The sequence below is a fragment of the Salmo trutta genome, chromosome 12, assembly GCF_901001165.1.
Source record: "Salmo trutta chromosome 12, fSalTru1.1, whole genome shotgun sequence".
NCBI classification, from domain to species: domain Eukaryota; kingdom Metazoa; phylum Chordata; class Actinopteri; order Salmoniformes; family Salmonidae; genus Salmo; species Salmo trutta.
In genome coordinates, this window is record NC_042968.1 from 16,662,169 (window position 1) to 16,734,257 (window position 72,089).

General features: G+C 43.4%; 2 protein-coding genes across 7 annotated transcripts; one reads left to right on the forward strand and one right to left on the reverse strand.

The window, feature by feature from the left end:
- Positions 1-15,692: 15,692 nt before the first annotated feature.
- Positions 15,693-36,679, reverse strand: LOC115203030 (pyruvate kinase PKM). Of its 2 annotated transcripts, none has more exons than XM_029767308.1 (11): positions 36,621-36,679; positions 29,636-29,814; positions 28,782-28,873; positions 24,345-24,476; positions 23,700-23,886; positions 21,852-22,122; positions 21,532-21,682; positions 21,250-21,402; positions 19,979-20,145; positions 18,390-18,571; positions 15,693-16,886 (listed from the first exon to the last, which is right to left on the reverse strand). In XM_029767308.1, exons 1-11 carry the CDS (start codon positions 36,662-36,664, stop codon positions 16,780-16,782), a joined length of 1,665 nt encoding a protein of 554 aa, XP_029623168.1. In that variant the 5' UTR covers positions 36,665-36,679; the 3' UTR covers positions 15,693-16,779. The 2 variants fall into 2 exon arrangements, with proteins under 2 accessions (XP_029623168.1, XP_029623169.1); XM_029767309.1 differs by lacking the exon at positions 36,621-36,679 and adding an exon at positions 35,289-35,423.
- A 2,937-nt stretch (positions 36,680-39,616) lies between these two features.
- Positions 39,617-56,731, forward strand: LOC115203032 (protein mono-ADP-ribosyltransferase PARP6). Of its 5 annotated transcripts, XM_029767311.1 has the most exons (24): positions 39,617-39,863; positions 41,329-41,466; positions 41,896-41,973; positions 42,482-42,591; positions 42,923-42,983; positions 43,097-43,187; positions 43,324-43,390; positions 44,721-44,870; positions 45,665-45,815; positions 47,984-48,115; positions 48,522-48,617; positions 48,834-48,926; positions 49,027-49,152; positions 49,330-49,395; positions 49,562-49,629; positions 49,778-49,826; positions 49,949-50,061; positions 51,260-51,332; positions 52,770-52,839; positions 54,041-54,135; positions 54,229-54,292; positions 54,417-54,501; positions 54,717-54,852; positions 55,006-56,731. In XM_029767311.1, exons 2-23 carry the CDS (start codon positions 41,464-41,466, stop codon positions 54,817-54,819), a joined length of 1,944 nt encoding a protein of 647 aa, XP_029623171.1. In that variant the 5' UTR covers positions 39,617-39,863; positions 41,329-41,463; the 3' UTR covers positions 54,820-54,852; positions 55,006-56,731. The 5 variants fall into 5 exon arrangements, with proteins under 5 accessions (XP_029623171.1, XP_029623170.1, XP_029623173.1 ...); XM_029767310.1 differs by having other exon boundaries at positions 54,717-56,731; XM_029767313.1 differs by having other exon boundaries at positions 49,333-49,395; positions 54,717-56,731.
- The last annotated feature ends 15,358 nt before the right edge of the window (positions 56,732-72,089 follow it).

Genomic DNA, 72,089 nt, shown 5'->3' on the forward strand with positions numbered 1-72,089 from the left:
TACCTATTGGGGATATCCTACTAGTGCTTTACCTATTGGGAATATCCTACTAGTCCTTTACCTATTGGGGATATGCTACTAGTCCGTTACCTATTGAGGATATCCTACTAGTGCTTTACCTATTGGGGATATCCTACTAGTCCTTTACCTATTGGGGATATCCTACTAGTGATTTAGTTATTGGGGATATCCAACTAGTCCTTTTGTTATTGGGGATATCATACTAGTGCTTTACCTATTGGGGATATCCTACTAGTCCTTTACCTTTTGGGGATATCCTACTAGTCCTTTAGTTATTGGGGATATATTACTAGTCCTTTACCTATTGGGGATATCCTACTAGTGCTTTACCTATTGGGGATATCCTACTAGTGCTTTACCTATTGGGGATATCCTACTAGTCCTTTACCTATTGGGGATATCCTACTAGTCCTTTACCTATTTGGGATATCCTACTAGTCCTTTACCTATTGGGGATATATTACTAGTCCTTTACCTATTAGGGATATCCTACTAGTCCTTTACCTATTGGGGATATCCTACTAGTCCTTTACCTATTGGGGATATCCTGCTAGTCCTTTACCTATTGGGGATATCCTACTAGTCCTTTAGCTATTGGGGATATATTACTAGTCCTTTACCTATTGGGGATATCCTACTAGTGCTTTACCTATTGGGTATATCCTACTAGTCCTTTACCTATTGGGGATATCCTACTTGTCCTTAATCCTATTGGGGATATCCTACTAATCCTTTACCTATTGGGAATATCCTACTAGTCCTTTACCTATTGGGGATATGCTACTAGTCCGTTACCTATTGGGGATATCCTACTAGTGCTTTACCTATTGGGGATATCCTACTAGTCCTTTACCTATTGGGGATATCCTACTAGTCCTTTAGCTATTGGGGATATCCTACTAGTCCTTTACCTATTGGGGATATCCTACTAGTCATTTAGTTATTGGGGATATCCTACTAGTCCTTTTGTTTTTGGGGATATCCTACTAGTCCTTTACCTATTGGGGATATCCTACTAGTGCTTTACCTATTGGGGATATCCTACTAGTGCTTTACCTATTGGGGATATCCTACTAGTCCTTTACCTATTGGGGATATCCTACTAGTCCTTTACCTATTGGGGATATCCTACTAGTGCTTTACCTATTGGGGATATTCTACTAGTGCTTTACCTATTGGGGATATCCTACTAGTCCTTTACATATTGGGGATATCCTACTAGTCCTTTTCCTATTGGGGATATATTACTAGTCCTTTACCTATTGGGGATATCCTACTAGTCCTTTTCCTATTGGGGATATATTACTAGTCCTTTACCTATTGGGGATATCCTACTAGTCCTTTACCTATTGGGGATATCCTACTAGTCCTTTACCTATTGGGGATATCCTACTAGTCCTTTACATATTGGGTATATCCTACTAGTCCTTTACCTATTGGGGATATCCTACTTGTCCTTTACTTATTGGGGATATCCTACAAATCCTTTACCTATTGGGGATATCCTACTAGTCCTTTAGTTATTGGGGATATGCTACTAGTCCTTTAGTTATTGGGGATATCCTACTAGTCCTTTTGTTATTGGGGATATCCTACTAGTCCTTTACCTATTGGGGATATCCTACTAGTCCTTTACCTATTGGGGATATCCTACTAGTCCTTTACCTATTGGGGATATCCTACTAGTCCTTTACCTATTGGGATATATTACTAGTCCTTTACCTATTGGGGATATCCTACTAGTCATTTAGTTATTGGGGATATCCTACTAGTGCTTTACCTATTGGGGATATCCTACTAGTCCTTTTGTTATTGGGGATATCCTACTAGTCCTTACATATTGGGTATATCCTACTAGTCCTTTACCTATTGGGGATATCCTACTTGTCCTTTACCTATTGGGGATATCCTACTAATCCTTTACCTATTGGGGATATCCTACTAGTCCTTTAGTTATTGGGGATATGCTACTAGTCCTTTACCTATTGGGGATATCCTACTAGTCCTTTAGTTATTGGGGATATCCTACTAGTCCTTTTGTTATTGGGGATATCCTACTTGTCCTTTACCTATTGGGGATATCCTACTAGTCCTTTACCTATTGGGGATATACTACTAGTCATTTAGTTATTGGGGACATCCTACTAGTCCTTTTGTTTTTGGGGATATCCTACTAGTCCTTTACCTATTGGGGATATCCTACTAGTGCTTTACATATTGGGGATATCCTACTAGTGCTTTACCTATTGGGGATATCCTACTAGTCCTTTACCTATTGGGGATATCCTACTAGTCCTTTACCTATTGGGGATATCTTACTAGTGCTTTACCTATTGGGGATATTCTACTAGTGCTTTACCTATTGGGGATATCCTACTAGTGCTTTTCCTATTGGGGATATCCTACTAGTCCTTTACCTATTGGGGATATCCTACTAGTGCTTTACCTATTGTGGATATCCTACTAGTCCTTTACCTATTGGGGATATCCTACTAGTCCTTTTCCTATTGGGGATATCCTACTAGTCGTTTACCTATTGGGGATATCCTACTAGTGCTTTACCTATTGGGGATATCCTACTAGTCCTTTACATATTGGGGAAATCCTACTAGTCATTTAGTTATTGGGGATATCCTACTAGTCCTTTAGCTATTGGGGATATCCTACTAGTCCTTTACCTATTGGGGATATCCTACTAGTCCTTTACCTATTGGGGATATCCTACTAATCCTTTACCTATTGGGGATATCCTACTAGTCCTTTACCTATTGGGGATATCCTACTAGTCCTTTACCTATTGGGGATATCCTACTGGTCCTTTACATATTGGGGATATCCTACTAGTCCTTTACCTATTGGGGATATCCTACTAGTCCTTTTGTTATTGGGGATATCCTACTAGTCCTTTTCATATTGGGGATATCCTACTAGTCCTTTACCTATTGGGGATATCCTACTAGTCCTTTACCTATTGGGGATATATTACTAGTCCTTTAGTTATTGGGGATATCCTACTAGTGCTTTACCTATTGGGGATATCCTACTAGTCCTTTACCTATTGGGGATATCCTACTAGTCCTTTTGTTATTGGGGATATCCTACTAGTCCTTTACATATTGGGTATATCCTACTAGTCCTTTACCTATTGGGGATATCCTACTTGTCCTTTACCTATTGGGGATATCCTACTAATCCTTTACCTATTGGGGATATCCTACTAGTCCTTTAGTTATTGGGGATATGCTACTAATCCTTTACCTATTGGGGATATCCTACTAGTCATTTAGTTATTGGGGATATCCTACTAGTGCTTTACCTATTGGGGATATCCTACTGGTCCTTTACATATTGGGGATATCCTACTAGTCCTTTACCTATTGGGGATATCCTACTAGTCCTTTTGTTATTGGGGATATCCTACTAGTCCTTTACATATTGGGTATATCCTACTAATCCTTTACCTATTGGGGATATGCTACTAGTCCTTTACCTATTGGGGATATGCTACTAGTCCTTTACCTATTGGGGATATCCTACTAGTCCTTTAGTTATTGGGGATATCCTACTAGTCCTTTTGTTATTGGGGATATCCTACTAGTCCTTTACCTATTGGGGATATCCTACTAGTCCTTTACCTATTGGGGATATCCTACTAGTCCTTTACCTATTGGGGATATCCTACTGGTCCTTTACATATTGGGGATATCCTACTAGTCCTTTACCTATTGGGGATATCCTACTAGTCCTTTTGTTATTGGGGATATCCTACTAGTCCTTTTATTATTGGGGATATCCTACTAGTCCTTTACATATTGGGGATATCCTACTAGTCCTTTACCTATTGGGGATATCCTACTAGTCCTTTTCCTATTGGGGATATCCTACTAGTCATTTAGTTATTGGGGACATCCTACTAGTCCTTTTGTTTTTGGGGATATCCTACTAGTCCTTTACCTATTGGGGATATCCTACTAGTGCTTTACATATTGGGGATATCCTACTAGTGCTTTACCTATTGGGGATATCCTACTAGTCATTTAGTTATTGGGGACATCCTACTAGTCCTTTTGTTTTTGGGGATATCCTACTAGTCCTTTACCTATTGGGGATATCCTACTAGTGCTTTACATATTGGGGATATCCTACTAGTGCTTTACCTATTGGGGATATCCTACTAGTCCTTTACCTATTGGGGATATCCTACTAGTCCTTTACCTATTGGGGATATCTTACTAGTGCTTTACCTATTGGGGATATTCTACTAGTGCTTTACCTATTGGGGATATCCTACTAGTCCTTTACCTATTGGGGATATCTTACTAGTGCTTTACCTATTGGGGATATTCTACTAGTGCTTTACCTATTGGGGATATCCTACTAGTGCTTTTCCTATTGGGGATATCCTACTAGTCCTTTACCTATTGGGGATATCCTACTAGTGCTTTACCTATTGTGGATATCCTACTAGTCATTTACCTATTGGGGATATCCTACTAGTCCTTTTCCTATTGGGGATATCCTACTAGTCGTTTACCTATTGGGGATATCCTACTAGTGCTTTACCTATTGGGGATATCCTACTAGTCCATTACATATTGGGGAAATCCTACTAGTCATTTAGTTATTGGGGATATTCTACTAGTCCTTTAGCTATTGGGGATATCCTACTAGTCCTTTACCTATTGGGGATATCCTACTAGTCCTTTACCTATTGGGGTTATCCTACTAATCCTTTACCTATTGGGGATATCCTACTAGTCCTTTACCTATTGGGGATATCCTACTAGTCCTTTACCTATTGGGGATATCCTACTGGTCCTTTACATATTGGGGATATCCTACTAGTCCTTTACCTATTGGGGATATCCTACTAGTCCTTTTGTTATTGGGGATATCCTACTAGTCCTTTTCATATTGGGGATATCCTACTAGTCCTTTACCTATTGGGGATATCCTACTAGTCCTTTACCTATTGGGGATATATTACTAGTCCTTTAGTTATTGGGGATATCCTACTAGTGTTTTAGCTATTGGGGATATCCTACTAGTCCTTTACCTATTGGGGATATCCTACTAGTCCTTTTCCTATTGGGGATATATTACTAGTCCTTTACCTATTGGGGATATCCTACTAGTCCTTTTCCTATTGGGGATATATTACTAGTCCTTTACCTATTGGGGATATCCTACTAGTCCTTTACCTATTGGGGATATCCTACTAGTCCTTTACCTATTGGGGATATCCTACTAGTCCTTTACATATTGGGTATATCCTACTAGTCCTTTACCTATTGGGGATATCCTACTTGTCCTTTACTTATTGGGGATATCCTACAAATCCTTTACCTATTGGGGATATCCTACTAGTCCTTTAGTTATTGGGGATATGCTACTAGTCCTTTAGTTATTGGGGATATCCTACTAGTCCTTTTGTTATTGGGGATATCCTACTAGTCCTTTACCTATTGGGGATATCCTACTAGTCCTTTACCTATTGGGGATATCCTACTAGTCCTTTACCTATTGGGGATATCCTACTAGTCCTTTACCTATTGGGGATATATTACTAGTCCTTTACCTATTGGGGATATCCTACTAGTCATTTAGTTATTGGGGATATCCTACTAGTGCTTTACCTATTGGGGATATCCTACTAGTCCTTTTGTTATTGGGGATATCCTACTAGTCCTTTACATATTGGGTATATCCTACTAGTCCTTTACCTATTGGGGATATCCTACTTGTCCTTTACCTATTGGGGATATCCTACTAATCCTTTACCTATTGGGGATATCCTACTAGTCCTTTAGTTATTGGGGATATGCTACTAGTCCTTTACCTATTGGGGATATCCTACTAGTCCTTTAGTTATTGGGGATATCCTACTAGTCCTTTTGTTATTGGGGATATCCTACTAGTCCTTTACCTATTGGGGATATCCTACTAGTCCTTTACCTATTGGGGATATACTACTAGTCATTTAGTTATTGGGGACATCCTACTAGTCCTTTTGTTTTTGGGGATATCCTACTAGTCCTTTACCTATTGGGGATATCCTACTAGTGCTTTACATATTGGGGATATCCTACTAGTGCTTTACCTATTGGGGATATCCTACTAGTCCTTTACCTATTGGGGATATCCTACTAGTCCTTTACCTATTGGGGATATCTTACTAGTGCTTTACCTATTGGGGATATTCTACTAGTGCTTTACCTATTGGGGATATCCTACTAGTGCTTTTCCTATTGGGGATATCCTACTAGTCCTTTACCTATTGGGGATATCCTACTAGTGCTTTACCTATTGTGGATATCCTACTAGTCCTTTACCTATTGGGGATATCCTACTAGTCCTTTTCCTATTGGGGATATCCTACTAGTCGTTTACCTATTGGGGATATCCTACTAGTGCTTTACCTATTGGGGATATCCTACTAGTCCTTTACATATTGGGGAAATCCTACTAGTCATTTAGTTATTGGGGATATCCTACTAGTCCTTTAGCTATTGGGGATATCCTACTAGTCCTTTACCTATTGGGGATATCCTACTAGTCCTTTACCTATTGGGGATATCCTACTAATCCTTTACCTATTGGGGATATCCTACTAGTCCTTTACCTATTGGGGATATCCTACTGGTCCTTTACATATTGGGGATATCCTACTAGTCCTTTACCTATTGGGGATATCCTACTAGTCCTTTTGTTATTGGGGATATCCTACTAGTCCTTTTCATATTGGGGATATCCTACTAGTCCTTTACCTATTGGGGATATATTACTAGTCCTTTAGTTATTGGGGATATCCTACTAGTGCTTTACCTATTGGGGATATCCTACTAGTCCTTTACCTATTGGGGATATCCTACTAGTCCTTTTGTTATTGGGGATATCCTACTAGTCCTTTACATATTGGGTATATCCTACTAGTCCTTTACCTATTGGGGATATCCTACTTGTCCTTTACCTATTGGGGATATCTTACTAATCCTTTACCTATTGGGGATATCCTACTAGTCCTTTAGTTATTGGGGATATGCTACTAGTCCTTTACCTATTGGGGATATCCTACTAGTCCTTTAGTTATTGGGGATATCCTACTAGTCCTTTTGTTATTGGGGATATCCTACTAGTCCTTTACCTATTGGGGATAGCCTACTAGTCCTTTACCTATTGGGGATATCCTACTAGTCCTTTACCTATTGGGGATATCCTACTAGTCCTTTACCTATTGGGGATATCCTACTAGTCCTTTACCTATTGGGGATATCCTACTAGTCATTTTCCTATTGGGGATATATTACTAGTCCTTTACCTATTGGGGATAGCCTACTAGTCCTTTACCTATTGGGGATATCCTACTAGTCCTTTAACTATTGGGGATATCCTACTAGTCCTTTACCTATTGGAGATATCCTACTAGTCCTTTACCTATTGGGGATATATTACTAGTCCTTTACCTATTGGGGATATCCTACTAGTCATTTAGTTATTGGGGATATCCTACTAGTCATTTAGTTATTGGGGATATCCTACTAGTGCTTTACCTATTGGGGATATCCTACTGGTCCTTTACATATTGGGGATATCCTACTAGTCCTTTACCTATTGGGGATATCCTACTAGTCCTTTTGTTATTGGGGATATCCTACTAGTCCTTTACATATTGGGTATATCCTACTAGTCCTTTACCTATTGGGGATATCCTACTTGTCCTTTACCTATTGGGGATATCCTACTAATCCTTTACCTATTGGGGATATCCTACTAGTCCTTTAGTTATTCGGGATATGCTACTAGTCCTTTACCTATTGGGGATATCCTACTAGTCCTTTAGTTATTGGGGATATGCTACTAGTCCTTTACCTATTGGGGATATCCTACTAGTCCTTTAGTTATTGGGGATATCCTACTAGTCCTTTTGTTATTGGGGATATCCTACTAGTCCTTTACCTATTGGGGATATCCTACTAGTCCTTTACCTATTGGGGATATCCTACTAGTCCTTTACCTATTGGGGATATCCTACTAGTCCTTTAGCTATTGGGGATATCCTACAAGTCCTTTACCTATTGGGGATATCCTACTAGTCATTTAGTTATTGGGGATATCCTACTAGTCCTTTTGTTTTTGGGGATATCCTACTAGTCCTTTACCTATTGGGGATATCCTACTAGTGCTTTACATATTGGGGATATCCTACTAGTCGTTTACCTATTGGGGATATCCTACTAGTGCTTTACCTATTGGGGATATCCTACTAGTCCTTTACCTATTGGGGATATCCTACTAGTCCTTTACCTATTGGGGATATCCTACTAGTCCTTTACCTATTGGGGATATCCTACTAGTGCTTTACCTATTGGGGATATCCTACTAGTCCTTTACCTATTGGGGATATCCTACTAGTCATTTATTTATTGGGGATATCCTACTAGTCCTTTTGTTTTTGGGGATATCCTACTAGTCCTTTACCTATTGGGGATATCCTACTAGTGCTTTACATATTGGGGATATCCTACTAGTCGTTTACCTGTTGGGGATATCCTACTAGTGCTTTACCTATTGGGGATATCCTACTAGTCCTTTACCTATTGGGGATATCCTACTAGTGCTTAACCTATTGTGGATATCCTACTAGTCCTTTACCTATTGGGGATATCCTACTAGTCCTTTACCTATTGGGGATATCCTACTAGTCCTTTACCTATTGGGGATATCCTACTAGTGCTTTACCTATTGGGGATACCCTACTAGTCCTTTACCTATTGGGGATATCCTACTAGTCATTTAGTTACTGGGGATATCCTACTAGTCCTTTACCTATTGGGGATATCCTACTAGTCCTTTACCTATTGGGGATATCCTACTAGTCCTTTACCTATTGGGGATACCCTACTAGTCCTTTACCTATTGGGGATATCCTACTAGTCATTTAGTTATTGGGGATATCCTACTAGTCCTTTACCTATTGGGGATACCCTACTAGTCCTTTACCTATTGGGGATATCCTACTAGTCATTTAGTTATTGGGGATATCCTACTAGTCCTTTACCTATTGGGGATATCCTACTAGTCCTTTACCTATTGGGGATACCCTACTAGTCCTTTACCTATTGGGGATATCCTACTAGTCATTTAGTTATTGGGGATATCCTACTAGTCCTTTACCTATTGGGGGTATCCTACTGGTGCTTTACCTATTGGGGATATCCTACTAGTCCTTTACCTATTGGGGATATCCTACTAGTCCTTTACCTATTGGGGATATCCTACTAGTGCTTTACCTATTGGGGATATCCTACTAGTCCTTTACCTATTGGGGATATCATACTAGTGCTTTACCTATTGGGGATATCCTACTAGTGCTTTACCTATTGGGGATATCCTACTAGTCATTTAGTTATTGGGGATATCCTACTAGTCCTTTACCTATTGGGGATATCCTACTAGTCCTTTACCTATTGGGGATATCCTACTAGTGCTTTACCTATTGGGGATATTCTACTAGTGCTTTACCTATTGGTGATATCCTACTAGTGCTTTCCCTATTGGGGATATCCTACTAGTCCTTTACATATTGGGGATATCCTACTAGTGCTTTACCTATTGGGGATATCCTACTAGTCCTTTACCTATTGGGGATATCCTACTAGTCCTTTACCTATTGGGGATATCCTACTAGTGCTTTACCTATTGGGGATATCCTACTAGTCCTTTACATATTGGGGATATCCTACTAGTCATTTAGTTATTGGGGATATCCTACTAGTCCTTTAGCTATTGGGGATATCCTACTAGTCCTTTACCTATTGGGGATATCCTACTAGTGCTTTACCTATTGGGGATATCCTACTAGTCTTTTACCTATTGGGGATATCCTACTAGTCCTTTACCTATTGGGGATATCCTACTAGTCCTTTTCCTATTGGGGATATATTACTAGTCCTTTACCAATTGGGGATAGCCTACTAGTCCTTTACCTATTGGGGATATCCTACTAGTCCTTTACCTATTGGGGATATCCTACTAGTCCTTTACCTATTGGGGATATCCTACTAGTCCTTTACCTATTGGGGATATCCTACTAGTCCTTTACCTATTGGGGATATCCTACTAGTCCTTTACATATTGGGGATATCCTACTAGTCCTTTACCTATTGGGGATATCCTACTAGTCCTTTACCTATTGGGGATATCCTACTAGTCATTTAGTTATTGGGGATATCCTACTAGTGCTTTACCTATTGGGGATATCCTACTAGTCCTTTACCTATTGGGGATATCCTACTAGTCCTTTACCTATTGGGGATATCCTACTAGTCCTTTTCCTATTGGGGATATATTACTAGTCCTTTACCTATTGGGGATAGCCTACTAGTCCTTTACCTATTGGGGATAGCCTACTAGTCCTTTACCTATTGGGGATATCCTACTAGTCCTTTACCTATTGGGGATATCCTACTAGTCCTTTACCTATTGGGGGTATCCTACTAGTCCTTTAACTATTGGGGATATCTTACTAGTGCTTTACCTATTGGGGATATTCTACTAGTGCTTTACCTATTGGGGATATCCTACTAGTGCTTTTCCTATTGGGGATATCCTACTAGTGCTTTACCTATTGGGGATATCCTACTAGTGCTTTTCCTATTGGGGATATCCTACTAGTCCTTTACCTATTGGGGATATCCTACTAGTGCTTTACCTATTGTGGATATCCTACTAGTCCTTTACCTATTGGGGATATCCTACTAGTCCTTTACCTATTGGGGATATCCTACTAGTGCTTTACCTATTGGGGATATCCTACTAGTCCTTTACATATTGGGGATATCCTACTAGTCATTTAGTTATTGGGGATATCCTACTAGTCCTTTAGCTATTGGGGATATCCTACTAGTCCTTTACCTATTGGGGATATCCTACTAGTGCTTTACCTATTGGGGATATCCTACTAGTCCTTTACCTATTGGGGATATCCTACTAGTCCTTTACCTATTGGGGATATCCTACTAGTCCTTTTCCTATTGGGGATATATTACTAGTCCTTTACCAATTGGGGATAGCCTACTAGTCCTTTACCTATTGGGGATATCCTACTAGTCCTTTACCTATTGGGGATATCCTACTAGTCCTTTACCTATTGGGGATATCCTACTAGTCCTTTACCTATTGGGGATATCCTACTAGTCCTTTACCTATTGGGGATATCCTACTAGTCCTTTACATATTGGGGATATCCTACTAGTCCTTTACCTATTGGGGATATCCTACTAGTCCTTTACCTATTGGGGATATCCTACTAGTCATTTAGTTATTGGGGATATCCTACTAGTGCTTTACCTGTTGGGGATATCCTACTAGTCCTTTACCTATTGGGGATATCCTACTAGTCCTTTACCTATTGGGGATATCCTACTAGTCCTTTACCTATTGGGGATATCCTACTAGTCCTTTACCTATTGGGGATATCCTACTAGTCCTTTACCTATTGGGGATATCCTACTAGTCCTTTACCTATTGGGGGTATCCTACTAGTCCTTTAACTATTGGGGATATCCTACTAGTCATTTAGTTATTGGGGATATCCTACTAGTCCTTTAGTTATTGGGGATATCCTACTAGTGCTTTAGTTATCCTATTGTTTTTTCTTTATCAATTATTCCCCATGTATGTGTGCAACATGGATTGCCTTTCAACTAGCTCTCCGCCTCCCCTAAATGTTGAAGCAGTTACAGACCCATGTCTTGTTTACTCAGTATGAATTCACCAGAAGGTGGCAGCAAACCATCTGAAATGCCCTCGACATGTCTCTCTGACATTCAGCTCAAATCAAATCAAATGCATTTGTCACATACACATGGTTAGCAGATGTTAATGCAAGTGTAGCGAAATGCTTGTGCTTCTAGTTCCGACCATGCAGTAATATCTAACAAGTAATATAACCTAAAAATTTCACAACAACTACCTACAAGTGTAAAGGAATGAATACGAATATGTACATATAAATATATAAATGAGTGATGGCCGAACGGCAGGCAAGATGCAGTAGATGGTATAGAGTACAGTATATACATATGAGATGAGTCATGTAGGGTATGAAAACATAAAGCAGCATTGTTTAAGGTGGCTAGTGATACATTTAATTACATTAGATGGCAAGATGCAGTAGATGGTATAGCGTACAGTATATACATAAGAGATGAGTAATGTAGCGTAAGTAAACATTATATAATATAAAGTGGCTAGTGATAAATTGATTACATCAATTTTCCCATTATGAAAGTGGGTGGAGTTGAGTCAGTGTTAGTCACTCAATGTTAGTGGTGGCTGTTTAACAGTCTGATGGCCTTGAGATAGAAGCTGTTTTTCAGTCTTTCGGTCCCCGCTTTGATGCACCTGTACTGACCTCACCTTCTGGATGATAGCGGGGTGAACAGGCAGTGACTCGGGTGGTTGTTGTCCTTGATGATCTTTTTGGCCTTCCTGTGACATCAGGTGCTGTAGGTGTCCTGGAGGGCAGGTAGTTTGCACCCGGTGATGCGTTGTGCAGACCTCACTACCCTCTGGAGAGCCTTACGGTTGTGGGCGGAGCAGTTGCCGTACCAGGCGGTGATACAGCCCGACAGGATGCTCTCGATTGTGCATCTGTAAAAGTTTGTGTTTTTGGTGACAATCCGAATTTCTTCAGCCTCCTGAGGTTGAAGAGGCACTGCTGCGCCTTCTTCACCACGCTGTCTGTGTGGGTGAACCATTTCAGTTTGTCCGTGATGTGTACGCCGAGGAACTTAAAACTCTCCACCCTCTCCACTACTGTCCCGTCAATGTAGATAGGGGGCTGCTCCCTCTGCTGTTTCCTGAAGTCCACGACCATCTCCTTTGTTTTGTTGACATTGAGTGTGAGGTTATTTTCCTGACACCACACTCCAAGGGCCCTCACCTCCTCCCTGTAGGCCGTCTCGTCGTTGTTGGTAATCAAACCTACCACTCTGGGGTCGTCTGCAAACTTGATGATTGAGTTGGAGGTGTGAGTGGCCACGCAGTTATGGGTGAACAGGGAGTACAGGAGAGGGCTGAGAACGCACCATTGTGGGGACCCAGTGTTGAGGATCAGTGGGGTGGAGATGCTGTTACCTACCCTCACCACCTGGGGGTGGCCCGTCAGGAAGTCCAGGACCCAGTTGCACAGGGCGGAGTCGAGACCCAGGGTCTCGAGCTTAATGACGAGTTTGGAGGGTACTATGGTGTTAAATGCTGAGCTGTAATCGATGAACAGCATTCTTACATAGGTATTCCTCTTGTCCAGATGGGTTTGGGCAGTGTGCAGTGCGATGGCGATTGCGTCGTCTGTGGACCTATTGTGGCGGTAAGCAAATTGGAGTGGGTCTAGGGTATCAGGTAGGGTGGAGGTGATATGGTCCTTGACTAGTCTCTCAAAGCACTTCATGATGACGGAAGTGAGTGCTACTGGGCGGTAGCCATTTAGCTCAGTTAGCTTTCTTGGGAACAGGAACAATGGTGGCCCTCTTGAAGCATGTGGGGACAGCAGACTGGGATAAGGATTGATTGAATATGTCTGTAAACACACCAGCCAGCTGATCTGCGCATGCTCTGAGGACGCGGCCAGGGATGCCGTCTGGGCCTGCAGCCTTGCGAGGGTTAACACGTTTAAATGTTTCACTCCCGTTGGCTACAGTGAAGGAGATCCCGCAGGTTTTGGTAGCAGGCCGTGTCAGTGGCACTGTATTGTCCTCAAAGCGAGCAGAAAAGTTGTTCAGTCTGTCTGGGAGCAAGGCATCGTGATCCGCGACGGGGCTGGTTTTCCTTTTGTAGTCCGTGATTGACTGTAGACCCTGCCACATACCTCTCGTGTCTGAGACGTTGAATTGTGACTCCACTTTGTCTCTGTACTGACGCTTAGCTTGTTTGATTGCCTTGCGGAGGGAATAGCTACACTGTTTGTATTCGGTCATGTTTCCAGTCAGCTTGCTCAAGACTTCTGTAATGTTTCCTGAGACTACTCCACAGACAAAACAAATCACTGGAAATTCAACAACGGGCCTTTTCATGAAATAATACAAGTATATATTTGTGTGGAGAGAGAATATTTGTGAGATGATTTGCATACCACCCCAACAGATCCATAGATGGCGCAATCTCTATTGCACTCCACACTGCCCTTCCCCACCTGGACAAAAGGAACACTTACGTGAGAATGCTGATCATTGACTACAGCGCAGAGTTCAACACCATAGTGCCATCTAAGTTTATCCCCAAGCTAAGGAGCTTGGGACTATACACCTCCCTCTGCAACTGGATGCTGGACTTCCCCCAGGTGGTGAGGGTAGGCAACAACACATCCACCACACTGTCCCATCCTATATTCCCTGTTCACCCACGACTGCGTGGCCGCGCACAACCCCATCATTAAGTTTGCCGGTGGTAGGCCTAATCCCTGACGACAATGAGCAGTGTGGTGCCAGGACAACAACCTTTCCCTCAACGTGGGCAAGACAAAGGAGCTTATCTTGGACTACAGGAAACGGTGGGACGGACACACCCCCATTCACATCGATGGGGCTCTAGTGGAGCGGGATGAGAGCTTCAAGTTCCTCTGTGTCCAAACACACCAACAATCGTGAACAGGGCACAACACCTCTTCACCCTCAGAAGGCTGAAAAGATTTGGCATGGGCCCTCAGATCCACCATTAAGAGCATCTTAACTGGCTGTATCACCGCTTGGTATGGCAACTGCTTGGCCTCCAACTGTAAGGTGCTAGAGGATACTGCGTACAGCACATTTAAGTGGCCCTTTGTCCCCAGCACAAGTTGCATCTGTGTAAAGATCATGCCATTTAATCAGTTTATTGATATGCCACACCTGTCAGGTGGATGGATTATCTAGGCACAGGAGAAATGCAAACAAATGTGCATGAGAGAAATAAGCTTTTTGTGTGTATAGACATTTTTCTTGGTTTCATAAGCTGAAATAAGACCCAACACCTTGAGTTTATTTTCATTTAGCAAATATTTTTTGCATTGCTCAACAACAAAAAGTCTACACCGGTTGTTTTCGGTGCATGTGACCATAACATTTTGATGGGTGTTCCTCAGAGAACAGTTGTAAGCTCTGCATAGATAGCGGAACATCAGAAGACATCTGCACTGATGGTGCATGGCAACGCGTTAGAATGACGTAGTCGGTCAGACGCAATCTCTGGCGATTCTCGTGTGTCCTGTAGGCCTGAAGGAGAGCCCCAGGATATCCCAGGCAGACTCTCTGCTCCTGGCTGAGGTGATGGATGAGGCACAGGCAGGTGGGGGTGGTTTACAGCCAGGACTGCCAGTGACCAACAACCGCTTTCTTACACTTTGTTTACTGAAATTGGCATCAATTGGCTCCAAGTACACTCATTTACTTTCCCCAATTTCTTGATATCGTGGAGTCCTTGAAGTATTAAGACCACATTAAGCAAATAAACTGAGGCACATCTGGAGTGTAAATTCTATGTACTGTAGTGTTAACAGTTCGTCAGTGGTGAGTCGCTCCAACACAGCAGAAGGGGCAAGCCGGTCTGAGATGGCATGTACACAAAAGGTTGTCTGACCTTAAAACCCAGCTATCCTCGTAAGACTACCGTAATAACATGACAGGAACAAGACAGGTGCTCATCTCTTTTAATGATTGAAATCCAGTCATGAAGGACAACTCATTACACCATTTAGCATCATGATAGACCTTACACCCTACCATCATAATCAAAGAAGCAGTTGGACATTTAGACACATACACACTAGATCACCGACATGAGCAAGAGAGCAAGTGCAGGAGGAATGAAGAGGTTTGGGGGAGGGGGGGGCAGGTCCAACTCATCCCTTTATCCACCCCCCAGTGCCCTCAAAGACCCTCAAAGTACTGAATTCATACATTCATTTGAGAGAACCATGTAGCAGCTTACATAATGGTTGTTAAGTGCCAACTTAGTTATGACCAAAATACAAATAAATATGAGGGCTCAAAACAAAAAGTAACTGTAGTCAAACTAACATGGACACCCAATACATTATAGGATTTCTCTATGTTAGACAAAATATACGTAGTATTGGATGCCCAGAATCTAAAAATTCACCTTTCACAAAAGTATCATTGTCTACAGCAGATTGGGAGTGTAAAGAAAGCAAGTATACAAAGCACAGTGTAAATACAGACAGCACTACAAGGAGCTATGTTTGGGAGAAGAGTTTAACTGTGACAGGGTCATAAAGAAAAGCTGTTCGCGTCGCCACCATTTTGTTCGCGTTATAGGAATGGGTGTGTTTTGTTTACAAGTTACAGTACAGCAGGCTCTCTTAAGGTGTGCCCTGTCTCCCTCAAAACAGAAGCGCCCGGAACGCGCAGATCGATAGCTCTGCAACCTAGCCTTTCAGTCTGGTTTGAATGTAAGAGTCATACATGGTTTTGTTTGTGTGAATAAATAAAGCCGTTTCTGGTGGGCATACAGATACCCTGGAGATTGGGGTACAGGGGGAGAACAGAACACACCTACATGAGGGGAACCCTGGAGAGGAGTGGATTGTAGTGGGGAGGAGATTTCCTATTGGTCAAGTCACCACCAGGTGTTTGTTTCAGTGAGTCTAAACTGTTGTGGGATATACAAGTCAGCCCTGGTGTTGGGACAGGGGGTGGTGAGCAGAGGGACAAGGGGAAGACAGTGGAGGGGTGAGAAGGGGAAAGGGGGGGTAGTCATAATTCAAGGAACCACGACCACACGCATGGTGTTAGTGTATCCAGAGCCTGGGCGCCAACCGGTCAGGACGATCACCACATCTCCCTCCTTGAAGAACCCTCGCTCCTTTCCTGGAAAACAAAGAGCAGTTGTCAATACCAGGTCTAGCACCGGCGATACCACAGCAAGAAATAAGAGATTATCCAAAGTCAAAGAATGGCACTTGGAGACAGAAACTAGGCTACTACACTGACCTGACAAATCTTTGGGCAGATTGAGTTCAATATTACATTTGGAATGTTTAAAAATGTCATTTTTTTCTGAGACAGCCATGTATGCATTAATCAATTATACAATCAATTTGACTTTGGTAAAAACAATCCAACTACATCAAGGTAATCATTTATTTGAATAGTAAATCTATTGTAAATCAAGATGGAGCCTAGGCCTACTCGCTGGATGCTTTGAGTTGAGCTTCTTTTGGCCGATTTCAGTTTGTCTCCTGGGGCTACAGGTGACAGCTTCCATTTGGGACTTTATTGTACTGATCAACATTTGCAAAGTAACAGCAACCTCCTTTTAAAAAGTGCAAGCTGTTTCTAAGACCGTCATTCATGAGGCACATGCAGTTAGTTCGGCGAGGGAAAGATGATTAACCCAGTGAATGTTTGGTGACAAGCGGCTTTGGAAAAAGGCATATTTTGCATATGATCAAAGTTCTAGGGTAGTGAATTTAAGTTAAGCTGTAAGCTAGCAAGGAAAGTTTGTATCGGTGTGCATCTTTCCCTTTCAAGACAATTCAATATACATCTAGATACACGGGCTCCGATACGTTTAGTTTCAAACTACTTCTGAGAGATTCGAGGAACGAATTGATGCGGTGTGATACGACACTAACATTTGTTGCACACACATTCATTCATTTTCCATTGTAAATTACTTGATGCTGCTAATGGAGCTCATGAGCTGGGCTTCTGAGCTGGGTCTGTCAGAGTCGACTCAAATGCATGCAGTGAAAAAACAATCTAAAAACCAAGGAATTTAATATAAAACAGAATTTGGGAGAAGAAACTAAAAATATTTTATAGGAGTGGTATATTAGAGTGGTTTATTAACCAACTAGGTGGTTCAAGCCCTGAATGCTGATTGGCTGACAGCCGTATACCACAGGTATGACAAAACTTTTATTTACATTGGAAACCAGTTTATAATAGCAAGGCATCAAGGGTTTGTGATAAATGGCCAATATATCACAGCTAAAGGCTGTGTCCAGGAACTCCGTCGTGCATAAGAACAGCCCTTAGCCGTGGTATATTGACCATATACCACACCTCCTCGGGCCTTATTGCTTAATTATTTTACCAGGTATATTGACAGAAAACAGTGCAATATTTTCTCTTGTACACTAATGACACAGAAGAGTTGCAGGAGAGAGGATTAGTGTGCCTATTTGTAACCTAGACTTTGCTTTTTTTAAGTAGCTCTCATGCTACAAAAGGTTGGAGACCGATGATTTAGACCGTTTGGAAGCTAACGGACTGACCGAGCTTCTCTTCTGGTGAACACTAAATACCATAGATATCCAGTTGATCTTACAGCTCATGAAAAGAGATTTAATGGCTGCAGACTCTCACCCATTTCCATGGCAAAGTTGACCCTGAGGTCGACGTCCTCGGCCCAGACGTCGTGGGCAGGCTTGTTGTAGAAGACGGGGAAGATCCCGCGATACAGGTGGGCCTGGCGGGCGGTCTGGCCGTTACGGGTCACAGCAATGATGGGGGCGCGGGGCCTGTACCTGGAGATCAGGTGGGCTGACCTGCACACAGACAACACAGCTGACTCCTTCAGTCAAGGACACACCCAAGGCCTACTGCCATTCCCATTTCAGATACTGGCAATATGGCTTGAACAAAGCCTACATAAAATCTAGAAACGGGGTAGATTTGAAACTTATTAAAATGTATTTCTGAAATATTAGGAAACTAATGATTTGATTAGTGGAGGACCTACTATAGTAAAATAAATATCCATGATGTCAATGGGAGACATGAAAGCGTATGGCTACACTAAGTCTAAGGATTTGTCTCATTGTGAACATTAAACAAGCCACAGTCAAAATTAACAATTCATCCTGTTGGTTCTGTTGGGGGTTACAAAGACAGTCACTCTAGATTGGTCAAACAAAGTCATCACAATGAGAGTTAAAAATAGTTAGGAAAATGTCAAGGTTGAGCAGTCAAAAAGGGTCAGCGGCTGTGAGAGTGAACACAACTCAATAACTACTGCAGTGTTTTGTCAATACAACTGCAGAACCTTCTACCCTGACAAAGTGTATGGCTCTACCAAGGCTGGTGTTCCCAATAATGTTGAGGACTCCTCATAAATAAAGTGTTCTACTTGTATTTATTATCTACAGATCTGTCTCTACGGAGTGGCCTGTTAGAACAACCCAGTTCACTCCAACCCATAACACTCCCCCACCCTGCTCACATTACTGTCTCTACCCATGTGACGTCTATCTGGGACAATGCAACCGTTGCCCACTAATCTAAAGTAGGGGAATAGGATGTTAAGGGTCAGTGTTGCATGTCCCTCTCCTCCCTGCCCGTCCCTCTCCTCCCTGCCCGTCCCCCCCCTCCCTGCCCGTCCCTCTCCTCCCTGCCCGTCCCTCTCCTCCCTGCCCGTCCCTCTCCTCCCTGCCCGTCCCTCTCCTCCCTGTCTTTGTGAGTACAACGAGGGCGCTAGAGCAGCACTTGAATGAGGACTCCACTGCGCCACAGGCCACGGCCTCAGAGGGGTCCCGGGTCAGGTGGGTGGTGCGTCGCAGCTCCTCAAACAGCTGTCTGAAAGGTAGCTGCCTCAGCCTCCCGAGCAATCTGAATGTGAGGGTGGGCCCGGGGCACGAGGGTTACACTCAGTCACACCACCACGAGGCGCGCCTTACACCCGAGGCATGGCAAATGCTTATCCAGTCCTGGTCCAGTTCATTTACGGAGTTAATTAGATGTAACGACTAAAACATTGGCTGTCGATCAGAGGCACTACCAGATATATAAACCATTATAATGAGTCAACTTTCAGTGGTCTCCAGTTTGTTGTGACCGTAAAGACCTGTAAACGCGTGCCATGCCCTTTCATTCAGTCCCTGTCTCTCCCTACTCTGGCTTCTCACAAACCTCCTGAGTCCCCCTCCCAAACAGCCGTGCTACAGCCACCTGCCTACCTTCCAGAGTTAGTGAGCACAATGAACGCAGAGGACAAGATCTTAAAGGAGGCCTCCACGGCGCCGATGGCGATAGCCTCAGCCGGGTCGGTGGAGTGCGGTGCGGCGCGCCGCAGGTCCTCGAACACCTGCCGATGGAACATGGCTGCTTCTGCCTCGCGAGCGATCTGGCACAGGCAAGATGTAGCAGACAGGAAGAACACCAGACAGATATAAGGAAAGAGTGATAGGAGGAGATGAGATGGAAGGTAGGTAGTTAAGGTTGAAAGGAATAGGCGATGGAGAGAGGTAGGCAGAGGGAAAGGAGAGAAATGTAGGTTTAGTCAGAGTGCAGTTTAGTGAGACAAGAACAAAACATACATGTTAAAAACACATCCAAATGGGCCACCGCCGCTAGTCCATTTAGCTATGGCATCTAACACCGCAACACATCACAACATTATAAAATACTAAACTGCTTTTATGATTCTATGGTAAGATTTACATTCCAATACTACATACCACCCAAACTGACTGCTCATTCATTCAAACTAGTTAGCTGTTTAGAGGTTTTATGAGATGGGCAGATGACTATAGTCAACTGGTGTTATAACATGCATGCGTCGCACATGTCAAGAGAGTACAACAGGAAATTAAACAAAACTTTCAAAGTCCAATAAAAAAAACTAAGAGGGAAAACATTCGAAGACCGTAAAAGAGAAGCTGTTAAGAAGAGGCAGAGTTATTCTGAGCCTAATGTCAGTCCTTGAGTAGGACAGTGCTTTCAGCTCACTCTCAATGCATTCTTAGAGGCAAAAAAATGTTTAAGAGTGTGAAGGACATGGTGCTGCAGTGAACTCCTAGGCAGCTGCTCAAGGACTGCTGAGTCACTCCTGCCTGCATCCAGAGAGGAGTGCAGCAGCTGAACTAGAGTCAGCTGTTAAAGGCCTGAGTAGAAGAAAATGAGGGCAGCGTCAGCCAGATTCTCCACCCATGTCCAACACGCTGTACTATTAAAACCTAGTGAGCAACCATTCTATGGATCATTACGACTCAATATAATACCGGCTGAATCCAGATTGCTTTTGCTGACAAACATCACATAAGACATAAAACATGATAAATGTGTAAGTGGAAATGAGTGACTTCATCAGCAACATGACTTCCAGTAGCCCTGACCCTGCTGTTGATAGGTCTATACAGTGTAGGTCAGGTCCAGTGGTAGTCCGGGGCTGATGGCACCCAGACTGAAGGACAGTACTGGAGGCTAACTGTAGGGGGCACTGTCTCACCATGTGCTGTGTGCGGACAGCCTCCAGGGGGTAGTCTCCCTTGGCGGTCTCTCCACTCAGCATGATGCAGTCAGCTCCATCCAGCACGGCATTGGCCACGTCACTGCCCTCAGCGCGGGTGGGCCTGGGCTTCTTGATCATGCTCTCTAACATCTGTGGGAAGGACAGTTCACAATGTCAGGTTACTAACATCACAACAAACTGTGGCATCCCTGTGGAAATAGAAATGTCTCCCGTTTAAAAATAAAAAAAATACAAAAAAGGTGTCACAAGTAAACTGACCTGTGTGGCGCAGGTGATTGGCTTGCCGGCTCTGTTGCAGCGGCCAATCATCATCTTCTGGGCCAGGAACACCTTCTCCGTGGGGATCTCAATTCCCAGGTCTCCACGGGCAACCATGATGCCATCACTGGCTTCCATGATTTCGTCAAACCTGTACAGGGGACGGGAAATCAGATTCAGACGTACTATTCGTATTTAACATTCCTATCGTGTTTACAAACTATGATAAGACATACTGCAGGCCAGTCGAGCACAATTTCTACTAGCCAAGGATCAAAAATCAGCTTGTATTTCTGTGCATTTAATGCAATCACACAGACCTGCGCACTCCCTCGTGATTCTCCAGCTTGCTGATGATCTTGATGTTCTTGCCCTTCTCTCCCAGCACCTTCCTGACAGCGTGCACATCGGCTGCTTTACGGATGAAAGAGGCAAACACCATGTCCACTCCTTGCTCCACGCCGAAGGTCAGGTCAGCGATGTCCTTGTCAGAGACGGCAGGCAGGTCCACAGCAGCACCAGGCAGGTTCACACCCTTCTTACTGCCCAGGGTCCCTCCATTCTCAATCTCACACATCAGGTAGTCCTCACCTGTGGACACAAATTGAAGAGGCGACACCGTTAACATCTCCAGGCTATAAAGAATAGGAAGCTCCATCTGGCCATCCTCTAACCACCCAAAAGTTCAGTAAGTGAGGGGATTCTAGGGCTCATAGATCCTCAAAGGAATTCTCTCTAGTCTATTCAGCGCTTCTTAACTTTTGGGGTAGGGGCAGTATTTTCACATCCGGATGAAAAGCATGCCCAGAGTAAACTGCCTGCTACTCAGGCCCAAAAGCTAGAATATGCATATAATTAGTCGATTTGGATAGAAAACACTGAAGTTTCTAAAACTGTTTGAATGATGTCTGCGAGTATAACAGAACTCATATGGCAGGCAAAAACCTGAGAAAAATCCAACTAGGAAGTGGGAAATCTGAGGTTTGTAGTTGAAGTGATTGCCTATCCAATATACAGTGTCTATGGGGTCATATTGCACTTCCTAAGGCTTCGACTAGATGTGAACAGTCTAGAACATTGTTTCAGACTTCTGTGAATGGGGAGAGAATAAGAGCTGTTTTAGTCAGGTGTCTGGCAGTCGGCCATTATTTTAGTTGCGCGCACGGCCATGAGCACGAGCTCAGTTCTCCTTCCTTTATGAAGACAAAGGAATTGTCCGGTTGGAATATTTGAAGATTTACAATAAAAACATCCTAAAGATTGATTCTACACATCGTTTGACATGTTTCTACAAACTGTAATAGAACTTTTTGACTTTGTCTGGACTTGTGTGTGCCTTCTGCATTTGGAATAGTGAACCTAACGCGCGAACAAAATGGAGGTATTTGGACATAAAGATCAACTTTATCGAACAAAACAAACATTTGTGGAACTGGGATTCCTGGGAGTGCATTCTGATGAAGATCAAAGGAATATTTATAATACCATTTCTGACTTTTGTTGACTCCACAACATGGCGGGTATCTGTATGGCTTGTTTTGGTGTCTGAGCGCTGTACTCAGATTATTGCAAAGTGTGCTTTCGCCGTAAAGCTTTTTTGAAATATGACACAGCGGTTGCATTAAGGAGAAGTGCATCTTTAATTCTATGCATAACAGTTGTATATTTTATCAACGTTTATGATGAGTATTTCTGTAAATTGATGTGCTCATTCACCGGAAGATTTGGAGGCAAAACATTTATGAACATTACACATGTAAAATGGGGTTTTTGGATACAAATATGAACTTTATCGAGCAAAACATACATGCATTGTGTAACATGAAGTCCTATGAGTGCCAGGTTAGTGATTAATTTTAGCTGCATTTCAGGTTGACGCCTCTCCTTGCTTGGAAAATGGCTGTGTGGTTTTTCTTGTCTAGGTGCTGTCCTAACAATCTAATGCTATGCTTTCGCTGTAATGCCTTTTTGAAATCGGACACTGTGGTTGGATTAATGAGAAGATTATCTTTAAAATGGCGTATAATACTTGTATTTGTGAGAAATTTGAATTATGAGATTTATTGTTTTGAATTTGGTGCTCTGCTATTTCACTGGCTGTTGGCGAGTGGGACGCTACCGTCCCACATAGCCCAGAGAGGTTAAGTGGGAGCCAGACATGAACTCACCGATCTCCTTGACCTGGAGGGACACGAGTCCATCGTCGATGTAGATCTTGCTGCCCTGCTCCACCACCCTGGTGATGTTCTTGTAGTCCAGCCACAGATTGTCTTCATCACAGTTGTCCTGATAGGCATCATCCAGGGTCAACTTGATCATGTTGCCCTTCTTCAGCTCCACCTCAGATGTGCCACTCTGACACGCACACAGAAAGGACCATGGATGAGTCTCAATAGGAACCACGACTATGGGTGTTCAACCACTCAATGAAGTAAAAGGAGTTTGAAATTGGTCAAGAAAAATCTTTCACCATACCAATCTCAAGCATGAAGTAGTCCAAAATATGTAGGAAATGTAAACTTTGTTGTATATTTGAGGTTGAAGGCAGCTTATGAAATTTGCAATTCCACAGAAATTTCAGGCTTGATTTGGTCTTAAAAAAAAAAAGGATCAACACCTACAAAAATGTCTATTAACTATAATCCTAATTTCCCGTTGCTGCAGTATCATTTTCCTGCTGTAGCAAACTGGCTCAAATTAAGATCCCACATCTGTACTCAATATTTTGTACAACAAAATGTGTAGTAAACATTGGATAGGGCCTCTAATCAGTTGGTGTGCTGGGAACATGGAAGTTGATTGGTTCTACTCACTCCCTTGATAAGTCCAGTCCTGATCTCAGGTCCCTTGGTGTCCAGAGCGATGGCCACGGGGCGGTAGTGGATGCTGCCGGCCTCAAAGCTCTCACAGGCCTCACGCACATTCTTAAAGGTCTCACCGTGGTACTGAGGAACAGAGAATAGAATTTAAAAAATCATTTTCTATAAAAAAAAATAAAATAAAAAAGGAAATAATTTTTTGAACAGGCTTTTAACAAACACTAAAGCAACAACGCATCAGCCAGACATTGACATTTTATTTCAGTGACGACGTGAGATGGCCCAGGGAAAACTCATGGAGGGTGGAAACCTAATGTAGGTGTAATGAGTCACAACTGAGCATAATCAGCTGACAACATACTGTATCGGGGCATAAACGTGAGAAATATGACTGCAATCAAGGATGTGGTCTAGACAACTGTAGGTCAAACATCTAGCTACCCTCTATAGTCTTTTAAAATAAAAATTAAGAAATGCCTGCCCACAAAGTTTAAGCTCACAAATCAAACAAGGAAAACCACTTAACACCCACCAAATCTGGTGAATTTAAGCTCTAATGCTGTTAACTGCATGTCTCAACTCCCAATGAGAAAGATGCACCCATGTCAGTAGCGCGAGTCACGGATCAAGTGGCGCTTGCAGTCCTCCACTTAGGAAATCACCTCACAATTCAAATGTTTCAGTTTAGACAGAATATTCATTTGACTTTGCTGCCTAGTGTGCTAGCTAGGAAGTGGGTCTATAGTTTCATTAAATTTGCCATGACAAAAAGGCTTGTGGAAAAAGCAACTCCCTCACAACCCTCATCATTGAAGGTATAGTTTGCCAAAAATAACACTTGACTACTATAGAAAGTTGAGGTGATAAATAATCCACATCATTAATACCTCTTCTCAGCAAGTTAAAGAGAAAAGCAAGTTTGAGTTCTGCGATTTAAAATTTGTTTATATTCAGCAGGACTTTAATTCACCAGACACTATGGGGCGGCAGCGTAGCCTAGTGGTTAGAGCGTTGGACTAGTAACCGAAAGGTTGTATCCCCGAGCTGACCTTCTGCCCCACTGTTCCTAGGCCATCATTGAAAATAAGACTTTGTTCTTAACTGACTTGTCTAATTAAATAAAGGTAAAATAAATAAAATATTTGCCAAAAAGTTAATTTCATACCCAATGTTGGAGTGAAAGACAATTCAATTTACGGCATGTGCAAATGTAAAACCAAATACATTGGACAAGTAACCATAATCTTCAGGCATGTGAAAACTGCTCCCAACCTGCCAGATGGGCAAGTACCCATGAGATCTTAATGTCAACCCCTTATTCATGCCTAGTCCCTATTCAGATTAGGCTCCCACAGCGCAATATCCTTTAGTTGTAAACACGTGTGGTTAACATGAAACCTTATTCACAGACAGTAAATGTCCAGGTCATACTCAAGAGAACACGGTTTACAAAGAGTTAAATATGCTACTACAACCTGCCTGTCCACATGTACATTACAACTACACTAATGGTCTTGAGTGGCAGTGCTAGCATTGCCCTTGGAGACAGCTGCCCCAGATGGCTCATGGTGCTTCTCCCCATCTGGGTAACGTAACCTGAGCTTTACCTAAGCACTTAATTGGTAGGTAATCACACAGGGCTTCATTTCCATTCTCTCCTTCCCAGTTATACTGCACTGCTGTTACTGTATCACCACAAACAGCCTTGGCATCAAGGGGAGCCAATAGTGCAGTGCCAAATTACACCAAGATAGCTACATTCCAGCATATGCCTTAGAGCAGCTAGTCAGACGAAGCCAGGTCTAGTTTCAGAAAGAAGAAATGTAATAAATAAAAGATGTGGAAGTGGCCTTCCTAACATTTTGATAAGCCTCCATGACAGCACAGCCAGTAGACAGACAAGATGACAAGGTGAGCGGCTCAGGCCCCCTGCCTGAGAGTAGCAGGTTAAGACAGAGGCCTGGTAAGTGACCTCTACTGAACAGGGAATTGAAGCAGGTGACAGTGTGATGAGTGACGCAACCGGTTGCTCCAGGCCTGCACCCTGGGTGGTGTGATAAAGCTACAAGAGGAAGGCACAGATTAAGAATTTAGAGATCTTCTGAAGGTAGCTGATACTTTGCAAAGCAGCATGTCTGAGAGACTATGATGACATTGGAGCAAGGAGGCGGTCAAGATGGCAGCTTGAACAGACGTTTTAGCGAGCTGCGCACCATTCATGTCCATGCGATACCAAAACAAAAAGCTAGTCGTTCTATTGCTAAACAAAAGAGGAACGTTCTTAGACAACTGCCATAACTATGCTTGCCCTATGGATAATCTCACGCTTTCAAAGTCTGTTGAAGATAACGAGTTCCCCTCTTTAACCGGTTACTCCGTGCAAACCTCCACCCTCCAAAAAACCCAACAGGGATTGACAGCTTGGCTACCCTCTCCTTACTCATCAACTCCAGGTCTGACGCCATTGAGAAAATGGTAGGTGCAAACACCATGGTAATCGAAGGCTGGAGTTTGCATGTGGTAAAATCAAGGATGTGAAAATGAGTGGCTACAGTTGAAGAGTGTGGAAAAGAATAATGTCTACCATAAATGTCACTGATCTGCAGCAATACACAAGATGGATCCTGAGACTACGTCATGCCCGAGGTGGAGAATGAGGATGCGCGACGCTATCCGTATCTGCCAAGAAGTTACACCTGCAGAGAAGGACAAAGTCGGTGATACTGTCGGCAAGAAGCAACAGCAAAACGATTCAAGGCCAAATCATCCTCCTCTTCACTGCCAGATTCTACAGGGATGCTGTCTGGAAAGCTGCTAGGAAGAACATGTCTGCATGTCGCCAAGCATCTCAGCCTGGATGACATAGAAACGAGGAACAAGTTATGGCCAACAATCAAGAAAGCACAAAAGGAGTGAAATCCTGCCTACGTCAGAAGACGAAGCTTCATCAGTTTGGAAATCCATATTCCTCCCTAGAACCTCACCTGCAGGAACAAATTGATGGTTTCGGCCATGGTATTCTCATTTTCCTTGTAATGACTACCTAACAAGCATTGGGTGAAAATTTTCCAGACTACTCAGGTACCGCAATCATTTAAGTTTTTTTTCCTTGTATGACCAGATGGCAGCCTATTTTGTTCACAAACACAAAGAACTGAAAGTTGGATTTATTTTTTTATGCATACAGATCTGCTCTGACTTACTTTACACTGTTATTGTTCTACGTGGTTATTAATACTTATTTGTAAGTGAGAAAGGTCTCATGTACACACAGTACCATGCAATTTGACACCTACTCAAGGGTTTCTTTATTTTTACTATTTTCTACCAGGTAGAATAATAGTGAAGACATCAAAACTATGAAACACATACACACCTACAATTAAGGAAGCTCCTTTCTAAACATTATCCTGCCAACCACTATATGAAGAAGTTGCAGAAAAACACCATTACAAAAAGGTACAATTTGAATTAACCACCCAAAACAGTGTTGCATCTTTTTTGGCATTGTATCCATGTAAGGAATCTGTGGTAAGATATCAGATTTATAATTGAACACATGAAGATTTTACACTATTATGGAGAGATGTATTACATGGATTATTTACCTACAATAGAAATAAGTTGAAACAATATGTCATTAATTTCATTATTCTTTTGGCCAAATGTCATATTCAAAATGTAAATTTACATACACAACATTCTTACAAAAAGATATAGAACTATATTTTAAGAAAATTAAATACTCTACTAACAAAAAAGTAGAGTTAGAATTCATGCATACACTTAGAATTCTGTTAGAATTCTAAGTGTATGCATGTCCCTTAAGGTCCTTGTGTAATCTGATATTGTACCCCCTAACCCAATTGTCGTGTGTGAGATAGATAGATCTATCACACGCACACAGTCGTCCCCCCCATGTATTGATTTATTGTTTTAAAAACAGTAACCTTGGTGCAGCTAAACTTGACCTAAACCTCAACAAAACAGCCTGTGTGGGTTTGTGCTACTCAGTAGGGCTGGGAATTGCCAGGGCATCGCGATATGATAACAATACTTTGGTGCCGATACGATATGTATCACGATTCGATACTGTGATTTTATTGCAATTCAATGTTTCAAACATATTGCTCACCATATGTCTGCTGCAGAGGGGCAAGTGGGCGCAATGAGAAACCTGTTTTGATCAGTCATTGAAATAAGTGCTGAAAAGCTAGGAATTAAAAATAGATGTTTTGGTGCAGTTTCAGCCAACTAGTGCAAAAATAGAGAATTACATATCAGGATATTATTTTCACGATGTATTGGTTTGACTATCGACTCCCCCCCTCACTACTACTACTATTCAGATATATACAGTTTAGGTCTGGATCCAGTCTGATCATCCTCCACTGCAGCAGTCTAGGTGTCTAGACATGCTTGGGAACCCACCTCGTGAGATCCATGGGAGAAGTTCATGCGAGCGATGTTCATCCCAGACTTGATCATCTCCTTAAGCATGTCCACAGAGCGAGAGACTGGCCCTGTTATGACATAAGGGTTAGAGGTCGGGTTTAAACATCAGTATACATACACACACTAGAGTGATGTCATACAGTAGGTATTTCACAGCATCATCCTATAGTAGAGGGTCTTTGATGTAAAAATAGTATAGGCCTACAGACATTTGAAAGCAAGCATCCATTGTGTGTGGCGATATACCATATACCGGGGTATTTGGAAATAGCCACGGGATGGTTTTTTAATACTGTTGAAACTATTTAAATATTTGTAGCTACTTTAAGTAAATACATGCAGTCAATTTGTGATGAAGAATTTCACCCGTTACATAATTTTCTCATTATGAAACTGGTGTTTACAAGCAAACAAGACCATAGCCTTGTGAGTCACTCACTGTTGTGCAGCACGCACCAGGTGATCTAGTTACAGTATGGAATTCACAACTAAATGTTTGTTATCTAGATATCTTCTACCTATTAAGTTAATGTGCTAAATGCTATGCAGTTGGTTTGCTAATTTAGTAGCTAGTTATCCCATCTTCAGCTAGATGGCTGTCTGTCCTCCAAATAGTTCAGGTCAGAGACATTTGGCAATGCATTAATTAGCATTTCACATATACCCGTTAGCATTGCTAACCTTCAAATTACAGAGGCTTAGTGGAGTTTGAAAATAGCAGCCCTTGTGTTCAGTGCTGGTATTACCAAATATCCCAGATGGCACAAGGTCAGTATGAAGGTAAGACAATCTGGATACCGTCCTAGCCTAGTATGTGTATAGCCACTGACCAATAGTGCAGATGATGCCAGTGTTGCGGGCGGTGGTGGGCTCAGAGTCAATGTCCAGCAGGCACATGTGCTCCAGGAAGGTGTCGGCCATGGCAGCGCCGAGCTGCTGCGTCTGGACGAAGGCAGAGCCCATGTCTTGAGACTTTGAACCGGGCATGATTGCAGAATTTGAAGAAGTCCTGGAAAAGGAGGAGATATGAAGGGCATACTACTAAGACAGTAAGGTGCTAATGGTTCACTCAATTCAGTGTCGCCAATCTCGGGCATCATCAGGTTATGGATTGTACTGCCACATTAAACACAGAGGACCACACTGGTTCATGAAACCATCAACTTTAGATCCACCAGTCTACAACACTGAATAGCCTCAGGAATTAGCACACAACAGCTTATTGGAGGCACAGTGTGTGGCTTTGAATCAACGGACATCTGTGCAAATAACAGTTTGTTTGGAATGAGGAACCCATTCAAAAGAGGACTACATCTGAAAAAACATGAAGTGTGATTGAAACCCTTCCCTGCTGGTTCTCATGCTGCACCATAGACAATAAAGACATGGGCCTAAATACAATTGATCTATAATATAGCCTGGGCTACAGTAACATTCCACAGCATTCTTTCACTGAGAAGCACATTGAGCTGTTTGCACGTTGTGTTCTCCCGAGTCACCCATGGCAACCGCAGCCCTGACTGGCACAGTGCTTCATTACTTCCTCCAACCCGGGACAGGTCACTTTCAACATGGTTCAATACAGAGCTGTTGAAAACAATGGGACATTGAGAAGGACTGCATGAAACCCAATAGGTTACTTCATAGCACCATAAAGTTATCTTGCTCAAGAGTCAAAACACTTCCCTTTGAGTGTCCGTCTTGACAGTATAACCCAACAAGCTCTTTTTACAGGTACTGTAGTTCAGGCCAAATTCTCCATGGCTTTAGGGCAGGCTAAAAAACTACTTTGAGAGAGTGTGGAGTCTGATGCAACTCTACAAGCTGCGATAGGGGCTCTGTTGCCATGGTTATGTTGTAACCCAGGAATGTGGCAATAGAGAACATACCACAGACAGAAGGTATGTATGACAAGGGGGATCCCTGGAGGACTGCCCTGGAGACAAGACAGGGTTACCAAACTAGACTAGTCTAAACACTAACCAGTGTAGAGTTGACTTTCACCCAGTCTAAATTATAGAGTAACACTCACATGAACAGAGAACACGCTCACTGATTGCTTCAAGGTGGAGCTTCTAGGAAATACTAAGCTTTCTAATAGGCTACATCTGTTAGTCTAACTTGTTGTGGTGAACAGATGCCAGTTGCACTAGTCTGGCGGACCTTTAAGACGCTACTTAAAAAAACTGATTAGAATCTGCAGAGTGCATAGGGACAGAGAGAGCATGTTATCTTCCTCAGTAGCCCTGCTTACTGCACAGCACAATCTTATCACATATTTCCCCTCAGAATTACTAATCTAGCTTGAATTAGCCGAGGCTAAATTTGTTTGCCTAACATTTGCATTAGCCAATGTATTCTCATTCATTTGGCTACAGATTCTCCTCTCTGCCAGTAGGCCATTTCAGCAGGGCTGGGAATTTCCTGGGACCTTAGGATATTATCACAATACCTATCACAATTCTATATGTATTGCGAGTCGATACTGTGATTTTCTTGCGATTTGATGTTCCAAACATATTGCTCACCATATGCCTGCTGCAGAGGGACGAGAGAGGCATAAGAAAACAAGTGCTCAGTCATGAAGGAAAAAGCTCTGAAAACAAATTGGCTGCCTATTTAAAGAGATGGAGAACAGGCTATGAAGGAAAAATACTGGAGTTTCAGTACAGGTACAGCCAACTAGCACAAAAATAATATTGCGATATTGTCAAACGCTACATTGTCAAAAATAATATCCTGATATGTAACTGTATCGATCACCCCCACCCCACTACTATTTAGGGCAGGCTACCCTCTAGAACCAGACCTACACTCAGCTCATCTCTTTCAGTGTGTAAATGAATCGTGACAGGGCTCTGCCACACAGCAGCAAAACCAATAGGTAGCAGCTCAGTGACATCACAGAGCCTCAAAGGCAGCAGCCCAGTGTTGTACGTGAGCACGGTCACATCCTGCTCTCTCCAGACTCCCAACTGCGTACACAGCAGGGGCTGGGGTGGAGCCCAGACAGAGCACAATGTAGACTGCAGAGGGAGGCTGCTGAACAGAAATCATACAATGTCTCGTCTCAAATGAAGCCTAGATTCTTATCCCTGAACACACTGTTTATAGTAGCTTGCAGAAAGCCTAACAGTGATTTTATTTGTATGGGGGGGGGACATGTCAAGTGCCAACAAACTCAAGAGGTTGCCGATATCAAGTTCAACATTTGCACATTGAAATCAGTGCCATACACTACATAAAATGCATACAGTGTCACTTTCAATTGCTGTTTATATGGTCACTGGTTTTATTCCCACGATATCAACAGGGACTAGTTTGGAACTATACTACAGCCTCTGATGGAGTCCTGACATGACCCAGCTATGCTTCCTCAGGAAACCCCCCCTACCTGGTTACTAACACACAGCTAGGTTGATGATGGATCACCAAAAGATGCTCTACAGTCCAAGGCCATGCCAATCTGAGCCACCCTTTATGCCTGTGACAAAGATGTAATGTAAGGGTTGACCTGGGGCCAATGACTCACACCAGTAATAGACATGCATCTGGGTCACTTAGGTTTAACTTTAGAGCTGCTCTGCTGCTATCAATCCTCTCCAAACCCTTCCAACAGCACTGCTCACTGGAACCGAATATGCTTCCCCGCTCTCCATGCCCTTCCGTTTACATCCTCCATGCCTACGTACTGCCCCCTCACCCCTTCCCCTCGCTTTCCCTCACAAATTTGCACACACTGCGATGTCTCCACTGCGCATTGGCAACATAGCCAGAGGTTGCCTTAAAGATGACACCCTAGGAGCAGCCATGATGACACTGACGTAGCCTATAATCCTACACTGGTGACCTCGAGAAGCCTAGCTCTCCCCCTGCGCTACATTGATTGAGTCAGTCTCGTCATTCAGCTATGTGACGTACCGGTAGACCTTTCTGTTCTTCCTGTGGACGTACAAGAACGCAGCTGCTACAGACCTCCAGAGGATGCCCAGCCTGTGTGACCCCCGGTCCCCACAGAACACAGCAGGAACAGCAGCAGAGCTAACCGGACAGGCAGGAACTCCTGGTAGAATGACTTGCCTGCCTACGCACAGCTCAGGAATAAATCCTCTTCTCTTCAGTGAGGATAATGTGCTGCAGCACACACAGTCCAGGCTGCTGCATCCATGGAGCAGGTTGCGTGCCCTGATACTGCAGATATACATGAGACAGTGTGCTGTGGTAAACGATGTTGGCAGCACTAGGTCATATCACCCCTAAGGCTCTAAAATGGTGGATGTGTATTCTAATAATGAACACAGGGTAAGCCTGTGTAGAAAACAAAGTGCTAGCCTGGGATTAGTGCATTGCATCATGCTGCAATGGGGTGGCAGTAGTCATTCATTACTGGTCAGGTGACACCGTTGCATTCTGTGCTGCATTGCATTACACAGCAGAAAGTATCCAAGTTCTGTTGCACTGCAGCCTAGCGTTACGCAGCACCTGTAGGTACTATGCTAGTCTCACATTGCCAGACATAGCCAAGAGCAGGAGGCAAGGCTACCACTATGCATGACAGACTGCATGGAAGTGACACCAGCTGCAGCAGGACTATGCAGAAAAACAGATGCAGTCACTGTAGGCCTTCACCCCAAAACACTGCATCAGGTTAAGGACAGTTCACAGAGGAGCCATGGCTATATTTGTTCTTACTCAACTCTCAATAGCAGTTGAGTAGGAGACCGGGAGTATGCTATGCAAAATAGTGAGTCATATGTGGGGTTTTCAACCTGGGGATTCTGAGTCCTTATTCACCTCATTGAGAACAAACTTCAGAGGAAGAGGTGCCTAGTCATTCTCCCCGTGCACCGTTAGGGGCTATTGCATGATATAACACTCTGGAAAGTTACAGCAGGAAATGACTAAAAGGTGACACCATAGTGGGAGTATTTTAGACATTTACTGTGGGGCCTGCAGCTTACATGCTCCCACCCCAGCACTCTGGGTATGCAGACTGCCAGATAGCGCATCTCGTAGGGGTGTGAGAGGCCTAGGTTATAACATATACTTCAGTGCCCTATGTTGGGACATACCATAGTATAGCCCAGCCCCTCCTGTCCCCACTGATAACACAAGATTCCTAACCTACTGAGAAGTGCTACTATGCCCAAGCACACCAAAATAGAAGCCGGCTCCCTCAAGTGACCTGGCTGATACTGTGTAAAGTATAGGGCCAGGGTGGCTTGTATTGCCTCCTACACAGGGCTCTGGGCCAGAACAATCTGTTACATAACAATGGCTGAGCATCTCAGGAATAGTCCTAACCAGACTTAGGAGCACTAAACCTTAATGTGAAGCCTAAATTAGTTCTGAGACTGACTAAGCATACATTTCTGATGTGAAATTTGCTAATTGTTCAAGTTAGTCTAGGCAGGCTCCATAAAAAAAAGGAAGGCCTACATGACCATTTGATTTGGGAGCTGGGAGAAATGGAAGAACTGACCAAGGTCAGGGTTTGATGGAGGCTAGTTGATAGAAAGAGCTATAGTATTGATGTATGACTAGTCAATAAACAGGCACTACAGTGGAGGGATTCTAGGTTGCACTGATTCTCCCCTCCCAGTGTCAACAAAGCCAATCCATTGTGACATATTTAGGGCCATATAGAAAGTAGTTTCTCTGTCTGCGTTCTCCGTATCGCAGATTTTATAGGGCCCTATACTTTGAAATGTCAGTGAGGCCACACTACTGCAGTAAAGGTGCTTGTTGAGACTTAATCCCAACAAAAGGACACCAGACCACTGAAAGTCAGTGCGAATAACAGTTTTGTTCAGGAGGCCGGGTGGACCGCACATATCTGATTAATTAACCGGTAGTTTTAATAATAAGTTGGTAGCATGAGAATGGTCGCAGTCATCTTTTGGCAGCACCATACATCCACTAATGCGCCACAGAGCACGTTTCCATCTCTGCGTCACAGTTTCACGAATTTAAGATATTGCGAAGAGAAACTGGCCAATGGAATTCCAAGTTCACCAGGCAACCACACCCACCACGCGAGACAAGACAAACGCTCGTATTTTACTATTCTCCCCGCTTTAAAATACATGTTTTAGACTGATACCGTGTTAGTTCATGACAAATAACACCACTCAGAAAAATAGTCATTAAGTAGTAAGTTCACCTGTATGAATAGTTAACTTGAGAAAGCTGCATCACACCGAGTTAGTCACTGACAAACGACACCATTCTTTGTATGACTACAACACCACATGGTTTGCGGTTTAAGAAGGTTCAAAGTGACCACTGCTATTACCTCTTACTATCTAGACAGTTTTCTTTCGGAGTACATCCACTGCTTGGACTATGTCACTAAAGAAACCAGCTGGCACCACAGAATATGTGACCGTCAAATGAATAAAAGGGCCATTTGGTGACAGAAGTCCTGCAAAACAAGCGTACATCATGTCATTAGCTAGCTATAGATGTTGTGACGAGACTCACCTTACTCGGATGAACAACTGCTAGACTGACGTATTTCTCTTACACCCAGCTGCTCAAGGTGATCTCCCAAACTCAACCGGAACTCTTTTGTTGTCCGATCCATCACGTATCCTTCCGCGATAAAGAAGTAGGTCGCTATTCAAATTATATCATGAATTCAATCGAAATATATGGTTTCGATAATTCATACGTAATTTAGAATGTATTTATGTATGATTTCTGATGTATTCTTTAAAGAAGAAAAAACACCTTGGAACTATAAACCATGGGGATGTTTACATAAAGGAACGTAACGAAAGTGCGGTGATGCGATACCGCTGATGTCCAATCAGGAACCTGAGAAGCATCTCTGAATCATGGGGCCGACATGTGACTCAGGGATGCGGTATAATTTCTTGAACATCGGAATGGGTACCATAGTCTTATATTCAGTTACCTGCATTTCAGTGACACTATGCTCAATCTCACTGTATAGTCAATACTTATGCCCATCATGGTTGTTGGAGATGTGAAAATCCCAGGAAAGACACCAAAAGATGCACGTACATCCTCGAAGCCGCAGTGCCTCATGGGCACCATGCACCATGACTGAAAGGTTAAATTATTGTGTAAGTAACAAATATGTCAGAAAATGATTGTGTCTCACTATCAAACAAATCAGTACTTCTCCCCTTTCCAGTCTCCACTCCTCTCACCCACACACATAGTATCTGATGATAATGACGACGACATTTTACATAATTGTAGTTACCACCACCACTAATCATGCAAGGCAGTTCCACAACATGTCACTTTAACAGTTTGCATTTTCATTCAAAGAATTCAGAGGGGTCTGTCAGCAGCACCAGTATAACCACAGATAAAAGAATCAGCCAGTATCTTTGGTATAACAGTTCAGGATGAGATGATTTATAATCAACAGCTCCCTCTGGTGTTCATTATGAAGAAGAGATTAGCTGAGGCTTAGCTTGCTGTTGCTAAACTACAGTTGAATATTCCTTCCCCCAGCACAAACCTTTCATAGTTTCCCTCTAACCTTTTCTCTTACTTTTATATCATGCAATATATTTTTGGTAAAGTAGTTATATAAACAAAAACCCTTTCACTCAATCTGAATTGTTGAATTCCTACTCAACTCAAGCTCTTATCACAGATGGGAGTGAGACTACATGTCCTGCCTAACCCTCATCAAGCCAAGTTAGAGGCAAATTCCTACCTGTTGTCACTGTGGAAGTGTTCTAACTGTAGGGATTGTCTACATGTCATCATGTACACCATTCAGTCCTGGAATGTAACCCCTCCCTCTCTGTCCCCTCCTACAGTAGTCCTCACCTGATCTCAACGGTAACGTTGCTGCAGCTGCTGCCACTGCCCATGTTGGCTTCTCCCTGGCCCCGGCCAGACTCTGGCTGTGTCCTGCACTCTGCTCTGCTCCCTCAGACCAATGGACACCTGCCCAGGTGAGGGACATTCCCTCCAACCCAATCACCTGGCCACACTGGCAAAGCCCCCACCTGTCACAGGGCATTATCGTCTCACACACCACAGCCATGAGGTACAGTAAGATAACCCTCACCCTGGTGAAATCCTCAGTCAAATCCTATAGATGTATAGATATTAGATAAGAGCTGTGATGATATATTCATATTTTGATTTGTCAGATTATATGTTGTCTGACTATGATGATAGTTTATTTTCATATAATGTAAAATCTTCAAGTTTTTATAATTTTTCATTGAAGTGATTATATTTTTTTAAAGACCTAGAACAGCAGTATTCACTGCAGAACTATCTATTCTGTGTCTATGGCAAGTCTCCCCTGTATGCATGGAGCTAGAGCCATCCTCTGAGAAGGTGTGTACACTTGTCCTGTATAATTATGTCTATTGAAAGGGTCATGCACTGTGCAGTAGAACTGAGTAGATTAAATGATTATGGCATGCTCCCCCACCATAGGCTCTTGAAGTACAGTGCATTCGTAAAGTATTCAGACCCTTTCCCTCTTTCCATATTTTGTTATGTTACTGCCTTGGATTAAATAAAAAATGTCCTCATCAACCTACACACAATATCCCATGATGACAAAGCGAAAACAGGTTTTTAGAAATGTTTGCAAATGTATTAAAAATTAAAAACAGAAATACCTTATTTACATAAGTATTCAGACTCTTTGCTATGAGATTCGAAATTGAGCTCAGGTGCATGTTGTTTCCATTGATTATCCTTGAGATGTTTCTACAACTTGATTGGAGTCCACCTGTGGTAAATTAAATTAATTGGACATGATTTTGAAAAGCACACACCTGTGTATATAAGGTCCCACAGTTGACAGTGCATGTCAGAGAAAAAACCAAGCCATGAGGTTGAAGGAATTGTCCATAGAGCGCCGAGACATGATTGTGTCGAGGTACAGATCTGGGGAAGGGTGCCCAAAAATTGTCTGCAGCATTGAAGTTCCCCAAGAACACAGTGGCCTCCATCATTCTTAAATGAAAGAAGTTCGGAACCACCGAGACTCTACGTAGAGCTGGTTTCCCGGCCAAACTGAGCAATTGGAGGAGAAGGGCCTTGGTCAGGGAGGTGACCAAAAACTCTGACAGAGCACCAGAGATCCTCTGTGGAGATGGGAGAACCTTCCAGAAGGACAACCATCTCTGCAGCACTCCACCAATCAGGCCTTTATGGTAGAGTGGCCAGGCGGAAGCCACTGACTCCTCAGTAAAAGGCACATGACAGCCCACTTGGAGTTTGTCAAAAGGCAGGAATCTCAGGAATCTCAGACCATGGGAAACAAGATTCTCTGGTCTGATGAAACCAAGATTGAACTCTTTGACCTGAATGCCAAGCATCACGTCTGGAGGACGGTGTTGGCAACATGGTGGTGGCAACATCATGCTGTGGAGATGTTTTTCAGCAGCAGGGACTGGGAGACTAGTCAGGATCGAGGGAAAGATGAACAGAGCAAAGTACAGAGAGATCCTTGATAAAAACCTGCTCCAGAGCGCTCAGGACCTCTGACTGGGACAAAGGTTCACCTTCCAACAGGACAACAACACTAAGCACACAGCCAAGACAATGGAGGAGTGGCTTCGGAACAAGTCTCTGAATGTCCTGTAGTGGCCCAGCCAGAGTCCGGACTTGAACCCGATCGAACATCTCTGGAGAGACCTGAAAATAGCTATACAGCAACGCTCCCCATCCAACCTGACAGAGCTTGAGAGGATCTGCAGAGAAGAATGGGAGAAACTCCCCAAATACAGGTGTGCTAAGGTTGTAGCGTCATACCCAAGACGTCTTGATGCTGTAATCGCTGCCAAAGGTGCTTCAACAAAGTACTGAGTAACCGAGTGCCTTGCCTAGTTAAATACAAAATAAATAAAAAATGAAAGGGTCTGAATACTTATGTTGAATAATTAAACTTGCAAAAATTTCTGAAAGCAGTTTTTGCTTTGTCATTATGGGGTGTTGTGTGTAGATTAGTGAGATTATTTTTTAAATCCATTTTAGAATAAGGCTGTAATGTAACAAAATGTGGAAAAAGTCAAGGGGTCTGAATACTTTCCGAATGCACTGTATGTTCTATATTTGTCTTCAGGCAGAAAACTTTACATGGGTCACTGCGCTTTGGAATTCCTGCCATAACATATCAGCAAAGAGTGAGACAGCGCTCCTTACTAAGAGTGGACACAGAGCAGAGCCAAACGGACAGTTCATCCAGAGCCTAATCTGTCCATTATATTGGTCAGTACTTACCACGATGCAGGGAGCTAACCAGGGTAAACACTGATTAAGACCGTTGCACAGAGGCTAATTGCCATTGTCTCAGATGCTGACTCAGCCACTGTACGATTTCCTAAACAATATGCTGCTCTCTAATTGCTATACACACTGCAATAAATAAAATACTGTACAATTTCTTCTACATTTCATGAGTTTATTAGAATGTAATGTGTTTGGTGGTTTTGTTCCTGAGGTTTCACTGTATATATTTTTTTTATTTCATCTTTTAGAAAAGGCGATTTGTGAGCGTAACAGACAGAACGGTCCTAAAATAGTATCAGACAACAGACATGCACTTCTTTCTCAAAAAGTGATTGCTCTGGCAGAGACACAGGCACAGACTTGGAAACAGACTCAGAAACACACAGTCATCACAGCACTAACAGGACTGCCATGTTCCTCCATTTTTCTCTCCCCCTTCTCCCCCTTAGCAGAAACACAGTCAGCTGCAAGTCACATGACCAGCTGCTAGCTCCAACTGAGCATGCTCAGGCCCCTCAGTGTTGTCAGGCAAAAAATAAGACGGCAGTATGAGCAGAGATCTGCAATAGATAAACACAGACATAGAGCAGCCACCGGGAAGCAGAGAGGCTGATACTGACAGGGAGCGAGAGGGAGGCAGCCATTTTGGCATTTACAATTCTCACTGCTGTTTTTTAAATCTTTTTTTTTTCATTTTTCATTCAGGGGGGACATAGCAAGGATATAAAAGCAGGTGTTCCCTTTAAGAGGGAAAGGATCAGGACCAAGGACAGCATCCTCCATCTCCATCCTCCATCTCCAGCTCCTGTATAGGTAAGTGTGTCGGACGGAGGAGAGGTGGGGGAGGGGGGAAAGCTGCATGCCTCTGCGTGTGTTTAATTCTCATTGAGGGGAGGGGGTCAGTTTGCATCTCTATCTGTATGTGAGATGACAGAGAGAGGCGAGAGGGGGGTCGGGACATGGCATTGCAGGCGGGAGAGGACGGGAGGAGGAAGGGGGGGTGATAATGGTGAGTGGGTTTGGGGGGGGGGCTTTCCAAAAGAGGACTGCTGAACATCCAGGAAATATGGAAAACCATTAATAGCAATAGGACGCATGATAAATACACTATAGTTGAAATGGAATGTGGTCTCGCTAGCGGCAGCTTCTGGTGAAACAAAATGGCTCAGTTTTGGGGAGAGATGAGGTCGCTGAGCTGAGTAAGCACAGAAGAAGAAGGGAGAGAGACAGAGAGAGAGACATAGTGTTTCTTCATTTTTATGGACTCATACGTATCTGGTAGAGGAGGCATCGTTGGATTTGTTGTTGACTCTTAACAGCCACAGGCTGTGTATGTGCTGTGAGTTTATTAGCGTGTTCTGTGCCAACAACCTGTATTCAACTATGAGCATCGTACAGAGGACAGGAGTCCATTACCATTATGTAATGCCCTCAGTGCATGTTATGTTTAGCTTAGGGGACACAATGTCTGATGTGTTTACATCTGAATGTAAAGATATGGCAGCTGAAATATGTGGAGGGAAGTACGGTATAATCTGGAACACGATTATGTTTTTGTTGGGAGCTGTTAGGGATATATCATAGATTCAGTTTGTAAAAGTACACACCTGGTACCATCTAGCACAGTGATCTCATCCTCTGAGGTCATTGTGAGGTCTGAGAGCTTAATGACTGATGATGATTGCTCTGTTAAAATATCACAATTTTAGGATGCTGAGAAAATGTCAAAAATGCCCTGAGAGAAATATATCCATCCCTGGCTTTAACTCCTAGTTCAGCCAGGGAAATCTTTTGCACAATTTCAATGATAGTTCCTAACAAAGACGATTCCTAAACTTGACAGTGCAGGTAATACAATGAAGTGATTTCATCAAATGGACTGCCCTTTCCTTACCTTTTGTACACAGATTGAAAAGGTTAGATGAAGATTCTGTTGAATATTCAGATGACCTAAACATAAAATAGTGCACAAAGCACAACACATAAAGCCTCTCTCTCTCTCCCACACACTCTCCGTCTTCGCTGTGATTAATGGGAGGGTGACAGACGGCAGAAGTGGCTGTTGCTAGGATACATGGCAAGGTGAAGTGCAGATGATTGAAAGAAAAAGGGAAAAGGAGGCCACCATTAGGAAGTGGCAATGCGGAAAACGTCATTGCATCATTGTTTAGTAAGCTGTGTTTATTAAAGGTAGATGCTTCGTGAAAATGCTGAAATAAGAGACATTACGGTAAGCGTATTGTTCTTGTTCCTCCTGTCTCTCATGCCAAATGATTAGGTACCACAGTTTGAGAGGAAGTCAGAGTGACCAGGCCGGACTTCAACCTCAGTCCCTCCACCTACATGGAGCTCAGCTGTTATGGATGGGAGAAGCCTAACCCTGTCTGAGAAACCCCTATGAACAACAGACCCGATGGTGAGACAACTCTTATAACACCATATCCAATGGTAGTATCATAGACGAAGTACTGTAGCCTCTGTTTATTATCAGACTGCAGTTATCATAATAGATACAGTCAGAATGGCTGATGTATGTAGATATTTAATAGATATATAAGGCGTGATGCCTTGCTGTCGATAGCTACTAAGCCAAACGAAAACATAATAGTGAATCGTCATACATGTTTTGCAAATAATGTATTGGATATCTGTGGCTTATTTCATGTCTAGTTGTACTTTGTTTATCCAAATGGGTCTCCGTCCATCCCTTTGACGTGATATAAAAAGCTTTATTTTGACGTCTTTTGAAGAACTGGCAGCTAAATGGACAGAGAGAGAAAAGATGGGAGATGGAGTGATAATAACTAGAATGGCGTTTCACATCTTTGTGTCTGTATGCCTGCAGGACATCAAAGGCCAGTCCTGGACTGATGAGGAATCAGATGGGGAGAATGAGTCGGAGCAGTTCCTCTATGGGATCCAGGTACCCAGGCCGTCATGACCTCCTCCCAGTCCTCCTATGTCATAATGACATCATTTCAACCAGTTTTGCCCGCTAGGCTCTTTGGTCCAATATAATCAGAATCATCACTTGGGCTCTTCAGAACTCCTTATTACATCAAATCCTATGTGACATACACAATATGTTAATCTTTCAATCAGCTTTTTTTACAAAAAGTTCTCTCTAAAGGCTCGAGTTGAAAGTACTATAAGTTCAGTCCTGTTTTAAATGCCTATTCTCCATTGGATTCAGACCATCGACCAATAGATGAGAGCCTGCTTGTAGGCACTGATATATGTGTGTGAGAACGAGACAGATAGAAGATCGAACTAGAGATAGAGAGACACACAGATACAGTCCTGTGAGACAGCACAACAGGAGACTGGCCCTGTACCTTGTCTAATACTACAGTCATTTCATACATGAGTATCAGAGCTAGCTCATATTACTGTAAATGGAGGCTACAGCAGCATCTCCATGGATAATTCAGTGGTCTGACCTCCAGGGGAGCTGTGCTGCTGACCTGTACCGACACCCCCAACTGGATGCAGACATCGAGGCAGTGAAGGACATCTATACCGACAGTGCTGTCTCTGTCAGGTACGACAGTACACACACAGTCTCCACAGCCAAGTCTGGAAACCAAGACCACTGACTGTTATTATCCTGATCAGTAAATACTTTGCTCCAGACAACATCAGATCCACCGAGATGTCGACGTTTCTTAGTATGGAAAAGCTGATCAGTTTATGTGATTATTAAATCTGTATGTTTGTTATTCTTCCTCTTTCAGAGAGTATGGAAAAGCTGATCAGTTTATGTGATTATTAAATCTGTATGTTTGTTATTCTTCCTCTTTCAGAGAGTATGGAAAAGCTGATCAGTTTATGTGATTATTACATCTGTATGTTTGCTATTCTTCCTCTTTCAGAGAGTATGGAACCATTGATGATGTGGACATTGACCTTCAGATTAATATCAGTTTCTTGGATGTGAGTTTTCATTTTATTTTCTATGGGCATTCCAGTATTACAATTCATCACAATAGACAGTGTATGTGTATATCATATGTGTGTGTGTGTGTTTGTGTATGTGTTTGTTCCAGGAGGAGGTGGCAACAGCCTGGAAGGTCATCCGAACAGAGCCCATCATTCTGAGACTGCGCTTCTCTCTCTCGCAGTACCTAGATGGACCGGGTGAGCAGAGCCCCAGTGGCTGTGCGTGTGTGTGTGCGAACGTTCGCCTGCCTGTGTTTGTGTGCCTGTGTATGTGTAATCAGAGCTGAGTTCTTCACTCCTATGTGTTGCATAATAATGAGTCATCTATTCTCAGAACCGTCAGTGGAGGTGTTCCAGCCCTCCAATAAAGAGGGCTTCAGCCTGGGCCTGCAGCTCAAGAAGTGAGTCCTACTCGAGTCACATGCCACTCAGCACGATTCCTCACATTTTGGTCAGAGAGGCTATCCATGGGTCCTACACTAATTTTACAAGATTTCCACAATTTTCAATGACACCTATACAACTTCTACTATCTATGCAAAAGTATGGGGACGCCCCTTCAGCCCCACCCATTGCTGACAGGTGAATAAATCGAGCACACAGCCATGCAATCTCCATAGACAAACATTGGCAGTAGAATGGCCTTACTGAAGTGCTCAGTGACATTCAATTGTCTGCCCTAGAGAGCTGCCCCGGTCAACTGTAAGTGCTGTTATTGTGCAGTGGAAATGTCTATGAGCAACAGTGGCTCAGCCACGAAGTGGTAGGCCACATAACGGGACCACAGAACGGGACCGCTGAGTGCTGAAGCGTGTAGCGCGTAAAAATTGTCTGTCCTCGTTTGCAACACTCAGTATGTGAGTTCCAAACTGCCTCTGGAAGCAATGTCAGCACAATAACTGTTCGTCGGGAGATTCATGAAATGGGTTTCCATGGCCAAGCAGATGCAAACAAGCCTAAGATCACCATGCACAATGCCAAGCGTCGGCTGGAGTGGTGTAAAGCTCGCCACCATTGGACTCTGGGGCAGTGGAAACACGTTCTCTGGAGTGATGAATCACGCTTCACCATCTGGCAGTCCGACGGACAAATCTGTGTTTGGCGGATGCCAGGAGAACACTACCTGCCCCAATGCATAGTGCCAACTGTAAAGGTTGAAGGAGGAGGAATAATGGTCTGGGGCTGTTTTTCAGAGTTCGGGATAGGCCCCTTTGTTCCAATGAAGGGAATCTTAACGCTACAGCATCCACAATTCTGTGCTTCCAACTTTGTGGCAACAGTTTGGGGAAGGCCCTTTCCTGTTTCAGCATGGCAATGCCCCCGTGCCCAAAGCGAGGTCAATACAGAAATGGTTTGTCTAGATCGGCGTGGAAGAACTTGACAGACCTCAACCCCACCGAATACCTTTGGGATGAATTGGAGCGCCGATTGCGAGCCCGGCATTATCGCCCAATATCAGTGCCCGATCTCACTAATTCTCAATGTGGCCGAATGGAAGCAAGTCCCCGCAGCAATGTTCCAACAAGAGTGGAGGCTGTTAAAGCAGCAAAGGGGGGACCAACTCCATATTAATGCACATGATTTTGGAATGAGATGTTCGACGAGTAGGTGTCCACATGCTTTTGGTCATGTAGTGTATATTATGTACCTAAATTTACAGTAGAGTCAATGACATCTGCTAATTGCAGCCAAATTCAGTGATTGTGACTGGTTGTGCTGTCTGCCCTATAGGATCCTGAGTACATTCACGTCCCAGCAGTGGAAGCATCTCAGTAATGAGTTCCTGAAGGCCCAGCAGGAGAAGAGACACAGCTGGTTCAAGGCCGGGGGAACCATCAAGAAGTTCCGCGCAGGACTAAGCATCTTCTCTCCCATCCCTAAGTATGGCTCCTATTACAGCTTCTAGTACTATCCCGGCTCCTATTACAGCTTCTAGTACTATCCCGGCTCCTATTACAGCTTCTAGTACTATCCCGGCTACTATTATAGCTTCACATTCATTATCCTGGTCAGATTTCAACATCACTGTCATCTCAGTAGTCAATGGGTACGTTCACATCTATTCAATAAAACAATTATTGTGAATACTCGGATTTAATGTAATATTTAGATTAAAACGTTTACATGGTTTGCAAGAAGAACAATTTCGCTTACAATCCTCTACGTGAACAGGCTTCCTGATGGAAAAATGTAGAAAATTGCCAATCAAAATAAACGTTCTATCACAGGGACCATGTTATTTTTGGGAAGCCTATTTGAGTTTGGGCATATAAAGTTTGTATGTGTAAACAATTTTAAAGACATTTTCCAAACTCGCTTCACTCGAGGGAGCACATGCGCAGATCAAATACAACACAGGAACTCAAATAAAGGTGTATACATGTCCTAGATTGCAAAAAAAATATTCTTACTTTGCTTGACCTTACACCGATTAGGATGATCAGAGTAAGGTGTTTACATGACTCATGCCAAACTCGGAGTATTGCCATAATCAGCTTAATATCAAATGATTAGTGTGCATGTAAACATACTCACTAATTAGTTGCTCTGAACTTTCGTGTTCGTATAATTTTCTTGCGTAGGTGTCTGAAGGACTGTCTGTATGTGTATGTACTGTATACCTCCAGGTCTATCCATGAATGGTATCTGGGTTGTCTGTGTGTGTGTGTTCCCAGGTCCCCCAGCTTCCCTCTGATCCAGGACACGGTTCTGAAGGGGAAGCTGAGTGTTCCAGAGCTGAGGGTGACCCGGCTCATGAATCGCTCCATCTCCTGCACCATGAAGAACCCAAAGGGGGAGCTGTTCAGCTACCCCCCCAACAGCCAGGTCGGAGGCCACCTCCCCTCACCACCACCATCACACACCCCTCTCCTGACTGGCCCTCTTACCCCTATACACATCAGCACAGACAACACAATATTTATTTCGTTTTATTTATTACGTTCATTTGGACGACAAAAACATACATCTCAGAAGTGAGAAGTGATGCATTGTACCAGATTTAGCTAACAGCTAACTTACATCTGCAGTCCCTGGGCAGGTGAACATGTAAACATTATATGCAGAAGGACAACATACATGCGTCAGGACATACAGACACGTTTCAAAACAGAGGTCAAGACAATACACATAAAAGTCATTCCACATATTGTTGTTGGACCTGAGTTGTAAAACACATAAACACACTGCGTGCACAATTATTAGGCAAATTGTATTCCTCAGGATAAATGTTATTGTTGAACAGACACAATGCTCTCAGTCAATCCAAAATGTTATTGAACCTCAAACCTGAACGTTTAACAAAGGAAAAGTGAGTTTTATCTTTCTCAGGGGAATATGTAAGCGTGCACAATTATTAGGCAACTAATTTACACAAATAATTTCTCCCAACTCACTTGTTTATTCTCCATTTTTAGAGTAAGTGTAACAAATAAGTAAAACAAAATGATAATTAAATAACATTTTTGGCCTTTCAAAAATATTCAGTGACCAATATAGCCACCGTTCCATCCATGGAGTCTGTCAGTTTCTTGATCTGTTCACGATCAACTTTCGCTGAAGCAGCAACCCCAGTCTCCCAAATGCTGTTCAAAGAGGTGTATTGTCTTCCCTCACTGTAAATCTCACGTTTGAGAAGGGCCCACAAGTTCTCAATAGGATTTAAGTCAGGTGAGGAAGGGGGCCAGGTCATTATTCGGGCATCATTGAGGCCCTTGCTTGCTAGACAAGCAGTGGAGTACTTGGATGCATGTGATGGAGCATTGTCCTGCATAAAGATCATGGCCTTCCTGAATGCTGAGGACTTCTTCCTGTACCACTGCTTGAAGAAAGAATGTTCCAGAAACTGGCAGTAGGTTTGGGAGTTGAGTTTCAGTCCATCTTCAACCTGAAAAGGTCCAACTACCTCATCCTTAATGATAGCAGCCCATATCAGTACCCCTCCTCCACCTTGCTGGCGCCTGACTCGAAGTGGTACCCTGTGTCCATTACTGATCCAGCCACGGGCCCATCCATCTGGTCCATCAAGAGTCACTCTCATTTCATCTGTCCATAAAACCTTACAAAAATCTGTCTTCAGGTATTTCTTTGCCCAATCTTGACGCTTCAACTTGTGAATCTTATTCAGTGGTGGTCACGTTTCAGCCTTCTTGACCTTGGCCATGTCTCTGAGCACTTGACACCTTGTACTTCTGAACACTCCAGGTAGGTTGCAGTTCTGGAATACGGTGGCGCTGGAGGATAATGGGTTCCTGGTAGTTTGATGTTTAATTCTTCTCAAGTCTTTTGCAGTTAATTGGCGCCTTTTCTTCCCCATGCGTTTTTTGCGCCCCAGTTGACTATTCACAACAAAACGTTTGATTGTCCGGTGGTCACGCCTCAATAGTTTAGCTATTTAAAGAGTGTCGCATCCGTCTGAAAGGCATTTTACAATTTTTGACGTTTCAGTGTCAGTTAAATTTCTTTTTTGGCCCATTTTACCTGAGGTAATGAAGCTGCCTAATAATTATGCACACCTTGATATAAGGTGTTATTCACTTTCGCCACACCCTCCCTCATTACACAAATACATATCACCTGAAAATTATTATATCCAATATGCATTCAAGTTTATATGGTTCGGAGTTGGAAAATGTGCCTAGAAATAATGATAAGATTAGAATACTCATGAAATTGCACATTTGTGTGTTTTGATGGGTATTCTATTTAAAAAAGTCACTGTGACCTTCCAGCTAGCTAGAACAGTCAAACACAATATCAGAAAGTGCATGAATTCAGAGCATTACTCGTAACAAGCAACTATTTCCCCATTCTATTATTCATACTATCTAATTGTTTTCTCGCTTTGAACTACCTGAGAACTTTGACTGTTCCCGTCCCCCTAACCAACACACCTACAGTACTGTACCTACCTTCCTTCCTGAGCCTCTCCCTACCCATACCTGACATGGCTGGCGCCGTGTCCCATAATGCTTTGTCTTCACTGTACCCATCAGACTGTGGCTGTCCCGGCGGCCAGGGCCCCAGCGCAGATTACCACGAGGCAGCTGATTGAATTGTTTTTCTCATCCCAGGCGGGCGGCCACTGCAAGAACATCCCTACCTTGGAGTATGGCTTCTTAGTACAGGTATATAAGACCTCAAGGACAAAGCTAGGGCCCTAATAGGCTTTTAGTTCACTCTGAACGTCCTTCCAAAACAACTCCAAAGCACAAACACTGATAGGACTATCAAGTCAATTACACTTACAAGAGGTAGAGGACATAGTATGTGCTTAAAGAAGGTCTCCACCTCTGTTTATTTGATTCATGAAAGTTGAAATGAGGAAGTGTTTTATCTATCAAATTATTTTAGATTCAATGTATTTACTGTGCGCGTGTATAATGGGTTTGTTTCAACCCTGGGTAAAGTGACAGACTAAAGCGTTGATAAGAGGCCAAGTCAGCTGATGATGTCATCATAGGAGAGTGATATATGGGGCTGGAGGAGAGGAGGGAGTGATTGGCAGGAAAACCATGTTTTGTCTCCTGACAGATAATGAAATACTCTGAGCAGAGGATCCCCACTCTCAATGAGTACTGTGTGGTCTGTGACGAGCAGCACGTCTTTCAGAATGGATCCATGTTGAAGGTAGACCGCATTAAAAAAAACATACAGTGTGAAGTGAATGTTAAAATGTAAACGTTTCAATGAAGTTATGAGCAAGTTTCTTTGTTTCACTCAGATTGATGTTTGTTTGTGTGCGTGTGTGTACCACTTGCCCTGTGTGTGTGTGTGTGTGTGTGTGTGTGTGTGTGTGTGTGTGTGTGTGTGTGTGTGTGTGTGTGTGTGTGTGTGTGTGCACAGCCGGCTGTGTGCACTAGAGAGCTGTGTGTGTTCTCCTTCTACACTCTGGGTGTGATGTCAGGAGCAGCAGAGGAAGTGGCCACTGGAGCAGAGGTGACTGCCTGACTAACACACACACTTTCTCTATCCCCGTCTCGTCTGCCTGTCCCTGTCTATGTGGTGATAACTGATCGGCTTTCATGTTGATCCCTAGGTGGTGGATCTGCTGGTGGCTATGTGTCGGGCTGCTCTGGAGTCTCCTCGTAAAAGTATCATCTTTGAACCCTACCCGTCTGTGGTCGACCCCAACGACCCCAAGACTCTGGCCTTCAACCCAAAGGTTACTACTGTTGCTGTGGTTACACACCACGATACATGTTGTCTGGTATATGTGATAACATTCTAAAACATTACTTTGGGCTCATTAAATGGGTTGTAGATATTAATCCAATGTTTTTCTCTCTCCCGGTCCTTCTGACGCCTGTCTCTGTGGCTCCCTCTTGCTCCCTGGTCACAGAAGAAGAACTATGAGAGATTGCAAAAAGCACTGGACAGTGTCATGTCCATCCGCGAGATGACCCAGGTACTGAGGAGGGGGGAGGCTGGGATGAAGGAAGGGCAGTCCTGTGCTGTGAAAAGAGACTACATATGTGTTGTTGCATTGAATCGTCTCCTTGTCATATTTAGATTTGGTAGTCTAGTGACGAAAGGATAGTGGGGTGTGAAATAATGAAAGCTGTCTTTTCCAGGGCTCATATCTGGAGATTAAGAAACAGATGGACAAACTGGACCCTCTGGCTCACCCTCTACTGCAGTGGTAGGTAGAAGGTCTCTGCTTACACCTCCTGCGATCTAAACCTCCAACCCTGTTCTGCCTCTTTCACAAATCTATTTCTTTCTTCTCCCCACCCTATCCCGTCTTCTCTCCTCTCCTCCCCCCCCTCTCTCCCTCTCTCCCTCTCTAGGATCATATCCAGTAACAGATCCCATATCGTCAAGCTGCCTCTGAGTAGGGTATGAATAACACAGATCTCTGGTGTCTGCTCTTCCTCGTAACTGTTTCCGTGTGTTCTCCACTACATGATTCTCTATTCTTTCTCTCCTTCCCTCCGTCTCTCTCTCTCTCTGTCCTATAGCAACTGAAGTTCATGCACACATCCCACCAGTTCCTATTACTCAGCAGCCCGCCTGCCAAGGAGGCACGCTTTCGCACGGCCAAGAAGCTCTACGGCAGCACCTTTGCCTTCCAGTGAGTCCCCTATCTCTCCCCTAAGGGTGCCACTCCCCTGTAGTGGTCCCATATACAGTATTTGGCAGCACCAACCTCCCCTTAACCAAAGACTCCCACATTCAGAATAGGTACTATGTTTTATTAAGTTTGAGATAACTTTATTCATAAATTGTACACAAAGTCCAACCGAAATGTATCCCATCCCCTCCCAAAGACACTCAAACATACAGGTTGGAGAGGCTGGAGCAGGGGGTTGCCACACTGGGCGCCCGTGGAGCAGTTGTTGTGGATGTTTAAGTGCCTTGCTCAAGGGAACAATGGCAGGCAACGGTATTTAGGATTAGATACCAGCTGCTGGGTCGCATCTCTAACTGCTAGGCTACCTGCTGCCCAGTCTTATAGACAGAGACAACACATAATATAGTCCCACATAGCTGGTAGTTACAGCATCCACCAGCTGACAGCACAGTGAGCAGACACCACACCCTGTTTTCCCAGCAGCACTGGGTCCCTGATGTAGAGATATCAGTGTGAGCAGCAGATAGAGTCAGGCAGCCATGCCGAAAGCAGAAGCAGAAGCATCCATGGGACTATCTCAAAGCAATCAGAACTGTCTCAGTCCCTCAGGCAGCTAGCCGATTTAAATTCAACAACCACTCCTCTTCAACTTTGTCTCTGCTAAGAATAACAGCATGGCTACCCTGTTTCACCCCTGGGGTTTATTTGAAGACAATAAGAGATGAGAGACGGTACAGTTTGATGTATTCCCACTGAGACTTGTATTGACGTAACATCCTGCTGTTGAAAGGAGAAGGAGGGGTGATATAATATCAGGAGGTTTCTGAGCTGTTCTTGTGCTGTAGGTCATTCTGCTGTTTTTAGCAAACAAACACGCCAAGTTTAGAAAATGTGAGAAAATAGAATTACTATCTCCTCGTACAATCAGCCAAAACCAAAGTGTAAACAGACTTATTGCATTGCCAATAAGATGTAGATATCTGACGGGCATGAATGCTTTACTCGAGGTACAGTATAATAATATGTCCATAAATGGTTGGCATGCAAACGTGGAAATAATTCCGTTTTGAAGTCTCTCTGCACTGCGTTGTTGGAGCCTTTAGAAAGCACTGGCCACACATGAGAGGCCCTGTTTGAGGAAGAAGTGTTCAGTATTCACAGCTCTCCTTATCTCTCTCTCTCCCTGCACCTGCTCTAGTGGTTCCCATATAGAGAACTGGCACTCCGTTCTGAGAAATGGACTAGTCAATGCGTCTTATACCAAACTGCAGGTATGTAGATCCAGCAGTTGGCTGAAGTAAGACGCGTCCTCCCTTGGACAGAGCCTGTCTGTTCTCCTCACACACAGTGCAGGTTGGCTGTCCAGCTGATCCATTTTGACAGTAACGGATGCCAGGTTTCTCTGTCATTGTATTGGACGCTTTAAAATGCCAGGCCCACCGGTAATTTTCCCCTGGCATATGTCGAGCACTTCCTGTTTCCTGCTCTGACAGCAGTGGACGCCACACCTCTTCCTGTCCTGATAGAGAGGCGGAGGGGCTGTGTTGTCTGCTGGGCGCTGGGGGTTACCAGTCGGCCTGGCTGGAGGCGTGGCTGCCTGGGTTGACCACTAAGAGCACTGAGTAGACTAGGTCAGAGGTTACGACTGCTGCCCCGCCCCATGTCTGTTTCGCTATGAGGATCCACAGAGTGGGTGAGTGGGTGAGTGGGTGAGGGATCCAAGGAAGGTCAGTAACGGTCATCACCTATACTGTCTCTCTTATTTACCTCTATGCTGATCCTAATGATGTTTAATATGTATATGGTTGAACCTCCTGGTAGTTCAAGACCCTGTACAAGACATTAAACCATATGCATGACAACGCCATCTCGCTCCTTCCTGTTATTATATTATGCTGTATGCATCTTTGAAGACTCGTCTTTCATCCCCTTGTTCTGCATCCCTCGCTCTCTCTCTCCCTCCTCCTCACCTTGAGCGTTTGTTTGTTCATTCTCTCACTCCTTCAGCTCGCACAGCAAATCTCATTGTGTCTCTGTCTCTCTCTCTCACGCCGCCCGTCAGATGTCGTCTCTGTCTCCCAGCCCTCATTCTGTTTTCTAAACTCAGAAGGGATTCTTCTTTCTCCATCCAGTTCTTCCTCCACTCTCACAAAGTATTTCTGTGGGTGTCACCTCTTCACTGGAGCTGAAACTCCCTCTACTCTGCCATGGATGTCCATCAAACATTCCCCGTCTTCATCATCCTCCTCATCCTCCCCTTGTTCTGTCGCCGTGCGTTCTGGTGTAGCTCCACGTCGTTATGGATGATTTACATGAATGTTCAGACTTCTACATGGACGTGTGTTACCTCACCTCAGCATCTTATGAGGTCTCAGTGGGTAGTGGAACAGGAGACTATGTGGTCCTACAATAGTCAATGTACTGCACTTCAGGCAGGTTTCTTTTTCTATTGCACTTCACCTCGTGGTTCAGCATAGAGCCCACTGTGTTCTACCTTCTACCTTCTCTCTGCACTGCTACCTCTCCGTGCGTGTCTCTCTCTTGTGTGTATGTGTGTGTGTGTGTGTGTGTGTGTGTGTGTGTGTGTATGAGCGTGTGTGTCTGAGTGTATGTTCCTCTGGCAGTGTGTCTTTGAGTGTGTGTCTCTTGAGTGTGTGCCGTGCTGGTGGGCTCTCAGTGATTCTTCCCCTTGCTCTTTTCAACGCAAGCTGCATGGTGCAGCCTATGGAAAGGGTATCTATCTCAGCCCCATCTCCAGCATTTCCTTTGGATACTCAGGTAGGAATGATCCTCTGTCCTGCAGGCTATTGATCCTCTGTCCTCTCTCTCTGTCGCTTTATCTGTCGCTCTGTTTCTCTCTCTCTGTCTCTCTATCGCTCTGTCTTTCTCTCTCTGTCTCTTTCTGTTTCTGTCTCTCTCTCTCTCTCTTTTTCTCTCTCTCTCTCTCGGTCTGTCTTTCTCTCTCTCTCTGTCGCTCTGTCTCTCTCTCTCTGTCTTTGTCTCTCTCTGTCTCTGTCTCTCTCCGTCTCTCTCTCTTTGTCTCTGTCTCTCTCTGTCTCTGTCTTTTTCTCTGTCTCTCTCACCCCTCGTCCTTCAAACTGTTGGTTGTGTCTGCTCTCTTTGTTCAGCTGACTTGTCTCTGTCTCTGGTACAGTCCATCTTCATCTTTGGGTTGGGTTCACCTACCTGTGCTGTCCCTGCACTACATTGTCCTGTGTGTCCACTGTGGGACTGCTGGTCTGGTCTGTATGTGTCTGACTCTGTGCAATGCATATCACACTGTGCTGTGATCATGTTGTCTGTCACATACTTCTTCGTCAGATGATAAAGAAAAATCATTGTCGGACCAAAACGCAGCGGGGTTATGTGCACTCATCTTCTTTTATTAAATTGGCAAAGAAGGAAAAACCAAAATAAACACGTACACAATGACGAATAACAGGCTGGTAAGGCATAAAAGCTATATCTAGCACAATCTCCCACAAACTACCAACACAAACACATACCTATATATAGGACTCTCAATCAGAGGCAACTAGGAAACACCTGCCTCCAATTGAGAGTCCAACACCCAATGACCTAAACAAAGAAATACTAATACTAGAATGAACGTAGAAATACAAAACATATAACATAGCCCAAAACCCGGAAATAATAAATCAAACACCCTTCTAAACAACCAACCACCCCGAACCACATAAAACAAATACCCTCTGCCACATCCTGACCAAACTACAATAACAAATAACCCCTATTACCGGTCAGGACGTGACATTGTCATCTGATGTCATCTAGTTTTGTGTGCATGTGTGTCCAGGTCTAACTGGGTAAGCAAGCAGCCATCTTTAAGTAAGGTTGAGCAATACCCTGACCCTATGCCATCCTCACCTGTTGTTCCATCAACAGAACTCAACGTATGTTCAGCCCCAGTACAGCTCTGACCAGCTTTGCGTTTGTTTACATCCGTGTGTGTGTTCAGGGATGGGTAAAGGACAGCACCGCATGCCCACCAAAGATGAGCTGGTGCAGCGTTACAACCGTATGAATACCATTCCACAGGTGCAGTGTCTGATGGTGAGAGACTCATACACGTAGGACTTACAACCATTTGCCCTTTTTAGACGTGTCCGAGCATTACATCATGTTCTGTATTGACTGCTTTCACAGAGCCGTCCTATCCAGTCAAGGTTTCTCCAGAGCCGGAATCTAAACTGCATTGCCCTTTGTGAAGGTAAATTCTGTACCACATTAAATGTATAGACTAGCTTGATCAATTTGAGCCATCGTTCTTGGTCATGAGGTGGTGTGTTTTGTTAACGATGACCCCTCCATGTCTCGCTGTCTGCCTGTCTCAGTGATCACGTCCAAGGACCTGCAGAAGCACGGCAACATCTGGGTGTGTCCTGTGTCCGACCACGTCTGCACGCGCTTCTTCTTCGTGTGAGTAACCTCGTCCTGACTCTTTATCGTTCCCCTGGAAATCTACGTGACACGTTGGTTCCGTCTGTTGTCTGTAAAGTTGTTTTTGTGTTTCAGTAAGACGTTCCACAACCATGTAACAAAATAAGGAACAATAAAAACATGACTCACAGAAAGACAGCGAGATAACGGACACATTGTTTAATCTTATGTGAACGGTCACCTCTGTGTTGCAGGTATGAGGACGGCCAGGTGGGAGATGCCAACATCAACACCCAGGAGCCCAAGGTGCAGAAGGAGATCATGCGTGTGATCGGCACTCAGATCTACTCCAGCTAATGGAGGCTCCCCGGGGGGCCCTTGGAGGAACAGGTCTGTACTGAAGATATAAATACAGACAGACATTTGGGAAACACAAACTCAGACCAGATGAGGGAGGTTGATGATCTTTACGCCTCATATCTACAGTCTCTTTCCCGTTCCTCACTTGTTATTCCACTGCTTTCTGTTCTCCCTGTGTAACAGTTCCTCCTTTGTGCTCCAGTGAGCCACACCCGTGGGCTAGATAGTGCCGGAGGACACAGGGATGAATGAAGGAAACCTTAGCTGGGTTGGTTTGCCACACACACACCCACTCTGAGCTGAAGAGCACGAACACAGTCACTTCCCTTTCGGCCCCTGGTCTCTCATTCCCTCCTGAGCCACTGTCAAGTCTCATCCACTCTCTTTTATCAGCAGCAAATTTGAGAATCCTTTGGACTATGTATCAATATTCATCAGTTCTCATTGTGAATATCTAGAAGAAGAACAAAGAATCATGTATTGTTTATTACGTCCCCCTGTGGGTGTTGAATGATGGATCTACATGTATAGAAGTTTGTTCTTTTATTGTGTTTGCGAAGGCATTATCACAGTGATACGTTTATTTCCTATTCTTTGACTAATGACATACATTAAAGGGCCAAGATGCAATTATCCCCGGGGAAAAGCACTGTTCTACCATGCCTCGTCATGTAGTGGGCCAGTTTGTCTTCAGATAGCACAGACAGAGGGACCAGAAGCCCTCTGGTTGAGTAACGTGATCGTATGTTACACAGGAGAATCCGTCACTAGCTAATATTGTTACCAGTCTGTCAGGAGAGACACAGACAGACACAGTACAGCCTGCTCCCTCTGTAGACTAAAGGCTTTTCTTGTCTTCTCCTGACGTTTCATTTAGGGAAATTAGACCGGAGAGTCAAAATGATGACACAGAGAATACTGGTGCCCTCTAGACTGCTGAATCTGAGAGAGCAGGATGCCAAACCCATAGCAACACTCTTCTTAGAGAAATCACACTTGACAAGAGGAGCTGTTCTGCCATGGCCATAGACTTATCTTTGTGACTTGCTCCATAAAGTACAGTCCATCCCACTCTGAGAGACTAGGGCAGTGACCCCCAGGTGAATCCATGCCCTACAGCCCACTATCCCTCCCTAGTTATTAAATGGCTATGGCCCTATCCACAGGACACTGGATGTTGTTGTGATTTACTTACATATTTATGGTTTACCTTGGGGAACGGCAACCCTGTGTATAATTTACCCTGTTTATCAATTAGTTGTATGTATGTGTGGGTTATTCGTATTTTCTGTACTATAGTACATTATACTGGACTTATTCAACATTTGCCTAGCCCAGATAAAATGTTCTGTCTCTCTCTCTCTCTCTCTCTCTCAGACTGTCTCAAGGTCTACCTGTCTAGTGTGTAGAAAGATCGGGAACCACAGAAAGATTTATATTTGGCGTAAAAGTAAACTAAACTACTAAATGTCCCTTATGCTAAAATATCTTCACTAGGACATACATACTGTACATGACTTGGCAATAGGTGCTGGGTACAAATGCAGAGCGGCATTGGTGTTGAACAACAACAGCAAGAGTGTATTGTAAATGTAAATATGGACTAGAGAAGGAGAAAATGTACTGTTGGGAGAGAAATGACTCTATCTGCACAAGTCAAGTATTGTTTGTAGAGATGGAAAGACTGGCGGAAACATCTCACCCAGCCTTCACTATCCAGTGCTCCTTCTGGCTGTGGTATGTAGGGCCCGTTGACAGCTGATACCTATTGTCCCCCCATAAAGAGTGACTGTATTCAGATCCCTATCTGTTCTTTTCCCTCTCTGTCAGTGGTGTGTTCATGATGGTGACGACGATGGAAAGATATGATGAAAGGAATGAATAAAGATTTTGCACAATTTTAATAATAGTCTCCTTTTCTTTTCGTAATGTTTTAGAGAGTCGTCGATTGCTTTGTGGAACGGAAAGGGTGTTGTTACCGTAAGATGTTACATGAAAATATGCACTGGTGTCTGGTAGACTGCAGGGGGCGTCCTCACTCCGTGTGACTACCCAGACGTGATTACTGTCCACCATTCCAACTGTTGTAGCAGTGTCTCACTGCTGTGAGGATCAATGGCAGTTTTATTAAACATCTAACTTCATCAATGAAAAATAACATTTATAGGCTAAAGCCACTCTGGTGTACAGGTGCATCGTGGCGATGCCAATAATTGTGGGGTTTGTGAGGTTGTGGGGTTTGGTCAGACGAATGCATTAACAGGAGACCTGTTTGTTGTTTGTTGGTGTTGGTGTTGGTAGGTAGGTGCTCATATGATGTCAGCAGGGAGCACTTTTCCCTTGCAGAGAGGGGTTGTTAAGACCTGTTCTCCAGCCAAATTCCCACTCTGACTCTCTAAATCTGACCGTAGAAAACTCTCCTCTGAAACTGCCTGAGCCCAGCGCTGCCACTCCACAGCAAAACTCTAATATGATGGGCTTTTTGGCACCGAAATGGCTGCTGTGTTTCACAAGTGGTGAATGTGGAGAGAGAGAGAGCATTGAAGTACTACAGTGAAGTACTTACAGGCCCTTGAAAGGCACTTAATGTGTGTATTTGCGGGAACAGTAATTGAGCCCCTCCCGTTCATATTGACCCATTTGACAGGCGCTGTGTTCGGGGGCCTTGTGTTTGAGTGAAATGTCTTTATTTCTGTGACTGGCAGATGATGTGTATGGTTCCCATGCTGCTGTGATCTTACACATGCTGCGTCACGTTGGACACAGGCCCTGGGTTTGGCTCTTCCCCTCAGCAGTACAGCCAGTTGGCTGTTAGCTCAGAGCCCAGAGTGTGGGGCTGTGCTGGCCTGCTGTAATACAACAACCGTCCACTGTGGGGAGCTCTGGTGTCACTCACCTCAGAACCCTCTCTCTCCCTCTGTCTCTCTACCTCGCTCTCCCTACCTGCCAGACACACATACTCACACAGACACACACACACTAACACACACACACACACACACACACATCAGATCACACAGACGCTGGTTGTTTAGTTTAGCGGGATAAAAAGGTGGTGATGTGAGACGTGAGGGCAGCAGAGAGTTAGCAGAGGTGTCTGGCCCTCTCGGAGGCGTCGTCGACACGGTCAGCTCTCTGCCTCTTGCTCCCATACCTGTGTAATTAGTGTGACCATTTCATTCCCGCACAAAAGGAGCAATTAAGGGGAGTTGTTTAATCACCCACACTTTTATAGAGCTCGGGGGTTCTTCGCTTGCAGCTCCAGCCCCGAGTCTGGAGTGGCGGCAGACAGGAGTGACAGAGGAGGTTGCCGGTTTAACAGGGCGTTAAGGGTTTCCTCCCAGTCAGACTCTATATGTCTACGCTACCTGAACTCCTGGTGCAGGGGGGACAATGGACAGACATTCACACACACACACACACACACACACACACACACACACACACACACACACACACACACACACACACACACACAGGGATAGATCAGCAGCTCTAACGCAATAAAGACCAGCCCAAAGACACTGCATTACACAAGGAGCAACCAGTACAGTTCCCCTAGAAACCTTAACAATGTTCAGATTGAATTGGTGGCCTTTACTTCATAATATGATGTGTGTGTGTGTGTGTGTGTGTGTGTGTGTGTGTGTGTGTGTGTGTGTGTGTGTGTGTGTGTGTGTGTGTGCGTGTGTGGATTTAAATGATTGGGCGGTTGCACTTTTCCCCTGTCTATTCCCTGAGGGGGAGTGTGAGGTGAGAAGGGTACATGTTGCTTTAAAATATCACAAACTGGGAGTGAACAGCACCACTGTGCATATCGACCCAGAGAGAGAAGGGTGAGGGGGTGGGAAAAAGCACACCAGCTCTGCTCATAAAGCCAACAGCTGCGTGGGTAATGTTTTGTGACACACAGCCTTTCCGAGCCCTTCTGTTTCCCCCAGTGCCAGGAGACGCCATTTTCCGTTGTCACAAATGTCTCTGCCATTCACCCCCTAAGTCTTAATTATCACTTTGAGATTTTGGCCACGTTTTGCACATGATGGTGTATGGATCCATGTGCATGCTGTATAATTCTACTCCGCGATTTACAAGTGCCGTTTATTACAATCGGCAGTGCCGCCTCTTTAACACTGGCAGCCCTCTCCAGAAAGACTCCAGGAACAAAAGACCAGGGCAATCTGGCAGCCACAGGGCTTTGACTACTGCCTCTGCCATGGCCCATCTCCTCCCCTCCTTCTCCTTCTCTCTCTCTATTTCTATCTTCTGTCTGACTATCCTCTTCTCTCTCTCTCTCTCTCTCTCTCTCTCGCTCCCCCACATCGTCACTAATTTATCTGTTTTTATTTGCTCTCTCATTTATTAATTACATTTTTTGTGGTTCAGAGAAATAGTTGAAATTGGCCCCTATCTTGCTTGAAGCAGAGAGGAGAGGAAAGAAGCTAATGTGGATTTTCCGTCCTCGTCCTCCTCCTCGTCCTCCTTCATGTAATTCATTTTGGATTAATTCTTCTGTCTTCTGAGACAATCCTAGTTCTTTATTATTTCCACTTCACAGGCTTAATGACATCCACACATCACATCCCCTGTCTGCTAACATCACACCTGGCAAACAGACAGACGCTAGCTAGCTCTCCCCTGATTGAACTACCCTCCATGTTAGCTGCTCCAGCTCAGTTAGCCTGCAGGCTTCTGTCTGGAGAGAGACAGGACACCCAATGGAAGTCTGTTGTCTGTTAATGTGCCACCTCGGCCCCCTCACTTCATACTGTAGCGCTTGTAGAACCTCAAGAGAGAAATGAGAAAGCCATATGTTCCATTAACATGCCATTCACCAAAAGCATTGATTTGACTCATTTGTATTTTTGCCAATATTCTTCATATAGTATTGCACTGTATATCACTCTGTCCATCCCAACAGTCACTTGTCAATTCCTGTGGTATGAGAGCCTGCCCAATGACAGATGGACTCAAGGATGGTGATCTTGCCTCTCCCTTCTCCTTCTATCTCTGTCTCTAACTCTCTCTCTGTATCTGTCTCTAACTCTCTCTCCCTGTCTCTAACTCTCTCTCTCTCTCTCTCCGTATCTCTCGCTTTATACATCTCTCTCTCCTCTCTCTCTCTCTCTCTCTCCCAGTCTTTCTTTCTACTTGTCTTTCTCAGCATCGTGCCACTCTCTGTATGTCTGTCTTTGCTGTTTACGATCCTCTCCGCATCTCTCTCCCTCTAACTGTCTGTCATGCTTATGTTCTCTCTCCTTTCTCTGTGTGTCTGTCATGTTGACTTGCTCGGCGTGTTTCTCTGTCTTTCTCTGGTGACTGCAGCGCGCTGAAGGCTGCCCCTGTGAACTAGGTTCCAAGTAAAGCTGAGCATATTGCGGGTCGCAGCCTCCACCTCGCATCTCCTTTGCCCTCCACAATCTCCCTTCCCGAAATCCCCATCAGCGGGCAGGAATTTCCCCTGAGCTCCTGCTCCTGTTCCTGACCCTCCGGGGAGGCAATGGAAGATGTGTTGTCTGGCCCCTCCCCATAGCACTCCCAAATTCAATTATCCTCCTGTAATCTGACAGCTCCTTCATGACTTGCTCTGAGAGAGGAAGCGTGTGTGTGTGTGTGTACGTGTGTGTGTGTGTGAGAGAGAGAGAGAGAGAGAAAGAGAGAGCACATTGTTTATCTTTGTTGATTGAATTTGGAATGTTTTGCCTAAAGAGCTTCAGTAGACATCATCTGCAAGCAAACCACTGCTACTCCCCAATTGCCATTCCTCTCCCAATGACCTGAGGTTGTTGACAACATCATTCCAGCTAACAATTCTAGGGAGAGAAAATGTTTTTGTAATGTTCCCCCTAATGTCTGAGTGTCCAGTTTTCCGTTAGTTAGGGGAATTTTCTGCCTATGTTAGCAAAAACCTTCTGAGAAACTTTTTGTTGCATGTTTCGGCATTAGAGTTGTCAAACAGAACATACCCAGAACATGGTCCCCATGTTCTCAGAATATACAATATTAATGTTCTAGACACATTTCATGGGACGTTGCAAGAACATTCATATGTCCAGTTTTCTAAGGGTTAGGAGAATATTCCATCAACCTCCCATCAAACATGCACAGAACGTGGTGGAGAGAGAAGGGTCTGGCTTGGGAGAGATTTCAATGTTCTCAGAACATACAGTGGCTTGCGAAAGTATTCACCCCTTGGCATTTTTCCTATTTTTTTTTGCCTTACAACCTGGAATTAAAATTGATTTTTGTGGGGTTTATATAATTTGATTTACACAACATGCCTACCACTTTGAAGATGCAAAATATTTTTTATTGAGAAACAAACAAGAAATAAGACAAAAAACTGGAAACTTGAGCGTGCATAATTATTCACCCCCCCAAAGTCAATACTTTGTAGAGCCACCTTTTGCAGCAATTACAGCTGCAAGTCTCTTCGGGTATGTCTCTATAAGCTTGGCACATCTAGCCACTGGGATGTTTGCCCATTCTTCAAGGAAAAACTGTTCCAGATCCTTCAAGTTGGATGGGTTCCGCTGGTGTACAGCAATCTTTAAGTCATACCACAGATTCTCAATTAGATTGCGGTCTGGGCTTTGACTAGGCCATTTCAAGACATTTAAATGTTTCCCCTTAAAACACTTAAGTGTTGCTTTAGCAGTATGCTTAGGGTCATTGTCCTGCTGGAAGGTAAACCTCTGTCCCAGTCTCAAATCTCTGGAAGACTGAAACAGGTTTCCCTCAAGAAGTGATCTGTATTTAGCGCCCTCCATCATTCCTTCGTTCTGACCAGTTTCCCAGTCCCTGTCGATAAAAAACATCCCCACAGCATGATGCTGCCACCACCATGCTTCACTGTGGGGATGGTATTCTCAGGGTGATGAGAGGTGTTGGGTTTGCGCCAGACATAACGTTTTTCTTGATGGCCAAAAAGCTACATTTTGGTCTGACCAGAGTACCTTCTTCTATATGTTTGGGGAGTCTCCCACATGCCTTTTGGCAAACACCAAACGTGTTTGCTTATTTTTTTCTTTAAGCAATGGCTTTTTTTTGGCCACTCTTCCATAAAGCCCAGCTCTGTGGAGTGTACGGCTTAAAGTGGTCCTATGGACAGATACGCCAATCTCCACTGTGGAGCTTTGCAGCTCCTTCAGGGTTATCTTTGGTCTCTTTGTTGCCTCTCTGATTAATGCCCTCCTTGCCTGGTCTGTGAGTTTTGGTGGGCGGCCCTCTCTTGGCAGGTTTGTTTTGGTGCCATATTCTTTAAATTTTTTAATAATGGATTTAATGGTGCTCCGTGGGATGTTCAAAGTTTTGAATATTTTTTTATAACCCAACCCTGATCTGTACTTCTCCACAACTTTGTCCCTGACCTGTTTGGAGAGCTCATTGGTCTTCATGGTCCCGCTTGCTTGGTGGTGCCCCTTGCTTAGTGGTGTTGCAGACTCTGGGGCCTTTCAGAACAGGTGTATATATATATATATACTGAGCTCATGTGACAGATCATGTGACACTTAGATTGCACACAGGTGGACTTTATTTAACTAATAATGTGACTTCTGAAGGTAATTGGTTGCACCAGATCTTATTTAGGGGCTTCATAGCAAAGGGGGTGAATACATATGCACGCACCACTTTTCCGTTTTTTTTATTTTTTATTATTTGAAACAAGTAATTATTTTAATTTCACTTCACCAATTTGGACTATTTTGTGTATGTCCATTACATGAAATCACAATAAAAATCTATTTAAATTACAGGTTGTAATGCAACAAAATAGGAAAAACGCCAAAGGGGATGAACACTTTTGCAAGGCAGTGTAAGATCTTAATGGTGGAGAAAGGGTTTGGCTTGGGAGAGAGAGAAATAGGGATTTAACTATATTACAATGTAATTGTATTCATTTTTGTGACTTGCAAACTTGCTGTAAGATGAATAAGAGTTCTAGACAGATTAGGAGAGGATGTCGAGTCATTATTATTCCTTGTTTTCATTATAGCTATGATTCAATGGTTGTTATTGGTGAGAGTGGAGAGGGGCTCTATCCGGGGGATTGGGTCGGGGTGACTGGAAAGGGCATCAGACACTTCTGCATGAAATGAAAATGAAATGTATGCATTCACTACTGTAAGTCGCTCTGGATAAGAGCGTCTGCTAAATGACTAAAAATGTAAAAAAAATTATGTACAAGGTAATACAAACTGACCACAGTACTAAAGTGACAGTCTTCCTCCAATGTAGGTACAATGACATAATCCACAGTCTTTTGGTACATTAGGAGAGGAGTTGAAGCTTAAAAAGGCATAGCGCCTCAAAGTACAAAGAAGTACTGTACTTTATGTTTTTTGGGTGTTCTCTTTTAAATGTTTGCTCAGCTCACACGCTCTATACATGTACTGTGTATAATAACTATATGTTTATACTATGACTCTCCCATTCCATGGAATGTCCACCGCTCTCATCTGCTAAAATGTTTTATCTGCTTCTTCAATTATAGACAGAACAGACAAGGTGGACATAGGTTGGAGAGGCCTATGCTGCCACCTACTGTAGAAACAGCAGAGGTGTAGGCATCCTGATAAATAAGAATACACCCTTTTCCCTTATATCCCAGCACCAGGACCACAAAGACTGTTTTCTAATGTTGAATTGTACATTACATGGTGAAAAATACACATTGATTTCATTGTATATCCCACCAGGGGCAAATCTGTTTTTTTTAGATAGAATTTGAGCTATATTAGATCAAATCCAGACAGGAACTATTATTTTAGCAGGCAACCTAAATCATACATTCAATAACATTGACAGACGCAGTAACAAAAAAGGAAAATTTAAGGAGCCTCCAAAGAGGCTTAAAAATATCATCTCTACAAATAATCTACAGGACACCTGGAGATTACTATTCCCAACTACAAAATACTATTTTTTTCTCTCAAAGTAAGAAAAGATATTCAAAAATTGACAACATTTTTATTTTAAAAAATGCACTCAACAATTTACTTGATTAAGTAGCATGCTTTATTTGTGTTTAACCTGTAGTTGTTGGATCTCTTCAAAAGTAAATGATCATATTCCTGCTTAAGTTCAGACATTTTACTTTCTTCTTTACCTTGTAATGATTTTTTATGGGATTTTTAATTTCTAACTCAGATTCAATTTTTGCCGAGTATGAGATTATCGTTCCCCTAATGTACTACTTAAAAGCATCCCAAATTATATCGGGGGCGAGTTTTCTCTATCCTGTATCTCTATATCTGTAATGGTAAAGGTTTTTATTTTTTCATTTAGGTATTTAATACATTTTGGGTCTTCAAGATGTGCTCTGTTCATTCTCCATATTCTGTTGCTAAGTATATTTTCTATTGGTGTAATTAAGCATGATAACAGAGAATGATCTGATATAACTATGTCATGGATTTCTTAATGGCAAAAAACCTGGTAAGCATCTCGCTACCCTCACAAAACGAATACACGCCAAACCAGTTCTAATCTTAAAAGATACAGATGCGTTAATTAGAAACAACAGCACGATTATATGAAAATGTATATAAATCAGAATTGAACAACAATGGAACTGATCCTACAGCCTTGTTAGACTCAACAACCCTGAAGCAACTATCAGCAGACAAAAAAGAATTTAAAAAACGGTTATATTAGAAGAAGGCTTTCCCATAGAATTGTATTTAACATATTGGGACAAAGTAGAGCCCCTATACATTTTTTTTGTCAACTTTTTGTCAACTAAAAATAAAAACTGAAATATCACATTTTCATAAGATTTGAATATTGATAACAATTGAATATTGAACTGAAATATCACATTTAGATAAGAATTCAGACCCTTTACACTCAGTACTTTGTTGAAGCACCTTTGGCAGTGATTACAGCCTCAAGTCTCCTTGGGTATGACGCTACAAGCTTGGCACACCTGTATTTGGGGAGTTTCTCCCATTCTTCTCTGCAGATCCTCTCAAGCTCTGTCAGGTTGGATGGGGAGCATCACTGCACAGCTATTTTCAGGTCTCTCCAGAGATGTTCGATCGGGTTTAAGTCTGAGCTCTGGCTGGGCCACTCAAGGACATTCAGAGACTTGTCCCGAAGCCACTCCTCCATTGTCTTGGCTGTGTGCTTAGTGTCATTGTCCTGTTGGAAGGTGAACCTTCGCCCCAGTCTGAGGTCCTGAATTGAATTGAATTTATTTGGGGTAACAGATATATACAACAAAATGTACAATGTGGACCCAGAGGATATCACTTGTTTCCAAAGTGGTCCTCGATGGTAAAGTGGTCCTGAGGGCTCTGGAGCAGGCTTTCATCAAGGATCTCTCTGTACTTTGCTCTGTTCATCTTTCCCTCGATCCTGACTATTCTCCCAGTGCCTGCCGCTAAATAACATCCCCACCGCATGATGCTGCCACCACCATGCTTCACTGTAGGGATGGTGCCAGGTTTCCTCCAGATGTGACGCTTGGCATTCAGACCAAAGACTTCAGTCTTGGTTTCATCAGACCAGAGAATCTTGTTTCTCATGGTCTGAGAGTTATTTGGGTACCTTTTGGCAAAGTTGTAGAAACATCTCAAGGATGATCAATGGAAACAGGATGCATCTGAGCTCAATTTGGAGTCTCATAGCAAAGGGTCTGAATACTTATGCATGTAAGTCTTTTTTTTTCTTCGTTCTTTTTAAAGGTGCAACATTTTCTGGAAACCTGTTTTTACTTTGTCATTATGGGGTATAGATTGATGAGGGCGAAAAAAGTTATTGAATCAATTTTAGAATAAGGCTGTAATGTAACACAATTTGGAAAAAGTAAAGAAGTCTGAATACTTTTCGAACGCACTGTAAATGTCCTAAAGCAAAATAATACATTATCGGATGAAATTGCTTTAGAAAGGGGCACAAAAGAGGAATGTCCTCTCTCCCACGCTTGTTCGCACTGGCAATTGAACCGCTTCCAGAAAGAATTAGACAGTACCCAAACGTAACAGGTATCAGTATTGTTAAACATAAATATAAACTAAACTTATTTGCAGACAATCTCCTGATATACCTGACCAATATTGAAAAGTCATTGCCCCCCCTGATAAAAATATTTTCAGAATACTGTAAAATCTCAGAATATAAAATGTAAGTGGAAAAAAACGAAATAATGACAATAACTCATGATCTACAGCAATCCTTTAAGTGGAGCACAAAAAAATATAAAATACTTAGGATGCTTAGTAAGTGACAACAAACAACAAATATATAAAGATTATTTTATCCCATTACTCAATAATATGAAAGCTGTCCTAATTAAACGGAACAAGCTTTCCATAAATCGAACATGTAGAATAAACTTCTTCAGAATGGCCAAAGTTATTATACTTATTCTCGGTCATACCAATTACCCCACCGATGATATTCTTTAAAAAAGTATACTCGGTCATAACGGACTTTATATGGGCAAATAAAATTAATAGAATACAAATCAAAGTGTTCCATCTTCCTAAGTCCGAGGGTGGTTTTAACCTTCCAGACTTGTATCAACTCCCTACCCAAGGCTTTTCCTTGTGACATATAGTTAAATGCACTAAAGAGGAACAATGGGTACATATTGAAGATGTGCATGCTCATCTCCTGAATCTTTTTACGGATCTATTTTCAAAGGATAACGCTATGGACATTAACAACTTCATAGTTAAGAACACTATAACGGTATGGAAGAAAATGAAACGGATTTTACAAGAACCAATATCACTCCCTAAATACACAACCTTATGGAACAATCCTTGGATAGTTTTTCAGAATTCACCAATAAATTAGTGCACATAGATATTTTCAAAGACATGCAACTTAAAAGTTTTATGTCACTTAATTTTGTTTTGAAATCTTTTGTACATCAGAGAAATCTTGAGGGAATCCTATTTGAGTCAGAAAATGATATTCATGTGATCGGTAGCCTATACAAAACCTTGCAGAGAGCCAATCCAACTGACAATCTCTTAGAAAGAAATATGACCTATTGGAACCAAGACTTAGAAATATCTGATATTGGCACAAGATGGAGGGAAAGTTGGAACATAACTAACAAAATTACAGTAAACGAAAATGTATGCTTAATCCAGTATAAAGTAAGTTTAGAATTTGATAAAAGAGATAAAATTCACAAATTGTACAGCATAACAGCAGAGTCATGTTTTAAGTGTAAAACTAACAATGACTCAATAATCCATGCCTTCTGGGAATGTTATGAAGACCAAAAATTATAGGCAGAGGTAGAAAGTTGTCTGTCAGAAGTATTAGAGTGTAAATGTACTTTTAAGTGAGATACCCGATGGGCTGGACAACACTTTTCTTGTCAATCATCTTGTAAAAACGTATACATCAAAACTGGGAATCAACCAATCCTTTGCCGTTAACACAATGGAAAGGTCAAATAAATTATTATCTAAATGTTGAAAGTTTGTTGGTGATGGAGAGAAACAAAATGGTGCAGTTTGAGGCCATATGGCAGAGAGTGATGAGGGGCTTGAGATGGTGGCAGGCGTGATGTAGTGGATGTAGTGGATGTTTGTGTGATGTTGTCGTTTGTATGCATGTGTTTTGTATTGTTTTAAAAAAATACAATAAAATCATTCAAAGACAATATCTTAATGTTCTACACTTGTTTCATGAGAACATTCGAGAATATTCCATCAACTGCCCACCAAACATACACAGAAAATGGTTGCCATGTTCTCAGAACATAAGATATACATTTTCTAGACACTTTTAATGGCAATGTTGCAAGAACATTTCTGTGTATCAGTTCTCAGGAAGTTGCCTGATGGTCCCAAAGAAAAGTTCTCCCCCCCCCAAAAAAAATGTAATTACACGCCTTGTTGCCGAGCCAATCAAGGCCCTGATTGGTGAACCACTGATCCATTCGTAGCTCTTTGTCTGTTGGCAAGGTTACAGACACTCACACAAAGTGCATAGTGTTTTCAACTTACATATTTCACATACATGATTACATTGTGCATGTTAATTTATCATTTATATCATGTCCTCACCTGGGATTTGAACTCACAACCTCTTGGTTCACGGTACTCCGCTATGCCACCATGTCCGTGTCATGTATCGGTTCATTTGACTATTTTCAGAATTGATTTGATTGACTTATTTCAGCCATTTACGAGCTTTCAGTGTAGTTGTCTAATGTTGGTGGGAGCCTTAACCTGTTTTGAAGATACTCCTGAATCACTATGATCAATAAAATCGTTTTTTCTTGAGTGTACTTTTAACAAAACTGAGATGTACTTAAAAGTGCATTCACCCTTTCGCTTACACCTATCAAATTGTTTCATCTACTTAAGTGGATTGTGCGCTGCCCTATGGGACTCCCGATCACAGCCGGTTGTGACACAGTTTGGGATCAAACCCGGGTCTGTAGTGAGACCTCTAGCACTGCAATGCAGTGACTTAGACAGCAGCGCCACTCAGGATGCCCCATTATTATATTCTGAGAACATGGCAGCCATATTCTGTGTGTGTTTGGTGGGACATTGATGGGATATTCTCCTAAACATCCGAAAACTGGACACATGAATGTTCTTGCAACATTCCCATGTATCGTGTCTAGGACCTTCATATCTTAAGTTCTGAGAACATGGTAACCAACTTCTGAATAAGTTCTAATTGACATGAAGGGAAAGGTCTCTTGGAAACATTCCTTGCACATCAAAGGAACATTCCTAGAAAACATTAGACAATGACCTAGTAAGACTGAAAGGAATGTTCTCTAAAGTTGTGGGAACGGTTGTTGTTAACAAGGATGTTGTAGGTGTCAAACCTATCTCAGAAACCTCTCTCTCATACAGAAATATCGTATGATAGACTGAGTATCCCTCTCTCACAGACACTATCCCTTCTCTACTTTTCCTCTCTCGATTTCCTCCTCTGGAGCATGGCAGGCACGCTCTGTGCTGACCTGAGAAGGAGTGACATTCAGAGGCCGGTCCCCTGCCTACAGCACTGACATTTCTGCCAGACTTTGATGGCGCCTTTGAACAGAGATGTGTGGAGGGATGAGCTGCCTGTCTCCCCTTCCAGCTCTGTTCTCTCTGCTCAGAGTGAGATGTGTAGCTACCATGCTCCTCTACCAACTGCCCCCCTCCCTCTATACACACACACACACACACACACACACACACACACACACACACACACACACACACACACACACACACACACACACACACACACACACACACACACACACTCTTACCCTCCTGCTGAGGTGCCTTCAAAGACGCCCGTGTTGCCTCTCCCCCTTGAAGCTCCCCCGCGTGGAAGGGAGGCATACCTTGGCCCCACTCCCAACCTCAACCCCCCCCAACCCCCAACAACCCCCAAAACCCTTTCCCCTAACCCCACCCCCACCACTGTGGAACGTTCAAAGAGACCCATGTTGTTTAGACACTCTACTGCTCTCCCTCTCTTTGTTTCTGAGCTGTGACTTTGGAGACAGAATGCTGAAGTGAGCAGAATAAGAACAAAAATGGTATGACAGCATCGCTTTGAAAATCAAGTGTGATGCAAGGAAAGAGCTGCATGGCTTGAGAGAGAGACAGAGAGAGACAGAGAGAGACAGAGAGAGACAGAGAGAGAGAGAGACAGAGAGAGAGACAGAGAGAGAGACAGAGAGAGAGACAGAGAGAGACAGAGAGAGACAGAGAGAGACAGAGAGAGACAGAGAGAGAGACAGAGAGAGAGACAGAGAGAGACAGAGAGAGAGAGAGACAGAGAGAGAGACAGAGAGAGACAGAGAGAGACAGAGAGAGACAGAGAGAGACAGTCAGTCAGTCAGTCAGTCAGACAGACAGACAGACAGACAGATTCTGTCTTTTCTTTCTCTCTTTCTCTGTTCCTCAGTTCCCTTCCCTCGGTTCATGTATTCTCAGTAGTGAGACACACTGGAGGTTGCAGACTGAGTTTAAAATGAGAAGGGAGACAGAGAATGACAGACCCTTTCCGTCTGCAGCCCTCTGGCTATGTGGCATGAGTCTACCTAGCCCCTCCTGTACACCCCCCTCTCCCCCCTGCCAGCCCCTGGGTCCCCTCCATCCAGTCAGCCAGCCTGCCTGTGCTTCAGTGTGCTGGGCTGGACTAGGCTATTGATTGGAAGCAGGGCTGCAGCTCACCTGCTAATTGAAAGCCGATTGGGGCCCTCGGGCAGAGCTGTAAAACAGCCCCAGTGTGGCGTTAAAAGCCCCGGCTGACAGCCCGCTGTAAATCCAGGCCTGCCTGCTCAGGTAATAGTCATGGTGTATATCCATCTGGGTTAGAACTGAGGGGGAGACACATCCACCCTCTATAGTCATGGAGTATATCTGTGTTAGAGCATAGAGCAGGGGATGGAGGTGGTGGTGGTCGGGGTGATAGGATCGGTATAAACCTACACATCCTCCCCTCAACACTCCCTTCCGTATCCCATGGTGACAGAGGAAAACAAAGCCTAAAGACTGAACACATCCTTCCCTCCTCTGGAGAGTGCTCATCCAGCTCTTCGCTCTCACAAGACCCCACTAGAGAGACACTGGCTCCAGCTCATGGTCACATTCCCTCTCTCTTGCTCTCTCTCTCTCACTCTCTCTCTCTCATTCTTTCTCGTTTTCTTTCCAGTCTCTCTCCCTCACTTCCTTTTTCTGTGTGTGTGTGTATGTGTGCTTAGTGATTGAGTATGGAGGGAACTGGGACAGAGAAGCGTCCGTCCTGCGGCAGGCAGGGAGCACAGAAAGAGAGGTTAATTGGATTGTAATTAGACCGGAGGTGATTAATTGATAGCATCTGTAAATTTGGATGTTTCCATTGTAAATGTGACAAATGAGAGGGTGCAGAAAGAAGGAGAAGGGCAGAGGGAGCGAGACTTGCTCTTTTCAAACCGTTTGGTAGGAGAGATACAGTAGATATTGCACTGAGCTGGGCTCCCTTTACTGAGCTGGGTCCCCTTTACCCATTGTCACTTCTAATTGTGCCTCCAGATCTCATGGCAAAATAGTCTAGGCTTCATTTGTATTCTAATTTCACAGTGCTTGAGGACTGAGATATGGAATTCAGAAGGGGATGTTGCCAAACCACTCCTCCCATTATGCATTGTGCTCTACATGCTGTAAGAGTCACCCACTCTGATCACTTAACCCCTCCTCCCATCATGCATTGTTTTCCATTTTCTTCCTCACTGTCACGACTTCCGCCGAAGTCGGCCCCTCTCCTTGTTCGGGCGGCGTTCCGCGGTCGACGTCACCGGCTTACTAGTCACCACCGATCTATGTTTCCCTGTTCGTTTTGTTTTGTCTTAATTATACACACCTGTTTTCAATTCCCTGATTATGTTTCTTATTTAACCCTCTGGCTTCCCTGTTTGTCTTGTCTGTGATTGTTGATGTTTAGTGGTTGTTGGTGTTTCTCCCAACCCTGTTATTTTACTGTGGGAGTATTTTTGATTGTGGTTTTTGAGTAAACACGTTTGTTTGCACTCATCCCTCTGTCCTGCACCTGACTCCGCTACTTCCCATAACGAAAGCGTTACACTCACTGTGGCGTTTACAGTTTCCTCTGTCCATGTTCCCTTGTGTGTGTGTGTGCTACTGTACACTCTAAGAAGAAAAGGAGCCTCGAAAAACCTTTTTGGGTTCAAAACGTTTGCCACCATGGGGGCACTTTTTCAGTTCAAAGTTCTTTGAGGAATCCCTCTGAAAAGGTTATTTCAAAGAAACCCATTTGTAAAGGTTCAAATAGGAACCTTTTTATTATGGGAGGGGTTAAATGTTGAACCGTTTTAATAATATATTATAGTTGAGGCAGCCTATCAGAAAATTGGAGGTGTGGCTCATTGGAGGTGTGACTTTCGGATAGTTATTTTTGACCACCCGTGAGCGTAAATGTCATGCCTGTTCATGTGTTTTGTTGTATTGTCATTAAAGGTGGAATTGTATACTGTTTCTCCAGGAACTTTGCTACATTGAAACATTACAGGTTCCTCCAAGAACCCCTCAACTAACCAAAGGTGCAAGTATTAACCATTGAAAGCTATGGTTGCTTGAGGAATCCCAGGGTTCCTTGAGGATCTCCAGGGTTCTTTGAGTCACGCCTAATTCTAAGAGTGTATGCTGTTGTTTTTTTTGTCTCATGTTGTTAGTCATATGATGCTGGAAGAAGAGACACTGGCATGTACGAGACTGTATGAGGAAATACAATGTGCTGGATGACTCAGCTAGGAGTGATTCCTGATGTGATGCTGCCTGCTG

Bases quoted from the DNA above. Each gene is read 5' to 3' on its own strand.
- LOC115203030 (XM_029767308.1), bottom strand. From the start codon at position 36,664: ATGGGCAGTGGCAGCAGCTGCAGCAACGTTACCGTTGAGATCAG. The intron at 20,146-21,249 runs GTGAGACAGTGC...TGCCTGTGCCAG, and splicing joins CTGTCCGCACACAGCACATG to ATCGCTCGCGAGGCAGAAGC. The intron at 18,572-19,978 runs GTAGGCAGGTGG...GTCTGTGTGCAG, and splicing joins GTGCTCACTAACTCTGGAAG to GTCAGCCCACCTGATCTCCA.
- LOC115203032 (XM_029767310.1), top strand. The intron at 44,871-45,664 runs GTATGGCTCCTA...GTGTGTTCCCAG, and splicing joins ATCTTCTCTCCCATCCCTAA to GTCCCCCAGCTTCCCTCTGA. The intron at 54,293-54,416 runs GTAAATTCTGTA...TGCCTGTCTCAG, and splicing joins CTGCATTGCCCTTTGTGAAG to TGATCACGTCCAAGGACCTG.